This window comes from Ipomoea triloba, chromosome 9 (genome assembly GCF_003576645.1).
Source record: "Ipomoea triloba cultivar NCNSP0323 chromosome 9, ASM357664v1".
Classification (NCBI taxonomy): Eukaryota; Viridiplantae; Streptophyta; class Magnoliopsida; order Solanales; family Convolvulaceae; genus Ipomoea; species Ipomoea triloba.
This window is the reverse complement of record NC_044924.1, coordinates 22,764,123-22,835,374: the sequence shown is the minus strand read 5'-3', so window position 1 is coordinate 22,835,374 and position 71,252 is coordinate 22,764,123. Positions and strand designations below refer to the sequence as shown.

General features: G+C 37.1%; 6 protein-coding genes across 9 annotated transcripts in view; 3 read left to right on the top strand and 3 right to left on the bottom strand.

The window, feature by feature from the left end:
* Window positions 1-6,068, top strand: part of LOC116029770 — a 6,115-nt gene extending 47 nt beyond the window's left edge. The window contains exons 1-7 of the mRNA XM_031271811.1: window positions 1-25; window positions 982-1,209; window positions 1,852-1,904; window positions 2,610-3,562; window positions 3,716-3,861; window positions 4,281-4,370; window positions 4,704-6,068. The exon at window positions 1-25 is cut by the window's left edge and continues 47 nt beyond it. Of these exons, the coding sequence (XP_031127671.1) occupies window positions 1-25; window positions 982-1,209; window positions 1,852-1,904; window positions 2,610-3,562; window positions 3,716-3,861; window positions 4,281-4,370; window positions 4,704-6,068 (2,860 nt within the window). The remainder of the gene's footprint in view (window positions 26-981; window positions 1,210-1,851; window positions 1,905-2,609; window positions 3,563-3,715; window positions 3,862-4,280; window positions 4,371-4,703) is intronic.
* Window positions 6,069-15,205: 9,137 nt separating this feature from the next.
* LOC116029456 (cell division protein FtsY homolog, chloroplastic) lies at window positions 15,206-18,578 on the top strand. Of its 3 annotated transcripts, none has more exons than XM_031271473.1 (11): window positions 15,206-15,547; window positions 15,816-15,920; window positions 16,298-16,368; window positions 16,449-16,507; window positions 16,862-16,899; window positions 17,037-17,157; window positions 17,261-17,329; window positions 17,409-17,491; window positions 17,628-17,696; window positions 17,887-17,938; window positions 18,042-18,578. In XM_031271473.1, the coding sequence occupies exons 1-11, from the start codon at window positions 15,230-15,232 to the stop codon at window positions 18,056-18,058; spliced, it is 1,002 nt and encodes a 333-aa protein (XP_031127333.1). In that variant the 5' UTR covers window positions 15,206-15,229; the 3' UTR covers window positions 18,059-18,578. The 3 variants fall into 3 exon arrangements, with proteins under 3 accessions (XP_031127333.1, XP_031127331.1, XP_031127332.1); XM_031271471.1 differs by having other exon boundaries at window positions 17,887-17,949; XM_031271472.1 differs by lacking the exon at window positions 17,887-17,938.
* Window positions 18,579-19,029: 451 nt separating this feature from the next.
* On the bottom strand, window positions 19,030-21,720 carry LOC116029457. The gene is made up of 4 exons (XM_031271474.1): window positions 21,346-21,720; window positions 20,358-20,504; window positions 20,098-20,262; window positions 19,030-19,330 (listed from the first exon to the last, which is right to left on the bottom strand). Exons 1-3 carry the CDS (start codon window positions 21,703-21,705, stop codon window positions 20,119-20,121), a joined length of 651 nt encoding a protein of 216 aa, XP_031127334.1. The 5' UTR covers window positions 21,706-21,720; the 3' UTR covers window positions 19,030-19,330; window positions 20,098-20,118.
* Window positions 21,721-34,429: 12,709 nt separating this feature from the next.
* Window positions 34,430-42,353, top strand: LOC116028635 (kinesin-like protein KIN-UB). 2 transcript variants are annotated; one of them, XM_031270410.1, is made up of 19 exons: window positions 34,430-34,625; window positions 35,851-35,951; window positions 36,071-36,193; window positions 36,489-36,674; window positions 36,774-36,995; window positions 37,085-37,241; window positions 37,388-37,537; window positions 37,679-37,767; window positions 37,962-38,165; window positions 38,509-38,628; window positions 39,250-39,384; window positions 39,483-39,617; window positions 39,779-39,914; window positions 40,003-40,095; window positions 40,600-40,725; window positions 40,863-40,988; window positions 41,383-41,526; window positions 41,667-41,795; window positions 41,878-42,095. In XM_031270410.1, exons 1-19 carry the CDS (start codon window positions 34,490-34,492, stop codon window positions 41,943-41,945), a joined length of 2,580 nt encoding a protein of 859 aa, XP_031126270.1. In that variant the 5' UTR covers window positions 34,430-34,489; the 3' UTR covers window positions 41,946-42,095. The 2 variants fall into 2 exon arrangements, with proteins under 2 accessions (XP_031126270.1, XP_031126269.1); XM_031270409.1 differs by having other exon boundaries at window positions 34,431-34,625; window positions 41,921-42,353.
* Window positions 42,354-43,002: 649 nt separating this feature from the next.
* Window positions 43,003-43,980, bottom strand: LOC116030789 (probable methyltransferase At1g27930). Its single transcript, XM_031273127.1, has one exon. The coding sequence runs from the start codon at window positions 43,838-43,840 to the stop codon at window positions 43,007-43,009; it is 834 nt and encodes a 277-aa protein (XP_031128987.1). The 5' UTR covers window positions 43,841-43,980; the 3' UTR covers window positions 43,003-43,006.
* Window positions 43,981-63,288: 19,308 nt separating this feature from the next.
* LOC116030761 (brefeldin A-inhibited guanine nucleotide-exchange protein 2-like) overlaps window positions 63,289-71,252 on the bottom strand; it is an 8,891-nt gene continuing 927 nt past the window's right edge. The window contains exons 1-12 of the mRNA XM_031273089.1: window positions 70,915-71,252; window positions 69,712-70,029; window positions 68,877-69,237; window positions 68,341-68,763; window positions 67,961-68,253; window positions 67,302-67,575; window positions 66,545-67,035; window positions 66,084-66,405; window positions 65,506-65,875; window positions 64,706-65,388; window positions 63,601-64,246; window positions 63,289-63,395 (exon numbers count right to left, since the gene is read on the bottom strand). The exon at window positions 70,915-71,252 is cut by the window's right edge and continues 927 nt beyond it. Of these exons, the coding sequence (XP_031128949.1) occupies window positions 63,635-64,246; window positions 64,706-65,388; window positions 65,506-65,875; window positions 66,084-66,405; window positions 66,545-67,035; window positions 67,302-67,575; window positions 67,961-68,253; window positions 68,341-68,763; window positions 68,877-69,237; window positions 69,712-70,029; window positions 70,915-71,252 (4,485 nt within the window). The 3' untranslated portion in view covers window positions 63,289-63,395; window positions 63,601-63,634. The remainder of the gene's footprint in view (window positions 63,396-63,600; window positions 64,247-64,705; window positions 65,389-65,505; window positions 65,876-66,083; window positions 66,406-66,544; window positions 67,036-67,301; window positions 67,576-67,960; window positions 68,254-68,340; window positions 68,764-68,876; window positions 69,238-69,711; window positions 70,030-70,914) is intronic.

Here is a 71,252-nt window from a genome sequence, read left to right as displayed (position 1 = left end):
GGTCGAGTATTGCATAGGCCTATCAGTAATTGTGTTTATTGTAGACTATTTACCCAGGTGGTGACTTGATTACTTTGTGGCATGATTGTTTAGAATCAACTTGGTATTCAACATTTTGAGCAACCTTTCGAATTTGACCATATAACAAAGGTCAATCCATTAATGTAATATTACCTTTCGGTTAATTTTACCTTTTAGTCCCAATAACTATCCTATGTAAGGTTATCTTGAACCTTCAGGGTCTTCATTTCTTCAACTATTCGGTCTTCAAAACTTTTACCTTCCGGCCATAACCATTCGTTACCTTTTGGATCCTTAACTTTTTTAACTTTTGACTTTCCTAAAGCTACCTTTCAAATCGAACTACTATCTAGCACTACTACAGAAATCACATACAACGTCGGCTAAATAATTACCCGAAGTTAAAGGTTCATTAATTAATTAAAAATAAATAAAAACCCTTTAACATCGGTTATTTACTAATAATTGACGTTAAAGGGTGTAGGTTAGACGACGGTGCGATACGACGTCGTCTAAGAGATTAGCCGACGTCGTATCGTGTATATTAGCCATCGACGGATGATACGACGTCGGCTAACCTACCTAGCCGACGTCGTGTCACGCCTATAATGGCATTCGGGCATCGATACGACGTCGGCTAGGAGTGGTAGCCGACGTCATATCCAATTAGTATTAAGCCCGGCGCGATACGACGTCGGCTTCCACTCCAAGCCGACGTCGTATCGCGCCTATAATGGCATTCGGCCATCGATACGACGTCGGCTATGAGTGGTAGCCGACGTCGTATCATTAAGCCCGGACGCGATACGACGTCGGCTACCACTCCTAACCGACGTCGTATCGCGCAGATTTATAATATTTTAACCTACAACGTCGGTTATTATAAATAACCGACGTTGTAGGGTTTTGAATATAGTCCAAATACCTTCAATTTTAGACCTTACTTGTGCTTCAAATTAGGAATTCAACAGTACAGTCGTCTCTTTTCAAAACAGAACAGTTGTCGTCGTCTTCCGTCCATCCGTCGTCGCCGAAGGAGGAACGCCGTCACCGTCGCCGCGAAGCCCACCATTCGCGGAGCACGCCGTCGCCGCGAGGAGGAACGCCGTCGCCGCGAGGTCCTCTGCAGCCGCGAAGGACGTCGCCGGGAACTCCTCCGCACCGCCGCACTGCCGGATCGGAAATCTAGTAATTTTTTTTTAAATTTTGAATTATTATAGTTTAAAATAATTATATTTGTATGATTTATTAATACATTTCGAATTTTCAAAATTATTTATTGTTTTTGGTTATATATTTCGAATTTTTGTTAATTAATTTCAAATTTTGATAGTTAATGTTAATATGTTTTGAATTTTAGAAATTATTGTGTGTTTTATTAGGTATTATTATTGTATTTCGAATTATTGTTAATTTAATGGTAAATTTTAGTAAATAATGTTAATATATTTTGAATTTTAGGGTTGAGACCTAGCCTATCAATTATATATATAAGAATATATTGATGCAAGACTAGATCATTATCCATAACTTGATCTTAAACCTTAATTTCACTTTTGATTTTTAATTAAATTAAATAAGAATAGTTAAATTATTCATTAATATATATATATATATATATATATATATATATATATGTTTGACTCTATTTGCTTGTAATGTTAAGGTAGGTAATTGTTAATTAAGGAGTATTATATGTTTTAAATTTTACACATTATAAAATCATTAAATCATTAAAGTATTTAGTTTCTCCTTTAATTTCCTAGAACATTACTTTATACTACATTACAAATAGTTTTAGTTATGATCAAATCATCCTTTCCATTATAGGTGATTAGTTTGATTCGAGGTTTGCTTATCGACGTGGACAAAGCTTTGGTGAGGTAAGATCTTTATTTATTTATTTTTCTACGAACATTCGACTTTCTCGTATGCATCCGATGATTAGCCACACCGTGGTCTGTGCTTATTTATGTTTTCGGCTTTTTTGTATGCATTCGGTGATTAGCCACACCGTGGTCTGTGCTTATTTATGTTTTCGGCTTTCTCTTATGCAACCGGTGATTAGCCACACCGTGGTATGTGCTTATTTATGTTTTCGGCTTTCTCGTATGCATCCGGTGATTAGCCACACCGTGGTCTGTGCTTATTTATGTTTTTGGCTTTCTTTTATGCAACCGATGATTAGCCACACCGTGGTGTGTGCTTATTTAAGTTTTCGGCTTTCTATTATGCATCCGGTGATTAGCCACACCGTGGTCTGTGCTGAAGTTAGTTTTAGTTATTATATTTGTTGAATCAATGATTGAATGTTAACACAAGATTAATTAGAGTTAATATTATTTTAGATTGAGTTGTCATTGATAAAAGTTGGATGCATGCTTCTCGGATTAGTAGGGAATATGATGACGGAGTTAAAGAGTTTTTGGACTTTGCAAAACGTCGTCTTCCGAATAAAAATGGGAGGTTTTTTTGTCCTTGTAAGAAGTGTTGTAGTTTAACAAAATTAAGTGCAAATGACATATATGATCATCTAATTTGTGATGGAATTAATCTAAGTTATACAAAATGGATATGGCATGGTGAAGGGGGGGGGAAACTAGTACATCTAACACTTATGTTGACAACGAAGCAAATGAAGATGATGAGTCTGAAGATTGGTTAGATGAAATGTTTCACGATGTTGGAGAAGAGTTCACCGATCGATCAAATGAGTTAGATGAATTATTAAGTGATTCAAAACAACCTTTATGGCCAGGGTGTAGTAAATATACTCGGTTATCTGCTGTTCTGAAATTATTCAATTTAAAAGCTGGAAATGGATGGAGCGACAAGAGTTTTACAGCTTTACTTGGGTTATTAAAAGATATGCTTCCAGAAGATAATGAACTTTCAAAGAATACATATGATGCCAAGAAAATTCTGTGTCCCATGGGTATGGAGTATGAAAAAATACATGCTTGTCCTAACGATTGCATATTGTTTAGGAATGATTACAAAGAATTGCATGCATGTCCAATCTGTGGGGCATCTCGGTACAAACCAAGAGATGCATGTCCAATCTGTGGGGCATCTCGGTACAAACCAAGAGAGCATGTTGTTGGTAGTGGGGCATCTCGGTACAAACCAAGAGAGCATGTTGTTGGTAAGGCAGCATCTCGGTACAAACCAAGAGAGCATGTTGTTGGTAAGGCAAGTTTAAAAGGGCAACCAAGAGAGCATGTTGTTGGTAAGGCAAGTTTAAAAGGGCCACCAAGAGAGCATGTTGTTGGTAAGGCAAGTTTAAAAGGGCCACAAGCTAAAGTTTTGTGGTATCTCCCAATTCTTCCAAGATTTAAGCGTATGTTTTCAAATCCAAGTGACGCGAAAAACTTAACATGGCATGTAGATAAAAGAATATCTGATGGAAAGCTTCGGCACCCTGCTGATTCTCCTCAATGGAAAACTTTTGATAATGCTTTTCCTGAATTTGGCCATGAGTCTAGAAATCTTAGACTTGGACTTTGTACTGATGGAATAAACCCTCACGGAAACCTAAGTAGTAAGCATAGCTCGTGGCCAGTAATGTTGGTGATTTATAATCTACCTCCTTGGTTGTGTATGAAACGCAAATATATATTATTGTGTTTGATGATATCTAGGCCAAAACAACCAGGTAATGATATAGATGTCTTTTTGGCACCTTTGGTTGAAGATTTGAAAAAATTGTGGGATGAAGGTGTGATAGTGTTTGATGCATACCGGAAAGAGAATTTTAAGTTGCAAGCTATGCTTTTCTGCACAATCAATGACTTTCCAGCATATGGAAACCTGTCTGGGTATAGTGTCAAAGGACATAAGGCATGCCTTATTTGTGAAGAGAATACATGCTATTATCAACTTGTTCATGGTAGAAAGACAGTTTACATGGGTCACCGGAGGTTTCTTGATAGATTTCACCCTTATAGGAGATTAAAAAAGGCTTTCAATGGGTAACAAGACTATACAAATGCTCCACAACCACTGACTGGGATTGAAGTTTATGAACGTGTGCAAGGTATAAATGTTACTTTTGGTAAGACTCAAAAGCTTGTGCAAGGTATAAATGTTACTTTTGGTAAGACTCAAAAGCTAATATCTCAAAGAGGTAAGAGGTCAAAAACTAATGTTGAGCTAATATCTCAAAGAGGTAAGAGGTCAAAAACTAATGTTGAGGTACGTTCAAATGAAAAGAGTCCATGGAAAAAAAATCTATATTCTTTGATCTTCCATATTGGAAGACATTAGATGTGAGGCATAGTATTGATGTGATGCATGGGAAGACATTAGATGTGAGGCATAGTATTGATGTGATGCATGTGGAGAAAAATGTATGTGATAGTAGTATTGATGTGATGCATGTGGAGAAAAATGTATGTGATAGTATTGTTGGAACTCTTTTAGAGGAGAAAAATGTATGTGATAGTATTGTTGGAACTCTTTTAGACATAAAAAATGTATGTGATAGTATTGTTGGAACTCTTTTAGACATAAGGGGTAAGACTAAAGATGGACCCAATGCTAGATTAGACTTGATTGAAATGAACATATGAGCTACATTAGCTCCACGCTAAGGGGATAAGAAGACATATTTGCCTCTAGCTGCTCATACTTTATCAAGAAAGGAGAAAATAAGTTTTTGTGAGTGTTTACGTGGAATGAAGGTACCACAATGGTATTCATCAAATATCAGAACACTTGTGAATATGCAAGATTTAAAATTGGTGGGATTGAAATCTTATGATTGTTATGCCTTAATGCAACAACTATTGCCAGTGGCTGTTAGAGGTATATTGCCTAAAAAGTTGAGATATACTATTATACGGCTTTGTTTCTTTTTCAATGCTATCTGTGGAAAAGTTATTGATCCAGACAAATTAGATGAATTGGAAAATGGTATTACTGTTACATTGTGTCAGCTAGAGATGTACTTTCCACCTTCATTTTTTGATATCATGGTTCATTTGGTTGTACATTTGGTGAGAGAGATAAGACAGTGCGACCCTGCCTATTTGAGGTTGATGTGCCCATTTGAACGATACATGAAAGTGTTAAAAGGTTATGTGAGGAACCGATATAGACCAGAAGCATCTATTGTTGAAAGCTATATTGCTGAGGAGGTTACTGAATTTTATACTGAATACTTGGCGGGGGTAGAAGCTATTGGTGTTTCTAAGTATCGACATGAAGGAAGAATTGCTGGGAAAGGTACTCGAGGAACTAATGTGCAAGATATGCCTCGTAAAGATGTTGAGCAAGCACATTTGTACATCTTGCACAATACAAGTGAAGTTGAGCCATATTTAGATGAACATAAGGCCTTGATTAAAGAGCAAAATCCAAGAAGGACATACATGTGGATTGTGAGCGAACATAATCGTAATTTTATTAGTTGGTTCAAAAGTAAAGTTCTTAAAGATAAAAATGTTTCTGAAACTGTACGATGGTTAGCTCATGGGCCTGGTATGCAAGTCATATGTTATACTAGATATGATATTAATGGGTTTTCTTTTTATACAAAAGAACAAGATGATATGAGCATTATGCAAAATAGTAGAGTTTCTTTAGTTGCAAATTCAATGCATTTCAATAGTTCGAAAGATAAAAATCCTGTGATTGTAGAGTTGTCATATTATGGTGTGATTGAAGAGATATGGGAGGTTGATTATGTTCAGTTTAGGGTGCCGATGTTCCGATGTAAATGGGTAGATAGTAAACACGGTGTGAAAGCTAATGAGTTAGGATTTACACTTGTAGATCTGAACAGAGAAGGTCATAAAAATGAGCAATTCATTATGGCATCCCAAGCAAAACAAGTATTTTATGTTACTGATTCTTGTGATAAAAAATGGTCAATTGTCCTTCATGGAAAGAAACAAATTACTGGTGATTTGAATGAAGATGTTAGTTTTGATATTGAGGAAATCCCACCATTTTCTTTAAGTTTATTGCCAGTCATGGTGGATAATGAGATAGATGAAGTGCATGCATCACGGGATGATCATCATGAAGGGATATGGGAGCATTGATATTACTTGTAATGCTTTTAACTTGTTCTTGTGTTTACACTATCTAAATATTTATATTTATGCATACTAATAATTTCTTTGCTAAACAGACATATGGATTCATCAGATGATCCCACTAATGATAGTACCACCCAAGATACTAATACCACTGCTAAGAAAAAGAGGGGTGTCACTCGACTGAATAAATTAATTTTACAGCGTGCTACTGTCGAAAAGAAGAAGGTAGTTGAATTTGAAGGACTGGAGCCGATTGGAGAAAACAGCTCTAAATTCAAAAGTTATGTTGCATTGTTAGGACGAAGCAAAATTCCTATCATAATAGGTTCATGGCCTGAAGTCCCAGAAGAGATTCAAGAGAACATTTGGGCTGATATCTTGGTATGTAACTTATTTTTATATTTAGATATTTACAAAAAAAACATTAATATAATTACATTTATACTAATCAATAATCTTGTCTTGTAGAGTGTTTATGATATTCCCAAGACAGATAGTGTGAGGAAGGCTACGTTGTCATATGCGGGTGATCGGTGGAAAGACTTTAAATCAAGATTAAATAGAGACTATATATTCAATAATGACTCAAACAAGAACCCTTGTGATTCATACTCATTCATTGACCCAGCCACATGGGAACAATATGTTGTTCTTGGTCAAAGAAGCTGGTAGAGTTATGCACTCAAGCTGATGAGGTATGCATTCTCAAAAATTTTGGTTCTTAAAAAGTATTTAATTTACTTTTTAAAAATAGTAATTGTTACTTATATTGAATAGTTAAAAAGAATGTCCAAATTGACGATTGAATCCGCTGTGCAAAAATCTTCTTCTGTTGATAAGATTATAGCTGATCCGACTTCTTTGAGTCCTTTATGTCAAAAGGCATATAAAGTTGCTCGAAAACTAGAACAAAATCTTGTGGTGCATATGTCTCGTGGTATTGTGGGCGACATTGAATATGATGTATATCTTGAGAAGTTGGAGATCATGCGGTTTTTGAATATGGAGACGATGGATATTTCTTGTTTGCAGTTCTTTATAAGGTATAAGTTCTTTGCTATTATTTGTTTATAGTATTTCTCATTTCATTTATTAGATATATATATATGATTGGATGTATTTTTGTAATAGGTGTCTGTATAACGAATTTCATTTGGCATCAAAGACCACGTATGGCTTTATAGATCCATCTTACATTCAACCAAAATTGACGACTAAAGCACAACGAACAGGGTATATAAATGTCACCATGCAATACGGACAGAAAAAATGTTATTTAGCCCCTTACATTTATAAGTAAGTTTTAATTGCTTTAAATAAAATAACTTAAATACAATGTGCTTTTATTACATATTATATTTACTTACAACTAATAAATTATTTGTTTGTAGGGAACATTGGATGTTGATGGCAATTTGTCCACTATTATATGAAATCTATTGGTTTGATTCCGTTGGACGCGAACCACGTCAGGACATTAAAGACATAGTTGAAACGTCGGTAAACTTATAACTAATTAATAGTTATTATACATAAAGTACGGTGCCATATAGTATTTATGTATACATATCTCTTATATTTATAGGTGTATGAAATCAACATTACATTCCAAAGGAAAGAAAACAAATCGTCAACCAAAATGGATTAATTGTTTGGTAAGTATTTTATACATTTGTAAAACTACATATATTTCATAGTTTTTAATTAAATGAATTCTTAATTGTATTATAATTCAAATATATAGTGTGTCAAACAAGTTGGAGCTACCGAATGCAGGTATTATGTGATGAAGTACATGTTTGAAATTCTTTCCAAAGAAGCATACGAAGCAATGGATAAGGCAAGTAATTTAAGAAAATACATTTCTCATTCAAATTTTAAAAATACTAGCTTAAATTAGCTTACTAATTATTATTTATTACTTTTCAACANCCACCCAAGATACTAATACCACTGCTAAGAAAAAGAGGGGTGTCACTCGACTGAATAAATTAATTTTACAGCGTGCTACTGTCGAAAAGAAGAAGGTAGTTGAATTTGAAGGACTGGAGCCGATTGGAGAAAACAGCTCTAAATTCAAAAGTTATGTTGCATTGTTAGGACGAAGCAAAATTCCTATCATAATAGGTTCATGGCCTGAAGTCCCAGAAGAGATTCAAGAGAACATTTGGGCTGATATCTTGGTATGTAACTTATTTTTATATTTAGATATTTACAAAAAAAACATTAATATAATTACATTTATACTAATCAATAATCTTGTCTTGTAGAGTGTTTATGATATTCCCAAGACAGATAGTGTGAGGAAGGCTACGTTGTCATATGCGGGTGATCGGTGGAAAGACTTTAAATCAAGATTAAATAGAGACTATATATTCAATAATGACTCAAACAAGAACCCTTGTGATTCATACTCATTCATTGACCCAGCCACATGGGAACAATATGTTGTTCTTGGTCAAAGAAGCTGGTAGAGTTATGCACTCAAGCTGATGAGGTATGCATTCTCAAAAATTTTGGTTCTTAAAAAGTATTTAATTTACTTTTTAAAAATAGTAATTGTTACTTATATTGAATAGTTAAAAAGAATGTCCAAATTGACGATTGAATCCGCTGTGCAAAAATCTTCTTCTGTTGATAAGATTATAGCTGATCCGACTTCTTTGAGTCCTTTATGTCAAAAGGCATATAAAGTTGCTCGAAAACTAGAACAAAATCTTGTGGTGCATATGTCTCGTGGTATTGTGGGCGACATTGAATATGATGTATATCTTGAGAAGTTGGAGATCATGCGGTTTTTGAATATGGAGACGATGGATATTTCTTGTTTGCAGTTCTTTATAAGGTATAAGTTCTTTGCTATTATTTGTTTATAGTATTTCTCATTTCATTTATTAGATATATATATATGATTGGATGTATTTTTGTAATAGGTGTCTGTATAACGAATTTCATTTGGCATCAAAGACCACGTATGGCTTTATAGATCCATCTTACATTCAACCAAAATTGACGACTAAAGCACAACGAACAGGGTATATAAATGTCACCATGCAATACGGACAGAAAAAATGTTATTTAGCCCCTTACATTTATAAGTAAGTTTTAATTGCTTTAAATAAAATAACTTAAATACAATGTGCTTTTATTACATATTATATTTACTTACAACTAATAAATTATTTGTTTGTAGGGAACATTGGATGTTGATGGCAATTTGTCCACTATTATATGAAATCTATTGGTTTGATTCCGTTGGACGCGAACCACGTCAGGACATTAAAGACATAGTTGAAACGTCGGTAAACTTATAACTAATTAATAGTTATTATACATAAAGTACGGTGCCATATAGTATTTATGTATACATATCTCTTATATTTATAGGTGTATGAAATCAACATTACATTCCAAAGGAAAGAAAACAAATCGTCAACCAAAATGGATTAATTGTTTGGTAAGTATTTTATACATTTGTAAAACTACATATATTTCATAGTTTTTAATTAAATGAATTCTTAATTGTATTATAATTCAAATATATAGTGTGTCAAACAAGTTGGAGCTACCGAATGCAGGTATTATGTGATGAAGTACATGTTTGAAATTCTTTCCAAAGAAGCATACGAAGCAATGGATAAGGCAAGTAATTTAAGAAAATACATTTCTCATTCAAATTTTAAAAATACTAGCTTAAATTAGCTTACTAATTATTATTTATTACTTTTCACTAGCTTAAATTAGCTTACTAATTATTATTTATTACTTTTCAATAGCTTAAATTAGCTTACTAATTATTATTTATTACTTTTCAACATTATAAATTAGCTTACTAATTATTATTTATTACTTTTCAACATTATTATAGATAGTGGAAATTATTATTTATTACTTTTCAACATTATTATAGATAGTGGAGATTATTATTTATTACTTTTCAACATTATTATAGATAGTGGAGAGAGTTGGTTCATTGAGCTACAATTAACAAGAGATTGATGAAGTTAGAGACACATGTGCCAAGTACTTCATTGATGAATGGATTAATACATTGCATTAGTATGTGAAATAGTAATGTGAGATGTATGTATTGCTTTTATTGCTTTTGGTACAAAGTTTGGGAGAAGATTATGGCTTGTATTAATTAATATAGATAATTTTTGATGAACTTGTATTATTAATTATTATCAATTGTGAGATTTATTGCTTTTATTAATTTTGATATTATAAATATAAATTGTACAGGTTTTGAATGTGATTGTGATAGCTATATATATTCGAGCAGGTTTTGGGTGTAAATAGAAAAATAAAATGAATATTTAAAAAAAAAAATTACCCTACAACGTCGGCTAGTCTTATTAGCCGACGTTGTAGGGTAATTTTTTTGTTTTTAAATTACCTACAACGTCGGCTATTTGTAAAGAGCCGACGTTGTAGGGTATTTTAGTAGTTTTCAAATTACCTACAATGTCGGCTATTTGTAAAGAGCCGACGTTGTAGGATATTTTAGTAGTTTTCAAATTACCTACAACGTCGGCTATTTGTAAAGAGCCGACGTTGTAGGGTATTTTAGTAGTTTTCAAATTACCTACAACGTCGGCTATTTTTAAAGAGCCGACGTTGTAGGGTATTTTAGTAGTTTTCAAATTACCTACAACGTCGGCTATTTGTAAAGAGCCGACGTTGTAGGGTATTTTATTAGTTTTTAAATTACCTACAATGTCGGCTATTTGTAAAGAGACGACGTTGTAGGGTATTTTAGTAGTTTTCAAATTACCTACAACGTCGGCTATTTGTAAATAGCCGACGTTGTAGGGTATTTTATTTGTTTTTAAATTACCTACAACGTCGGCTATTTATAAATAGCCGACGTTGTATGTGTACTGTGATACCCGAGATTTTTTTTTCCTCACGATATTATTCCTTCAAACTTCCAGTACTACTTCTTCTTTTGAAACCCATTACTCTTCCTTTGTTACCCAATTAACCTTTGAGCCTAATATTTTTTTTTAAATATTATTCATTATACTATTTAAATAGATTATAATTATTATTTGAGTACCTTATTTTGGGTACATAAATATTGAGATATTGGTACCAAATGTTTTTAAATAAATTGTGCCAAATAGGTGCCAATATTATGAAAATATTTTGTGATTTATTATACTATATATTAAAATAATAATAATAATAAAATTCTACATTTTATAAAATTACATATATAGGTATGTACATATATATAGGTATTATATATATATATATATATATATATATATATATATATATATATATATATATATATATANTATATATATATATATATATATATATATATATATATAAGATTACATACATACATACATATATATATATATATATGTGTGTGTGTGCGCACGCGCGCGCGCGTGTAGTAGATATATATGTATAATATTATATCTACTACACGTACACACACACACATATATATACTAGCTATATCATATATATATGTGTGTGTGTGTGTGTCACGAATGGTATATATATATATATGATATATATGTTGGCATATTATATACTTATGATAATATTTTGTCTTGTCCCAACCTCATTATGCCATTCCAACTTCATTAAGTCTTCCAACCTTGGGAGTTTAAATGACTAGAGAAGTCATTTGTACTCCCATCTTCAAGTCTTCCTAGCTAGATAAGTGTTGATGAAGTGGAAAAAAATCCATCTCTCCCTCTCACTCTCACATTGCCGAAATACTAACAAAAAAAAAAAAAAAATCTTCTTCTTGTTCTTGTTCAAGAGTTGGGATCACAAAGCCTTCAAGTAGTAAGTTTCTAGTTATATCTATTAGTTCTTTTGGGTAGTTTTAGAAGTAGAATTTCATACATAAATTCTATATGCTTATATGTGTATGTATTGTTGTGTTGGTTATGCTTATATGTGTATGTATTGTTGTGTTGGTTATTGGATGATGATGGTAGAAGGAGGGACATTTCCTAGTGAATTTTAGAAGATTGGAAGCAAGTTTAAGCCATCCAAGTAAGTGGATTTTTAATGTCATGCTTTGCCCATTTTATGTTAATGTATGATAAATTTATGATGATTTGAAGTCATGATATAGAATTTATGAAGCATGAAATATTTTCTCAAATATCAAGTATTATCTCTTGTAGAGATTTATTTTACCTATTTGAAAAAATTGATGAATATTTATAGTGTAAAGTTAATGCAAATATTTGGTTAAGTATATAGCCATAATTACATGGAGGTTCTTATGATAAAAATAAAATAAAATAAAATTATACGTATGGATATATATATATATATATATATATATATATATATATATATATATATATTATAGATATGAAAATGTATTCATTATGTACCTTGGACCATGTATATGTAAATACTATAGTTGTTTTGCTAAATAAATAAAATAGAGTACATGTATATTTTTATGAACTTATATATACTCTAAAATTTCATGTAAATACAATTGTATTAGATAATGGAGTATAAAATGAGAATAAGCATATTTTTAATTATATATTTATATAAATATATACAAGCATGTTTTGTTAGATAAAAGTATATATAAATATATGTACATACGTATTATGTACCAAAAAGAAAGAAATATATAAAATAAAATTTATTTTGTATATATGTATGTATGCCGTATGATTTATAAAAAAAAAAAAAATTATTTTATATATATGTTATGTGTGTACGAATGCATATATATATATATCTATAAAAAATATATATTATTATTATATATATGTTATGTATGCCGAATGTATATATATATGTTTTAATAATAATAATAATAATAATAATAATAATAATAATAATAATAATAATAATAATAATAATAATAAAGTTTTGTTATGATATTAGTATCCTATATATGTAAGACAATTCCTTGGTTGAATAATGATATTTGAAGTGACAAAATGGATGAATTTGGTCACCTTATGAATCTTGAAAATTTTTGTAAGAATGAAAGTTTTATAGTGATATCAAAAATAAAAATTTTGAATGGTGATGTTTAGAAATATTCTTTTTATGGAAAATGGTTAAAGTTGATTCAAGTCAAATATTTGAACTTTTATGAAAAGTATGCATATGTCAAAAGTATGATTTGCAAAGCTTATGAAAATGTTTTTGAAGTATATTAAATATTAGAACCCAAATTTGTTGGGATTTTGATGAAATGATTTTTGACAAATGATTTTGGAAACATAAGTATTACATTATCACATGTGAATGAATTTTATAGTTTTTGGAATGTATGATTGTTATAAAATATCTGTTGCATGATAAATGCTAGGAGCACTCGGTAGGAACAATCCACGGGTACTAGGGTGACATATGGTTGCCCTGTAGGTGAAAATTAACAGGGTAGTCAGTAGAAACATATCCTGGCTACTTGGGTTGGTAACTTCACAGTGAGGCTTGGAATCCTCAATTAGGGGGTGTGCACACTTAAGGTTAGAGTCTAGTTTCTCTTGAACTGGGAAATTGTGAGTGTTTGAATGTGCGGAAAGCACCGTTCACTAAAAAGGCCTAATTATAAAGGACCCTGTCCCATTTATGTGATAATGTGCTTCCACAGGTATTTACTACTATCATGATTATGAATGCATTGAAAGTTACATTTTTTTGAAAATATGAATTATCATACTTGAAAAATTTTATTTGAATGCAGGAGATTGTAAGGAAAAGATTTTGAAAGAATTTTTATTGTGAACCTTATGGCTATGTCTTTTGAAAAGGATGAAAATACTTTACATTTTTGTGGGCAAAAGCAGCCCCTTACTTAGCAAGTTTTGCTAAACCCTTTATTTGTTGTTGTTATTTGCTTTATTTGAAAAGCAGGAAATTAACTGTTGGATACCGCTTTGGAGAGTGCGTTAGGATGCTATGAAGATCGTGCTTGAGACTTAGTTCTTTTGTCATGAGTTGAGGACTCAAAAATAATGTGTAAAATAAGACTATGTTAAGGATTGTAATTCCTTCCCTTTTTGGACTAGCCTTGCATTTAGCCTTGATAGGTTAGATGTGGCGGTAGCACCCGTGGTTTGAATTAAGTATAAATCCTAGAACTATCTTATGTAAGGATTAATAAATTTCATATATAATGTTTTAAGTTTGGAATCTTCTATTTATAGAATTACTAATTATAGTATGATTAGAATATGAGATTTTGGGGTGTTACATGTACCTTACAACGTAGGCTAACATTTAGCCGACGTTGTATGTGTACCTTACGACGTCGGCCAAATCAACGCCGGATTTTAGCCGACGTTAAAGGGTCCATTTAGCCGACGTTAAAAGCCGTTTGTGTAGTAGTGTAGGTAGTAAATTCATTCCTAAGTCTAACCTTTTGGATGTTATAGTGAAGAAAGCCAAGTCTAAAAAATAAAATTTTGGAAACCTAATTTTCTAATTTGTTTAGTATTATCAAAATCTAAATTACAATGTTCCTAATAATATACGATCCAATGCGTCTTCATCAAGTAGCATCATGTTAGCTAGCACTCAGTTACCCTCTAATTTCTGTTACAAGATATTTCCCCTCACGAGTTGATCCACATATAACCCAATGAAGATGTCAACAATGGATTTGTTGACTTGATTATGGAACATCCATGCCATTACCGCCTCCATACGGATCAGGGTTTTGGTAGCCATACTCAAAATGCGAAACAAATATATGCAAATTGACCTTGGAATCCCCTTTCTTCGTCCTATGATGGTGTGGGCAAAAAGCTTATGCAAGACTCTAAGATCATTTCTTGTAAATGTCATCGCTCTAAATGTTCTTAGATCAAACCTCGAACCTAGGGATACAACTAGGAATGGCAATTTGCCCCGCCCCCGACAGGATCCCCGATCCCCGCCTCGATGTGGACGGGGATTTGGGGAACGGGGACGGGGACGGGGATACTCTCCCCCGCCCCGCCCCGTCCCCGAATAATTATATATATATATATATATATAAAGTTTTTTTTTAATTGATAGGTCGATTTCATTTTTTAAAAAAATTTAGTGGTCTAATTGCACTATTAAAAGGAAAAAAAAAAAAAAAAAAAAACCTATACGACGTCGCTTGCTTACTTTATCCGTTACACACTTGCATCTTGGCTTCTGCTTCCAAAGCTTAGCAAATGGCTTCTCTGCTATCTTCTTCGTCTCTCCGGCACTTCCCTTCCAAAACACCATTAACGCCGCCAAGCTACGGCGCCGCTTTCTTTCTCAATCTACCAAAATCTACCCGCCCATGCCGATCTAGCTTCGAATGCTCGGCCGGCCAGACTGGGTTCTTCCAGAAACTCGGTAGACTCATCAAAGAGAAAGCAAAGAACGACGTCGACAAACTCTTCTCTGGATTTTCCAAAACTAGAAATAACTTGGCCGTCATTGACGAGCTCCTCCTCTACTGGAACCTCTCCGACACCGACCGCGTTCTCGATGAGCTCGAAGAGGTGCCATAAAATTCAACCTCTTTTTCTCTGTGAAATTTTCAGGAGAATATTCTTGGTTAAAGAAATACCTTGATGTGGAATTCTATTCATTTATAGGTTTAGTGTCTCGGCATTCGTTACTTTGCTCTGCTGAGTTAATGCTGCTATTTTGCTTCCGAGTAGATAAAAGAATTTGCACACAATGCGTTTATATAATTGCATTTTTTTGTACTATGGAAGCGTTGAGAGTTGAAATAATTGCCTTTGCCTTTTTACCTTGTGGCTGTAGGCTTTGCTGGTGTCTGATTTTGGGCCAAGGATTACTATAAAGATTGTTGAGAGTTTGCGAGATGATATATATGCTGGCAGGCTAAAAACAGGAAGTGAGATCAAAGTAGTTTCCCCACCATTTTTTCTTTTAAAATTTTATTTTGATTATAAGGAGTAATTTCTAATGCTTATCTCTGACTTCTGCTGTTTATAAATGAATATAGATGTGGTAGTTATCCTTTAATCATGTGATAAAATAAGAGAGAACGTATGGGTTTATAAGGCTATGAGTTTTTATTGGATTTAGTCTTTTAGTTTGGTTTTGGCCGCTATGGGTTCGACTAGTTAATTGATTGAATTCAGTCTTTTAGTGTGGTTTGGCCCATATGCATTAACAAACCACACTCATTATCTATTTAACAAATCAATAGTTTAAAATCTTTGCTTGGGTAATGGGGAAGCAATGAATGACATGGTGAATTCAATTTTGATGGTGTATAGGATGCTTTGAAGAGGAGTATCTTGGAATTTCTAACTAAGGCACCTAAAACAGAGCTTCAACTAGGATTCAGGTTTAAATTGCATCAAAATCTTTGATTTCTTTAGATTTCATGGAGTTTAGAGTTGAAGTATTGTCATTACAATTTAACAGGAAACCTGCTGTAATCATGATTGTGGGCGTCAATGGAGGTGGGAAGACAACATCTCTTGGTAAGACAAAATGGTTATGTTCACTGTATGCTTCTCAATGGCCTAACAATATTGTTGGCAACACAATACATAGTTTTGTTTTACTAAAGGTCTAAAGGAAGAAAAGATGTTTGACAAATATGCTGTGTTTGTTTTCATGTTTTAATCTACTGAACTAGCAATTACCAGAAAGCATAAATAGAGGATCATTTCCTTAGAAATAGAAAAACTTTTCCTTAGTTCTACATTGCCCAAGAGACACTCTTGAAAGATGTATTGTGTATAAAACAAATGGAATCTTCCTTTACCCCAAAGTTTAAACGTTCTACAAGTATATCACTGGGAGGTGGTTTAAGTTTTTTCTTTCTGATGCAGGAAAGCTGGCCAATAGATTGAAGAACGAAGGAGCAAAGGTTGGATGAGACATTTTCCTTTCCTTTCATCTCCATAAGATGCATTATGTGCCTTGACATGTTCTTATATTATGAAGGAAGAAAGCCTCGTATTGACTTCATTTCTCACTTTTCTTTCGCTTTGAAATTATTGCCAGATATTACTGGCCGCTGGTGATACGTTTAGAGCAGCTGCTAGTGATCAACTGGAGATTTGGGCTGAGAGGACAGGTTGTGAGATTGTTGTTGCGGAGACGGAGAAAGCCAAAGCATCATCAGGTATGGATATAGGTTTTTATATTTTCTTTGTGAATCGCTAATAGAAATAGGAATGGCCTTTTAGTAACTCCTAACACATGAGTTTGAAGTTCTCCCTGAGTAGTTCTTTCACAGGCTGTTAAAAGAGGGAAGGAACAAGGTGTTGATATCGTTTTATGTGACACATCTGGACGTAAGTTGAGTTAGATGCATTAACTTCCTGACTTTACAACATCATTGAATATTCAGAAAGGTTTTGATTGTTTGAGCAGGTTTGCACACTAATTATAGCCTGATGGAAGAACTGGTTGCATGTAAGAAAACTGTTAGTAAAATTGTTCCAGGGGCACCCAATGTAAGCCAACATCTTTTGTATTCCACTTTATCATATGAGTGCATTCTCTTCAGTATTACGGAAAGCATACTGAAGTTCAAATGAAAACACTCTCCTCTCGAGTAGTTACTAGAAAAATGTTTCACGTGATTTGTAGGAAATTTTGCTAGTGCTAGATGGAACAACAGGTTTAAATATGCTCCCACAAGCAAGAGAGTTTAATGAGGTAATGTTTCAGATTCAACTATGCCATTTATTTTCTGGTTGAAAATCTCATGTTTCACTTTAGGTCGCCCTGGTGGCAGGCAATACCGAAATATTCATTTTATCTTTCTCTGTTTGTACATGGAGATATGTGTTCCTTATTAAAGTCACCTTTAAAATATTTGAATGTTTGGGCTACCTTCCAATGCTAGGTTGTTGGAGTAACTGGTTTCATATTGACAAAACTTGATGGTTCTGCTAGAGGTGGTTGTGTGGTATAGTTACTGTTCTTTATTCTGCAGACTTTTAATAAATGACAAATACTATCGGTTCTGATTAAAGAAGTTTTAACTGCTTGTGCTTACAGGTCAGTGTAGTGGATGAGCTTGGTATTCCCGTAAAGTTTGTAGGCGTTGGTGAAGGCATAGATGATCTCCAACCATTCGATGCAGAGACATTTGTTAATGCAATATTCTCGTGAGGGGAGGTAAGTTTGAAGTGGACATGGCATGATTGGATGAGATGAAAGGTGACGAGGTTGCAACCAAGTTAAGGAGATGCCTGCCATTGACCAATAGGGGATCTTAGTTGCTTATTTTGAATGAAAGATTGTTTTGAATATCATTTTCAAAGGCAGGCAGGCAGGCAGCCCCCTGTTGTCATCTTCTTTCCAGTTTACACCTGAGTTGAGTTGAAAAATAACCATAGCCAACAGTGTCTGGTATTTGAATTTTTCAATCAGAGAAATTGAACCCCTTTAAGGGCTCCCCAAAGTGTTTGGTATATAGGCATTTTGTTGATTAAATTTCTTTTTCGGCTTCAAAAGTTGAGGATTATTAGGTCTAGGGCTGAACCCCCGAATATCATTTCTTGTTTGTTAATGGAAGTTTCGATCACAACCTAAGTTTTAAATTGACACTTTTTTTTTTTTTTTTTTTTTTGTTAGACCATGAGGTGTCTTAAATAGACCATAATTATAGGATACACATTAAAGTTCGTATCATACAAAGATTAATCTCCATTCGCACCGGGTTAATCCAATTAAGGGACAAAGTATTGGTTATAATAATTTTTTCATAAAAGAGGAGATTTTGAATTCCTAACATCTCATAAGGGATGAAAATGTACAGTCACTCACGCGAATCAAACTGGTTACTTTTGACACTTTGAATTAGTAAGAGATCGATCAATTACTTACCACAACCACAACTCTAGGATTAAAAATGGTATTGTGTTTTTTCATTCTTTACTATCAGCATGTTCATCTAAAAAGAATGACAAATTAATTGGTTGTTTGTTTAGAAGTGAGCATGGGGTTGGTACATTGGCCTGAATCACCCCACCCCACTGGATTCTTCTGAAATAGCCTCACTTTGCTGCCATTAGGTTGTTTCTTCACTTATACATCAATGTTTGTTGTAAAATAATAATAATACCTTTAGGCACAACAAATCATGTTTGCCTCTATTAACTGCCACCAAATATTCATGGATTTGAGTACTGTACTATAGTAGGTATAAGATGTACTACATTAATTTTGTCTTAAATACACCAAGAAAATCATTAATCAATAACCACTATAACAAAGTCTCACTGTTACTTGTGCCCCTATTAACATTCATAAGCCAGTAACTCCCCAAGTCAGATCATTCAATCCTGTTTGTACACAAAAAAAGGTTTACAATTAGGAGTCTCAACTCTCAACTGAATGTCTGAGTCAAACAATGTAAATATATCACTGCACACTGTGCAGTATGCTATCCAGTGTCTCAGCAATAATGTGCTTTGCTCACTTGCTATGGTTTTCATCAAATGCCCTCCAAATTACAAGCGTTTATTAGACATTCCCAAAGAGTTGATATGTATGAAATGGTTTCTTCAAGACTTGGGTTTGAAGCAAGATTAGTGACTTTGAGGGTTGCCTACTAAGCATACTTGAAATTATTTAGCCTAATGAATTTACAATCTATGATGAAGATATCACTGATCTGAAACAATTGCCATCTGCTCAGGTAGCAAGAATAACAATGACCAAGATGGCTAAGGATACAAATTTGTAACCACAAGGTCACAAGTTCGAATCCCAATCTTCTTGGTTTGAGCTAGTTAGTTATGGGCAACCTAGGCTCGTTTACCTAGTGGTCCTTTGTCTGCTAGGGTCACAAGGCGGGGTTTACTCAGTGCACACCCTCGGATGGTGGCTGTGGGTTTCTTTCGTCACCCAAAAAAGAATAGCAATGGCTAGGTGCGTAGGCTAGTGTCTTTTAACCTACCCAAATACCCCGGCCCTCATCTATAGATTAAAAAGACAAAATAAAACATATGAAGAACCACAACTAAGCGAAAAAGGAAATTAGACAAAAACTGGAAATAGCAACTGTGTATAGTAGCAAAGTTAACCTGCTAGTGCACAAAAAACTTACCATGAGCCAGAAGTTGGTGATTCACAAACTTGCCACTGGTGTGTGATATAAGGTTGCCCGAGAAATGTAAACCAATTTCTCGGAGTCCTTCAATCTAAACTCCATAGCAACTACAGTTAAGTTCCTTCCACTCCTAATGACAGACCCATGAACCAACACTTCTGCCTGGAAAACACAGCACTTTTAATTTTGGAGGAACTCAGAAATATGTATATATAGATATAAAGATGAAATCCTATCCCAATCCAAGAAAGACTAACATTAACAGTAGCAGCTGAGAGATAAGACATGCTTAATTCTCCAAGAAATAGCTCTTTGTCCTTTCCCGCAACTGTTCTAGCACACGCAATTGCCACTCTCTCAGCTATGGAACCAACTGCACCCCCGTGCATCCCACCAAAAGCATTCTGAAATTGCATTGAATTAAGATATGTGGATGTCAACGGAGACAAAAAAAAATGATAGAATTGTGCCGCACTTCATCTGAATGATATTAGGCAGGTTTCATCTGGTGGATGCATAAAATTTATTCCACTTATATTCTTCTCTCTAATTTACTAGGCAGTTCAATATGTCCTGGGAGTCTACTAGAACCTTTCAACCTACATAGTGCCTAATCAGACAATGATATAGCCACTTATCAAAAACTACTACTACCCTGAGGTCAGCCACTGCAGCATCATTTAGGGAGAGGGAGGGGAATCTTTGTTGAGTTTGTCACATATAAGGAATAGAAATTAGTCTCATATAAGGAATTGGAGTGGAGATTAGGTCTGGCCCATGATACAAGAGTGGATGCCAATAAATACATTGCTTGTGTTGTATCATCATCACAATTAATACAAGAATAGCTTCGCTTCCGTGAACGTAACCACGTAAATCTTGCTTTCATTACTTTTCTATCATTGTTATTGTTAATAATAACAATCTTCAACAGCTTAAACTAATTTTTCACACTGCTTATACAATTTTGGGGTTTTCCATGCAATTCTAGGGATCCAAACACGAATTCGATGCAAAGATATCATTTTTAGCGCAGATACAGCAGACATCTTAGAAAAATAAAAACAGGAACTGTTTCAATCAAGTCTAGTTTTCCATCAGAATTTCGTCGCTAGACTCACCACTAGAATTCAATATTTTAAAAATCCGGAAAAGATGAAGTGGCATAACTATAATTATAATTTTACTTAAACATACGAGTTGAGCAGAACAAGAAATTAATTTAGCGGTAGGCTAGGTAATTACCATGATAGCAGGTTTGACGACGAGGAGGCAGGTGAGTTTGCCGGGGTGGATGTGTTGGACTTTGAGGATGCCGCGAGTGAGGTGAGAGAAAGAGTCCTTGGCTTGGTGTTGAGAGGGAAAGCTAGTCCAGTAAACTCCCATGGAGCGAAGGAAGCCATCGAGACGATGGAGGGAATTTGGGGATAAATCTGCGGAGAATTTTGTGGTAGTGCTATTGAGGAGTCCCGGGGTGGTGGCCATGGCGTCTTTGCCTCCCATCTCTTCGGATTTTGCTTCACAATTTCCAGTTTCCACCCCCACGATGTCACTGATTGATTGTTGGAGTAGAAAGCCGAAAGCGATCCCTCCGCCACTCAACATTTGTATGAGGCTTATTTATACCAATCAATATGTTGGGCTGTTACTCACAACATAAATGTGCGTGCAAAATTACAAATGGCCGTGTCGGCCGTCAGGCTAAATTTTACTGTCAACCATGGTCCATGTAGAGGAATAAATTTTACTGTGAACCATGGTCCAAGTAGAGGAATGGATTATAAAATAAAATAACGTGTATCATTTTAATTATACTTTACAGGGCGTTTGGTTGGAAGGTTTTATTCTCACCTAATTCTCACATTATTTCGAAGACAAACAAATTCTTTTGTTTGTTTGGAGGGAATTACAATTTCGTGAAATTAAAATTCTCTCATTTTTATGGAATTAGAATCTCATCTCCCTCGATATTTCAATTTAATGGATTTTAAGAAGAAAAAAAAAATTTGAGACAAAATTACCCCTCTTTTTTAACCTAAAATTGATGTTTGATCTCTTTTTTTTTTTATTATTATTATTATAGTGTGTATCTTCTCCTACTCTCAACATAGAGCGTCAATCAGTAGGTCAACCTCAATCAAATATGTTTTCTCAAAACTCTCTTATCTATTTCATTGCTCTCGTTATGTAATTCTAGAGTTTATTTACAGCGTGTTACATAAATTTTCAAAAGCATAATTTGAATTTGGTCATTTAGGATTAATAATAATAATAATAATAATAATCTACTATATATATATATATATATATATATACTAATAAGAGTAAAAAAAAAAAGTTAGGCCTATAATGGATAAAAAAAATGACACTCAAATTATTAAATCAAATGGATGGTTTAGATTGTTTAGATTTATATTTTTTCTTGAGATTTCCTAATTTATCCTTAATTATATGATTATTTATTAAATATTCTCTTTTTCGTTAATATTCTGTTAACTTTTAACTTACCCATTAATTTCTATAAGAAATGTCTTAGGTTCGAACCTCATCCCAATCTAAGTTGGCATAATTGTTGAACATATATTACAAATGTGTTAGAATATATTATTCAGAAATAAGTACCCACTTTATTACTCTTATTAAATTAAATAAATTAGTAGTTACAACAAAAAAAAAATACCTATGCATTTCTTTAATTTATAATTCGATGTCTACAATGCCTTTATTCCAAAAATATATTCATTATCAAAAATTTTAAAAAGAGATATAGTTTCATTAGTTATATTGTCTATATTTTCTACCATGCAAAGATTACTTACCTTCAAATTTATTAATTAATTATATTCACTACATTGTTCATTGTTTTCTTTTTACACTAACTTTTTACCCAATATTATGTTAATAACATGAAAAAAAATTAAAAAGAAAAAAAGAACATTTTTAAGACAATCATATTAACCTAATAAATTGATTTAAAACTCATTATTAAAAATGTCAATGTAAGGCAATAGAACATTGTGACACACTTGGTGCATTGAAAAGATGCTGAGACTACAACACTGCTGGAATCAATCTTTCAAATTTAGATGACGGTAAGTATTGTTATCGGTATGTATTATTAATCTGAGTATAGTCAATAGTACAATAGTGTTGTCTAGTAAAATTTGCGTGTCCTTCTCCTACAACGTGACCCTTCTTTTATAGTCCTAATTACAGCGACTCTTCATATTTGTAACGGATGTTTCACTCCTCCTCTTCAATGTGTACTAAGTGTGTATAATAATGCTGAGGAGCCGTTGGAGTAACTCCTCCTCTTTAATGTTTCGCTGGATGTTTTGACTTCCACATGCGGCCGTTCGTTGCCTTCGGGTCCTGTGGTTCCAGGTCGGGTATTTACCCAGTTACCCTGTCACCAACCCCCACTCCCTAGCTAGCGAGAGTGGCCGAGGTAGCTTGGGAGTAACAATTTGGTACTAGGCAAAAATCTATTTACATGGGATCTCACAAGGAAATCCCCTTGATTTGTGAAATATTTCTTAATCTTCAAAGTAGTTGCCATGATTCTCCTTCCTTTTTCGCCTCTCTTTTGTGTATAAAAACTCTCCTGCACTAGGTTGTTTAGTATTCATTGCTCCTTTAATCCTGCCTCAGCACTTTTACCTGGTACGTTTTTGTGTTTTTTTTGTTTGCTCATTATATGGTCCCATCCGTTGAGGAAGAGCTTCCTCTAGCATCTAAAGATCCTACCCCATATTCTCCTTTTGCAAAAGTCTGAATGTAATCCCTGAAATGTATTCCTCGTTAACAATAAAGATATCTATTGTACGCTTCACAACGAATTTTTTCACGGGAATAAAAATATTATCTTTTGTTAAATTCTTTTTTTTTATCATACGTCAATCTCCCAATTACCCGGAGTAATAATCTGAATAACTCTGAAAATAATAATGTTAATAAGTTTTATGCAGGATTTTATAAGGAATCCTTTTGATTTTCGGAATAATGAAATCCTTTTGATTTTGGGAATAATTTCCTATCTCCACCATAATTCCCATGATTCCCTTTCCTTTTGAAAACACCTATTTTTTTTTTTTTTTGTATAAAAACTCTTTCCACTCTTCTTTTATCTTTTACCGTCCTGCAATTCTGTCTCCCCACTTCTCCTGGTATTCTTTCTTCTCTTTTCTTTTTTCTTTTTTTTTTTTTCAAACCCTAGCAAACAGAGGGATGGTGGGGCATCTCAGCCCCACCTTACCCCCTCGCCGCCTCAGCAACATCTTCTATAATGTAAGGACCTTCCCATTTTTTCGTGAACTTGCCCCCTTCTAAGTGCTTATTGGCTTCTCTCCTCCGCAGTACGTAGTCGCCTACTTGGAAGTATCGGGGTCGAGCTTTTGCGTCGTGATAAGATTTCAACTGTTGGTTGTAGTTCTCCATCATACAATATGCAACTTCCCTTTTTTCATCTATGAAATTGAGGTCCACCCCTTGTTGGACTTCATTTCGGCCTGGTTCATACTTCTCTACTCTCCTACTTGTTACCATCATTTCTATTGGAGCTCAAGCTTCGAACCCATAACTGAGAGCGAAGGGGGTTTTACCAGTGGCCCTCCTTGGTGTTGTGCGGTAAGTCCAAAGAATACTGTTAAGTTCTTCAACCCACGCTCCGCCAGATACCTCCAACTTCCTTTTTAAACCATCAAGGATAGTTCTATTCGCATTCTCCACTTGACCATTGGCTTGAGGATATGACACCGCTACCCGACTATGCTTGATGCCTCATTCCTTGTCAAGAACTTTGAAAACTCCCTTGCTTCAAATTGGCGTCCGTTGTTAGTAATTATTTGAAGGGGAATGCCAAAGCGGCACAATATACTTTTTCCACAAATTTTTTGCACCTTGTTGCTGTGATGCTGGCAAGAGGTTCGGCTTCCACTCACTTGGTGAAGTAGTCAACTGCCACAATGATGTACTTCCGGCTTCCAGAGCCCGTAAGAAGGGCCCCCACCAAATCTATTCCCCATCTTCAGAAGGGAATTGCTGTACTCACAGGAGTGTAATTAGTTGCAGGCTATCCTGGTAGTGTTTGAAACTCTTGACATTTAGGGCATCGCCTGGCTTATTCCGCGCAATCCTTCAACATTTTTGGCCAAAAGAAGCCTTGCAACATGATACGATGAGCTATGTTGTACGCTTTCTCTCTAGTGCGCGGAGCACACCCCTTCATAGACTTCTCTCATCATCAGTTCTGTTTCATCAGGGTATATGCACTTCAGGAGTGTGCCGTTATAAGACCGCTTATACAATTTGTCATCTAGAATGACGTAGCTAGGTGCTCGTAACTTTGCCAGCTTAGCGTCTTGCTCGTCCATCGGTAGAGTGCTATCCTTCTTGTATTTTGTAATGTGGTCAATCCAACACGGTTCTGTAGTTTGCACGGGGCAAACCCACGAGATGTCGATGCTTGAAGTCTCCAAATCTTCCACTCAAGCAATCTTGCAAATGTGGTTGGGGATTCCAGTGCTCAGCTTGGAAGCTTGGAGAGAATGTCATCATCAGCATTTTGCTCGCAGGGTACTTGGTGAATTTTATACCCCTCAAATTTACGCAGGTTTTTCAACACTACGTCCCTGTATCTCTGCATACTACCTTCGTTGGCCTCATACTCTCCCGTGACATGGCCGACTACCAGCTTAGAGTCACACCGAATATGGATATTCTCTGCTCGTAGTCCTGCTACTAACCGTAGCCCGTTTAAGAGGGCCTCATATTCTGCATCGTTGTTGGATAACTTGAAGTGGAATCTAATTGCATAGTAGGTGCGGAACCCTTTTGGGGTGATGAGCACCACCCCACCACCGCAGCTTTTGCTGTTGGAAGAGCCATCCGTAGACAAGGTCAACCATCCTCCATCTTCATTTTCGACCTGTTCCGTCACCTCGCGAGCCGTGCACTCCACTATAAAATCTGCAAGAGCTTGACCTTTGATGGCTGGCCTCGGCCTGAATTCAATATCGAATTGGCTGAGGTGCATGACCCATCTTGCCATCCTAGCGGAGTTGGCATTTCGTAAGAAACTCCCCAACGATTGATGCGAGAGTACATGGATGTGATGTGCTTGGAAATAGTGGGCCAACCTTTTTGAAGAGGTGACCGCATTGAATACCGTCTTCTCCACCACAATGTACCGCAATTCCGCGTCATGCAAGGCTTTGCTTACATACTAAATGAGGCGCTGAGTCCCTCATTTCTCTTTGACCAGCACGGAGCTGATCGCACCCTGTGACACACCAGGTATAAGAATAAGATTTCACCCACCTATGGCTTTGCAAGCAGGGGCGGGGATAACAAATATTTTTTCAACTCGTCAAAGGCCAACTGGCACTCTAGAGTCCATTCAAATCCCTTGATCTTCTTCAATATCTGAAAGAAGGGGAGGGACCGTTTGGTCAATCTAGACAAAAACTGACCCAAGGTTGCAAGGCGACCATTGAGTCTTTGGACCTCTTTTATGGACCGCGGGGGTTCCATGTCAAGAATGGTCTTCACCTTTTCTGGGTTTGGTTCTATTCCATTTCTGGTAACCATAAAACCTAGGAACTTGCCCCAATGAACTGCAAAGGTGCATTTTTTTGGGTTCAAGCGCAAATTGAAGTCTTTCATAATGGAAAATACCTCGTTAAGGTCTTTGACATGAGAGGTGGCTCTGCGGATTTTGACGATCATGTCGTCCATGTACGCCTACATGTTTCGTCCCAGCACTTTTTTCAAATAATTTGGCCACCATCCGAGTATAAGTGGCGCCTGCATTTTTGAGGTCGAACGACATAACCATGTAGCAAAATATGCCTTCTGGGGTGGTGAATGCAGTCTTCTCGGCATCTTCCTCATGCATGGATATCTGATGGTACCCTCGGAAGGCATCCATGAAGCTCATCAACTCGCAACCTGCCGTCTCGTCACCAGCTAATCTATGTTTGGCAATGGAAACCGGTCCATGGGGCAGGCTCTATTGAGGTTTGTATAATCTACACACATTCTCTAAGTGGATCCTTTTGGGGCTAGGACTATGTTGCTCAACCACTAGGGGTAATAGATTTCTTTAACATGCCCAGCATGCGACAACGCGACCACCTCCTTCTTCACGAAGTCCCTTCGTTCTGCCGACATGTATCTATTCCTTTGCTGTACCGGTTTCTTGGTGGGGTCCACAACCAATTTATGGGTTATGATGTTTTTGTCAATACCTGGCATGTCTTTTGGCCCCCATGCGAACACTTCTTTAAATCGTCGGATGACCTCTACTATCTGGGCTTTTAGCTCTCGTGCTAAACCGTTGCCAATTTTTATGACTCTATCCGACCGCACGGGATCGATCACCATGTCAATGTTCACTGGTGCCTGGGAATGTGCAACTACGTTGCCGTTCCCTCCATTGTTGTTCACAACAACATTACGGTTCTCGTCCCCATTATCAAACAAAGGTAAACTAGGATTTTCCATTTCTTCGTGGTATTCGAGAATTAAGAAAAGAATAGGGATAAATAAGGTTTTAAGATTGTTGGAAATAACTCTCAAAAAACCCAAGAAAATGGAGATAATATAAAAATCCACAATAAACAAATAATTCCAGGAATTTAAACCTACACAAAGGTTAGATAAACCTGGAATAACTCGGCGACGAAGATGGACGAATTTGGGTAGTTGTTAGCACGAGTCGAGTTGCCTCTGTCCTTAAAACCTTATTTACCACCTCTTGGGGTGCTGGAGCGGTGCGGCTTAGGCTTCCCAGGACAAAACGTACTACGATCCCTGCGTTTGAGCACACAAACTTGGGACCTGGCGAACAAGAACGTGGGATGAACACAGGTGGCTTGAAGGAAGGTTGAGCAGAGTTTCAAGGTGGAAAACTATGTATTTCGTTGGCTAGTATGCCTATATTCTGTGTCTTGAAAGCCTGCTGCTCACCTAGAAGTATATATAGGAAATGAAGAATTAATGGCATTCAACATAGCATTCAATTCTGGCTTTGTAACCTCCTCCCACTAACCAAGTATTAACTCTGCCACTAACATGGAACTAACTCTAAAATAAATATTGGAATTAATATGATATTAATTGCATAACGTGCTGAGTTAATCACATGAACGGTCACTACGGAAGTGAACCGTTTTGGCCAAAGTCTCTTGCGAGAGGTTAGTGCAGTTACGCGCGGAAGGTCGCCTGTGAGAGGTGACTTAGATCTACGATAGATCGACATGTGCAAGCTTCGAGAGTTCAACTGTTAGCCGCGAGAGATCGACCAGTGCGACCAGGAGATCACTGCTATCGCAAGCTTCCATCGCAACTGCGCCTTGAAACATCGCATGTTGCACGAGACATCGTAGTCTCGCGCACTGCTGCTACTCGCCTGCGAGAGAATTCGACATAACTTCGCGCACTGCTGCTACTCGCCTGCGAGAGAATTAATTCGGCATAACTTAGCCCACATCGCATGTCTCACGCGCTGCACAGCACGAGACATCGTAGTCTCGCGCACTGCTGCTACTCGCCTGCGAGAGAATTCGGCATAACTTAGCCCGCAGGTGCCGGGATTTGATTTGCACCCCCACCCCTTGCGCGCACGCGAGAGAGAGAGAGCATCTATGCTATACAAGTTAACAAGTCATAAAAAGACCCTTGTATATATAGTGGGTCAAATCTTCATTCCCAACCAATGTGGGACAAAAGCTTACTCAAATGCTTTTTCCACACAAAATCCATCTCATATGGGTCTACTTTGAGAATCAATTTCTCATTCACCCATTATCCATTTTGAGCGTATAATATATCGATCTCTTCGTCGAACTATAAAGAACCCGAATCCACTTTGACCCGACCCAAATCAGAAGTGGACCCTACTTATATTTATACCACAAAATAGCTACTTAAATGTCATTTATGCCATTTTTTCCAACATATGCATTTACAGAGCATAACACACAGATCATAAGGAAAATACACTAGTTTGAGTTTCCATGGGTTATACCTTAAGCTTGAAAGCTTAGAAGCGTGAATCCCTCATTCTCCTTCAATCTATCACTAACCACTACTTTTACCTCCTATACCCCAAACAAAGCACATATTGCACACATTATTCATACATTCATACACATGAAAATGCATGAAAGGATTAAGTAGAAGAAGAAGGAATAATGGTGGAAAATATTGAAAATGTTAGGTTAGAGCTCAAGCTCACAATACACAATGGTGGCTCTTGGTTGCTCTTCTGCAGGTGTAGGGTGGAAAGGTAGCTTTAGAGAGATTGAGGATGATGAATGGAATAATGCACTATTTATAGGCACAAAACCTTGGGGAGGGAAGAAGGAATGAACGGCTACCGAAGGGGCATTTTGGTCAGTTACGAATTAAAAATCTCGGGTTATAATTTCGGGTCAAGAACTGAGTCAAATTTACGTCAAATATCTTATAGAAGATATAAAATTATAATAAGAGTATTTTGAAGTCAATATTTGGTTTAAAACGAGGTTATTAGATTCACAAGTTCCTCTCAGATAGACTTTTGGGTTAAGATTTTAAAGAAGGAATCCACTCTTTAAATAAGGCTTTTAAAATATAAATAATTATATAAATGTTAGTATCAAATCATTAAGGATAAGGAGTTATAAAATATTTTAATTATAAGCTCATTTGATAAAATAGTCGTAGGAATGAAATTACACTTCAAAATCCATTTTAAAAATAGGATTTGATGAAATAGTATTTTGGGGTCTCACAGTAAGGTCCTTGGGTCTTCTAGTGATGTTGTGGTAAAGATTATAATAGTCAATTATTACTCGAATGCTACTTAGCTTCTTGACTTTTAGCAACGTGAGTGTTTCCTTATAGGACATAGCTTCTTCAATAAGGGGGTCATACACACAACGCAGGGGGTCATTGGCGGTTGCCACAAAGGTACTGTCTTTGGCAATGACACAAAAGTCGAAGGAAAATTGCGATACTACATTACTACTAGGTCAATGGTTGCGTTGACGAAACAAAGGAAAATTTCCATGCCATCAATTATTTCGTAGAGGCATCAGGTTTGCTACCATGTTGTTGCTTAGCTGCTTGCCAATTCCGAAGTTCATGCGTGACCATCTTACAAATGGAGGTTGGCATTGGCATGTGATTTTCAAAGACAATTTGTTTCTAGCATGCCAAATTGCTTGAAAACCATAGGAGAAACTCCTACTACTTTGGTATGAAGTTTCACATGACAAGCTCCAACCAACTACCAAAGTCATTTTGCGTGATAGGCAAAAAAATCCTAGCCCTTGCTACACCCATTTTACAAGATCACAACCGGATAAAATGTGTATCACTATTTCCTCATCCCTATTACAAATAGGGCACTTGTTTTCTACATCCACACCTTTAAGATAGAGTAAAGATGTAGTAAGGTATTTTTTGCTTCCCTCCAAAGAAGGTTGCGATATTTTGGAACAACACCTAATCCCCAAATCTTGTTCTACCTCACAAATCAGGTATGTGGTGCATCATATTTGGCCATAAGAAGCATGTAGCCGCTTTGGACCGAATAAAGGCCTCTTAGATCTCCTTTCTAGTACCAATTGTCTTCATAGGAAGAGTAAATGGGGTTTTTTTTAAATGGCTTTCACATCCCCAACTTGAAAGAGGTCCTTGAGTGTGCCTACGTCTCAATTTTGAGCAGGGGGTCAATCAAGTTGCCAACTGTGATATTATTGAGTTTTGGATGGGGTGTTGTATCCTTGCATTAGTATTAGATAGAAGTCACTAGTGGAACCAAACCAAAGTGGTGTTGCCATTTTCTATCATCGTTCTAACCCCACCAACAATCAAGTCTTTAGCCACATAATTGCTCCTCCCAGCAATAACTCGGGTTATGTTCCAAGTGAGCTTCAAAGAAAGTACTATGAGGGAAATACCTAGCCTTAAAGATATAAGAAACAAGGGATTTTGATTTGGTCATGAACCGCCAACTTTGTTTTCCTAACAAAATGAGATTGAATCCATGCAATTGCTTAAATCGCAACCCACCAAATTTCTTCGGAATACTGAATTTGTCCAAGCTTTCCATTGAATGCCCATTCTAATAGAAACCCCATTATTCTGCAAAAAATTATTCATATTTTATTCTAGAGTCACATAGAAGGTCTTAGGGAAAAGGAAAACACTCATAGCATACATAGGCTTGGATCACACTCTTAAGTAATATCTCATCCATTGCTCGCGATAGAAATTTCTTGTTCCACCCATCAATTCTATCACCCATTTTCTCCTAAATATAGGCAAAAACCACTCTCTCATATTCTGACCCACAAAATTGACAAAAGAGGGAAAACCCAAGTAGTTTTTGAAATCCTCTACATAAATCACCTCTAAAATGCCAACCACCTCTTATCTTATTGTCGCCTGAGTGTTGTGGCTTAAAGAAATACTAGATTTGTGGAAATTCACTAGTTGGCCAAAAAAAATCTCGTAATCCTTCAGACACCTTTTAACCTTCGTAGCTTCCTGAGTGCTGGCTTTGAAAAACAGCAGACTATCATCTACGAAAAAAAGTGAGAAATCGGGAGAGTGCCATGGCCACGCGATAACCAAATAGGGCGATAGTCCCTCTACACAAATGATGAACAAATAGTGAAATAGGGGGATAATGGGCCCCCCCAATCTTAGACCCCTAGTAGGTGTGACAATACTTGCTACCATTCCACTAACAATAATATTATATGTCACCATGGTTACACATTCCAGGATCAAATCCACCTAATTGGTCATAAAAACCCAAGCTAGTGAGCATATGTTTAAAAAAAAACTCCACTCCATTCTGTCATATGTTTTAGCCATGTCTAGTTTTAGGGCAATATTTCCAAACTATTTTCTCCTTAGAAAATGTCTCACTCCTATTGCTACCAAGATATTATCAGTGATTAGCCTATCTGGTATAAAAGTACTCTGTGAGTTAGTGAGTGTTCCTGGATGGTTTAAACAAAAATAAATTGTTTATATCATTGACTAGGACTACATTTTAGGCATAATCCTTGAAAGGTTTCAAGGCACAAGGAGAAGGGAAATTGGTGGAAGCTAAGCAATGATAAGAGAGTGAGGAATAAAAGTAAACAACTCGAGTAAATGATCAAATAAAAAAAGTAGGGTTTGGAATGAGGGAACATTTGATTCTACACCAAATCTATAGATTAAGGGGAGCCAAACTAATTTCGGGTTCCAAGATTGTCAACACCAATTCGGTGGATTAACAAGTCACTTTCATGATCCAATGTTAGATCAAATTGAAAGACGAATATTGTCCTACTTTCGTGATGCTACCAACCCCCTCAATAAAGTTCAAGTAATTTAGATCCCTATAATTCCCTACTTTCGTAGCCGAACCTAAGGGTTGCGAGATGGGTCTAGGGGAATGTTAACCCAACTTTAGTCGCGGTCAAATTCCAAACAAGATGAGTGTTAACAATGTTGTGCACCACATCTCAACACAAGAATTTAAGATTTCTCACAACAAGTGGAACTCTATATTGGATTTTACCCCTCTTATGCAATAAATGTCAAATAGGCATTAAGAATATCATGTAACTTCAATCCAAACCCAGCCAAACAAGACTACTCACACATTATATAGGCTAAAAACACAGAGATATCAAATCAATAAATCATAAAGCTATAAATGAAATTAAAGCAAGAACACTTATCTTCAAAATAGAGTGGATCATCAATCCTTGTAGGTTTTGAGTTATGAAATACAAGAACTATGTTTTAAGAGCAATTTCTAAGTCTAAAGGATGAAAATCTCACAAAGTTGTCCTTACCTTAAGCTATTGTGTCACTCTTGGCTACATCTCTCTTTTCAAATCTAAGATAATCTATTTATACTGTGTGCATCAAGGTTCGACGCACGGGCGACGACACGGGTATGTCAGCGCCCATTTGTGAAAACGAACATGCCACATGCGTGCGCATAGCAGATCTCGCCTATGCGAGCATGCTGGCACCCATGCGACCACAGATCGTCATCCAACACTCGTTGTACATCAATTTCATCATAGAACTCAAATAGAAAGAAATTTTCATATACCACCTTAATTCGAGCCCCCATCATATAGAGGATGCTAGACAGAGGCCACAACGCTCTACATGGCCTCAAACTTAACCGCATTGTCAGTCAGAAACCCACTCATGATGGTCCTAAAGTCAGTCGGGCTTTGATGCGGGAACAACTATGTGGACTACAAATGGATGGCAAAGATTGTATTGCTATGTGGGGTTTGGATAATCTCCCAAAAGCGAACTTCTTTTGGTGTGCTTGTAACCTCTATTTAGCTACTATAGATGCTCTTCGTATGAAACATGTTTGTTGTTTGGAGGTTTGCATGCTTTTTGAGTCAAAATTAGAGAAATCACTCTATATTTTTTGCAAAATGTGTTGTGTGCTTCATAGCTACTACAATATCCTAGGCATAGAGTGAAATTAAATAGCTTTGATAATTTCCATGACTGGTCATTTCACAACTTGAAGGATTCAATTCGAGGTAAGGAAAAGTTGCATGATGATCATGGTGTGCTAGAGTATATGGAATGCTAGAAATGATAAGATGCGGAACAATCATCGTGCGACTCCCTGGACTATCACTGAGAAAACAAAGTCTCTGTTGGTGAGTTGGAGGGAAGCCAAAGGTAGAACGCATCAGACCAACCATATGCACCATATCCACAAAATGAAGTTAAGGAAAGCCCCAATTGGTTAGGTTAAAATTAATATAATGAAGATGCGCCCATTGATCAAAACTCAAAGAAGATGAGAATTGAATGGGCTATCATTAGGGATGAGAATGATGAGTTTGTAACCGCAAAATGTATGCATTCCTTCGTGAGGAGTCTACCTAGCCAAAGAAGTGGAAGCCGTGGGGGCAAGGGAAACACTCAACGGGATAAAAGATGTGTAGTTTGACCATATTCAAGTAGAGGTTGCTCTTCAATTAGTTAAAGTAACGTGTTCCATGTTTGAATGTATCTCTTGGATTTCTATTCTGCCTTTGATCATTTTGGACTGATTGAGATGTGATTTAGTTGATTAATATATCATATTTCCTTTTAAATTAAAAGAGTTTATTTTTTTTGATGAAAAAAAAGTTTATAATAATTCCAGGTTATTGGTTTATAGTATTTTGACGATCACTAACCCCGACCGCATCTGCCTTTTCACTGTGGCTGGACCCCACTCTCCCTCTCTCCCTTGCCCCCTAATTGTTTGAACTCATTCACTTCCTGGCCCCATATATAACATACACGATTTCGTGCGTGAAAGCTGTAAACATACTCAGCTCCTTCCCTTTGTTTAGAGGTGGAGGTAATGGCTTCTGGCGGTGGTTACAGGAATGGCAATCACAAGTCACCTAATCTAAGAACTTCCAAATCGAAGCTTTCACCGTCAACTTCTAATGTCCGCCGCTGTAGCAACGTCTCCACTCTCGGTATCGCTGATGCCGGTACTTTTACAACTCCATTTCATTTTGTTTGAACAATGTGCTTGAGATCAACTCAAAATCGTGCTCTACTTTTCAATGTGAAAATATGTTCACTTTTAACACGAGCTTCTATTATCATTATTCGAGTTTTTTTTTTTTTTTTTTGCTACGTGATCTTATCACTCGTTTTTCAGTGATTCATCTGCGCAAATGTCTTGCGTTAGTAATTCAACAAAGTGATGAGTGGACTTCTTTATTTGAGCATACGAGTAATCTATTGTTGAAATGTAGCTCTGTGAAATTTTAGCTATCAAATGCGTATTTCGAATTTCGTATCTATGTAAATCAAGGAGTTGGAATTCTTTCCGATCTTAGTTATTTTGAAATTCCAATGCATAAAAAGCTATACTGATTCGTATATATAACTGGTTTAGCCTTTTGCAAGTAGTACGTTTAACTATTCAACAAATCCGTTTAAGACTAAACCATTGTACCTTGAATTCTTAGTGAAACTGAACGACTTTAGTTGAGAGGTCCGTAGCTGGTGATGGATTATAGCAAAGGATCCTGCCTTTTTGTCCCTGCTTATTAGTTATTACACATGACTAATTTTGAAATTATTAGCTCTTTAGCTTTGAATTATGCAAATTTAACAGTAAAAAATAACCATAATCAATGTTTTCCATAAACTCATTCAAGTTAATGGCTAATTATTGTTAGCATCTACCTTAGATCTTTCAATTATTTTGTGTGCCTACACAATAATTCAATGACATTGCAAAATACACTTTAAATACACTTTTAAGTCTTTATTTTATTGGATTTTTGTCTTTTGAAATTCTAAACTAGTTTGTTATTAAAGAGTGATGAAGTCATCCTACCCGAATACTTTTCATCTAAAAACCAGTGTATTTCTTCACTTACACTCCTATGTACACTTGACTAATGTAAAGAGTATTTTGATTAGTTTAATAGTTTTATCATTATTGCTTGTACAATCAATGTGTTTTGGTTTCTGAAATCTCATATTTTTCAATTAATAATTAATTTCTACGAATAAATTCTTTTGCATTTTATTTTAGTCCTCTCTTTGTCTTTCTCTTAATTCGCTTTGTTACTTTGTCAACTTGTGTGAATCTCTTGAGGGTTTGACTAATTTGAAGATGCAATGATGTCTGATATCAAATTAGTATTATGGTCATTTTGTTACTTTCAATATGAAATGTATTTTTGTTGTCCCTTATAGTTTCTGGAAGAGTTAGAGTTGCTGTAAGATTGAGACCTCGAAATGCTGAGGAGTTGGCAGCAGATGCAGATTTTGCTGATTGTGTGGAACTGCAACCAGAGGTTCTAACATATATTTGATTGATTTGGTTAAAACTATTTAAATTTTGCATTTACTGTATGAATAATTAATTTGTGAAAATTGCTTGGTATTGATGCCTTTCATTGTTTTGATGGGCTAGCTGAAAAGATTGAAACTTCGGAAGAACAACTGGGATACAGATGTCTACGAGTTCGATGAGATATTAACTGAATCTGCATCACAAAAGCGTGTCTATGAAGTGGTTGCAAAACCTGTTGTGCAGGTCTGTATTCTTTATTCTTTAATTTGCTGCCTTTAAAGCCCTCAAACTTGCAGGGTTAGAAAAATCAAAATATTTTTTTTTTCTTTTTTGAAAATATTTTCCAAGATCTAAAGAGAAGGACAAGAAGGAAGTGTAATTTATAGGGATAAAGTCTCTTATGATATTTTCAAAAATTGAAGGCTTTGCTTATTAAAGGTTTTTAGTTTGTTATTTTTAAATGCAGGTTTAAATTTGTTCAGGAATTAATTCTTACTGATATTTTCCCTTTTCTATTTAATCTCCTGGTCATTTATAGAGTGTCTTGGAGGGTTACAATGGGACAGTGATGGCTTATGGTCAAACTGGCACTGGGAAAACCTATACTCTTGGACAACTTGGAGAAGAAGACCCCTCTGCCCGTGGTATTATGGTTCGCTCAATGGAAGAAATTCTTGCTAATACATGCCTAGAGACTGATTCAGTTTCAGTGTCATACTTGCAGGTTTACACATACGGAGTACTTTCAAAATCTTTGGATAAGTTTGCTGTCAATTCAATTTTCTTTAGTAATAAAAGTATTTCTTTCTTCATGTCTACGCAGCTTTATATGGAAACAATCCAAGACCTTCTTAATCCTGCAAATGATAATATTGCTATAATTGAAGACCAAATAAGTGGTGACATTTCCCTACCAGGGGCAACAGTAGTTGAGGTCCGAGACCATCAAAGTTTTTTAGAACTGTTACAGTTGGGGGAAGGTCATAGATATGCTGCTAACACAAGGATGAATACAGAATCTTCTCGTAGTCATGCTATTCTCATGGTAAATGACTTTTTTTTGGGTATTCAAATGCATTAATCATTCTTATGTATGTAAATTTGCTAGTTACTGAATATGCATGAATTGGATAGGTGCACATTAAGAAGTCTGTGTCTGAAATAGAATCTGATTTGACTGGTGAATACGACATCTCTTCACATCCGGCCCTGAATTTTAAGCCACCCATGCTCAGGAAAGGCAAACTAGTTCTAGTGGATCTTGCTGGTTCTGAGCGAGTGCTCAAATCAGGTATGCCTCTGAATTGTCTAGATTTAATTAGAAACTACAATGCCTTTATATTTTGCTTATTATCTGATGCTAATGTCTAGATGTCCATGCTACTCAATTTGAAAATCTTTACAATGGGGGATAATTTTCATTATGATATCTTCCAGGAAGTGAAGGGCTTGTGTTAGAAGAAGCCAAATCTATCAATCTTTCACTAAGTGCATTAGGGAAGTGCATAAATGCTTTGGCAGAAAATAGTGCTCATGTACCATTCCGAGATTCAAAACTTACACGATTACTAAAAGATTCATTTGGAGGTGAGCTTGTATTTGTACTGAATGGGCTAGTGACTTACTCTCCTTTTCCCCAAAAAGAAAACCCTAATTCATTCCTCTAAAATAATGAGGCAGGAGCACCAACTTACCTTAGAAATTGTACTTGTTCATGTTCTGTTCCAGGTACATCAAGAACATCACTAGTTGTGACCATTGGGCCATCATCATGCCATCGAGCTGAGACAGCAAGTACTATTTTGTTTGGACAAAGGGTAAGCTATTGGATTTTAGTTGTTTATTTGTAAGTTGCAAGACTATGAGTATTGCCTTGGAACAGAATGTTGTAGTCAAACATTTTTCATATCTTGTTGCTAGTTATGATTGATTTCTTTATTTTAACCAGCATATTATGACATTGAAGCAATGGTGATAATTGTTGCTAATTTTGGGTTCCCATTTTATACAGGCTATGAAGGTGGAGAATGTGTTGAAAATTAAGGAGGAATGTGATTACAAAAGTTTGTGCAAAGGGCTTCAGGTACAGGTTGACAAACTTATTGCTGAAAATGAAAGACAACAAAAGTCTTTCGAGGATGAGGTTAAGAAAATCAGGTTAGAAGCACAAAAGCACATCTCTGAGGCTGAAGGGAATTATGCAGAAGAGTTAAAGGTCGTTTCCACTATTCTCATTTGACATGTTCAAAGACCTTATTATACATGTAATAACTAACATGTTATCATAATTTATAGTGCCCTGAGAAATCAGAATCCTAGTTTAAAATTACTTTAAAAGTCAAATGTGTAAATATATTTCCATATAAAATGTCAATTCTGTGCATTAACTTCAACTGTAAATCCATCCATCTATTTATTGATGTATCTATAATAGTTGTTTATTTATTTGCTTATTTTATTTAAGCTAGTGCCTTGCATTGGTTGGATTTTATTTAAACTCTTTCCAATATCATTTTTATTTGCTTTGGTTAATTTTACATTTAATGTTGGACTTGCAGGAGGAGAAATTGAAATGCCAGATGGAATATATGGAATCAATTAAGAAGCTGGAAGAAAAGATGCTTAATCAACAACAGCATCCAAGCAATGGTATCACTGATGGAACATATTTAGGAGAGGTGGTCTGCTTTTATAACTTACTAACATGGTGTACTTTTACTATTATATCCCCCGATTTGCCTGATTGAAGAACAGAAAATGTTAGAAAGTTGGAGTAGGGTAGATAGGAATTGGGAATATTTGAGCATCTCACATGCTGTTTATCATAAGGTGCATATAGGTTTTTCATGTTGGTTACTTAAGTTTATTTTTATAAAGGAAGCTAAAGGAATTATGCAAGAGCCTAAAAACATTGTATTATTATCTTTCATAAACAAATACTGGAAGGGTTGCTGTGTATTTTTCATTTACATTGGTGTTCGTAATGCTCTCTTGTGCTTCTATTAGGCAAAGAGCTTGTGTCCAACTCATTAATATATCCATTGGAAGTTGGTGTTCACTGATCTCCTCTTTCAACGTACTCTAATCATAATTATAAAATTTCTTTGGTAGACTAAATTTCTCTTTCAACTTAGTCTAAATTTTTTTGGTTGAATTGTTATGAGAACTTCTGGATAAAATGAAGATGAGCTCTAGGGTGTCTATTTCCTTCCACCACCAGTTTCACTTTTCTGAACAGAACAACTTTATTTGCTTTTCTTCTCTATTTGGTTTGAGATGTCTTAATTGTTTTCATGCAGGGCCAAAAGGGGTTTTGTACTGAGGAAGTGACTGAGCTGAAGAAGTTGCTACATAATGAAATTAAAATAAGAAAAGCAGCAGAAGAGGAAACCAACAAGCTCAAAGATCAGATTATGAAGTTTTCAGAACCAGAAGTAATTTATGAAAGGATCCAATTTCTCAAATGATTGCATGTGTTGCAATTCCTTGATTGTAGGATCGCAATTATAAATGTGATTTATTACTTGTGTAGCTAAAAGGTGGAAATTCTGACATTGTAAACCTCCAAAAAGTGCTGGAAGAAGAGACTCGTCAGAAAAAGAGGCTGGAAGAAGAAGTGAACATCTTGAAAAGCCAATTGTCTCATCTGACTTTGCACGCTGGTCTAGTATGGTCTTTTACAACTCTCAATATCAGATTGGTTCTCTACTTCCTAATGCATTTGGGTTTCAGTACCATCCTTGACTTCACAAAATAGAAGGGGCTGGGTTCTTATTTTTGTTGAATCCACTTAAATGAAGCTAGCTAACTTTGTCATCATGTTCATAGATTAGAAACAGTCCTGATAGAGATGGAAATGGCAGTTTGCTTTCTGGTCTAGATTCTCCGTCTCCACTTAGACATCTGCCATATAAAGATAGCAATAATGGGGAGAGAGGGGCAATCACCTATCTCCATGGACAAGGTTTCACTTAATTTTATACTGTATGCCATTTGAAACAGGTGTTCAAAATATTCGTGCATTTAACTAGTTTTATCCAATCAAAGTGCAGTTGGACTACACAAGATTTTGTCACTACTTGAGTCTGAAGATGCTTGTGTGCAGATTCATGCTGTAAAAGTAATTGCCAACCTAGCAGCAGAAGGTGATCTTACTCCACCTCATGACCTCATCCATTCAAAAATAAGATCTGGATATCTTTTCATTTAGCTAAGCTACATGAAATATTTTATTTTCTTGTTTCAGAAGTGAACAGAGAGAGAGAGAGTGAGTGAGAACAAAATAACAGGGACAAGGAGGAGAGTTTGTTTAACTATTATTTTATTCATTTATTCAGTCATCTCTTGACTTCTGGTGATGCAAATTGGTTGTCTAAATCCTAGGAGAAGGTTGTTTTCTTCTAAATTAATAAAAAAAAAAAAAAACAAGCTGATTTCTGTTCTAATTGTTGTACTTACAATTTTTTAATTGCAGAGGTGAACTTATACATCATGGACAATGATAATCTATTTTTAGTTAAATTTATTACTATCTGTTGACAGATATATTTAGGTAGATAAAATGTTTTTTTTTTTTGTGTAATTTGACATTGGAATATTTAGTTTTTTCTGAATGTATTATTCTGTCCTGCTTTTCCTGCATTCTGCAGAAGCAAATCAGGAGAAAATAGTTGAAGCTGGTGGCCTGTCTTCATTACTGATTCTTCTTAGAAGTTCTGAGGATGAAACTATTCGCAGAATAGCAGCTGGTGCAATTGCAAATCTTGCAATGAATGGTGAGAATGCGTTTCTCTTTCACTTTCACTGTTTTTGGATTTTTTTTCATGGTTGGCTGTCTTTCAGTTTCGTGTTTGTACTTTCTATTTTGACTTTAGTGCTTGTCATCTAAGAGATTTCTTTCTTGTCTGTGTAGAAGCAAACCAGGAGCTTATTATGGCTCAAGGGGGGGTTGGTCTACTGGCAATGACTGCATCTGATGCTGAGGATCCTCAGACTCTACGAATGGTTGCTGGAGCTATTGCAAATCTATGTGGCAATGGTAAGCTTATTTGCATTAAAAAGGTCAACTTTTCTGGTTAGACAATTTGAAAATGAATTTTCAATAGAGTAAAAAGGATGGCATTTATATACACTCTTGAGTTGGAAATACCAATATTGTGGTGCATTCTTATTTCATAGAAACCTTCCCGACTTATGTTTTTGAGTGTATTCATTTCCTGTCAATTCTATTGCTTAATAAATGTGCTGAACTTATCTATTTGTTAAGAGTCCACATTGAAAATATAAGAGAGAACATATGAGTTTATAAGGTCATAGGTTAGGCTAGCTAATTAATTGAATTAAATTTTTTAGTGTGGTTTGGCCCATGTGCATTATAACCCACTTGAGTGACATTGGCCCAATCTTAGAATATAACACTATTTTTTCCACAGATAAACTGCAGATTGGGCTAAGGTCTGAAGGTGGCATTAGGGCATTGTTAGGAATGGTGAGATCTAGGCATCCAGATGTTCTTTCCCAAGTCGCACGGGGACTTGCCAATTTTGCCAAGTGTGAGTCCAGATCTTCTGCTCAGGGTGAGTGCCCAACTCAACATTGTGCAACAAATGACATGGGAGTCTGCAGAATATCTTTTTGTTTACTAAATTTTACAACTAACAACGAAATGACATTATGATTTGTTCGTATCTCTATCATAATGCTGACACCCTTGTAGGCACCAAAACTGGACGATCCCTTCTGATAGAAGACGGGGCACTACCATGGATCATAAAGAATGCCAACAATGAAGCCTCACTTATTAGACGTCACGTTGAGCTTGCACTCTGCCACCTGGCACAACACGGTAAGGACTCCGTTATATGAGGAAGATCAGAATAGGCAAACAGTAGTAGAGGTTTTTATTTTTTACCTCCTCATTGGTGCAGAGATGCAAAACTTTTTGTTTTTATTTTTAATCCCTTTTCTCAGAGGAAAATGCAAGAGACATGATTAGTGGTGGAGCCCTTTGGGAGCTATGCCGGATATCGCGTGAATGCACCAGGGATGACATAAGGGCTCTTGCACGGCGGACTTTGGGTTCAAGCACAACCTTCCTAGCCGAAATGCGGCGCATACACATAGAGCTATAGATCTATGCTAGCTAATGTTGGTTCTGGCCAGCCTTGTATTATGTTGGGGTGTTAGTTCAAAGCGAAGGGCCGGGCATTGCCGCAGGATTTGGTACTTGCTTCTTGTACTTAGTTTTGTTGGAGAATATATTAAGGCTTAATTGGGCATTTCATTTTCATATAGCGGCTAGGTTGTAAACGACTTCTTTTGTGCTTCAGCTTTGTTCTCCGTATAAATAGATGTATGTAATCCAATTAAAAGCTAATGAAATCATTGCTTCATTTTTCATTTCCTAACCCGAATCAGTAAAGTTGAGGTTTGTATAGTCAACCAAATTTGTCATTTTACTGAGATGAGCGGTATAACCAATCAATTGAGTTGGTCAAATTGTTTTAATAGGCAAATTTTACCGTGAACTATGCATCAAAATACATTTACACAAATAGTAAATTTTATGCATACAAATAGTAAACTTTATTTATACAAATAGTGAATTTAGATTTACTGAAACAAATAATGAATCTCATATACAGCAGAAATGAGCATAGAACATATATGCCTAAATTAAATAAGGGATCTTATGCATATAAATAATGAACTATCAAGTTGTTTTCATACTATCTTGTACACATTCAAATAATGAACATTACTTATAAAAATAAACGCATAGAAATAATGTACCATATACATTGTTTACATAGATGTGTGGACCATGATTCGCCTAATAAGCATTGATTTCGCACAAAGCGTGATTTCGAGTTTTGCGATCAAGTTTAATATTTATTTTATGTTGGAGTTTTGCTCTATTATTTCTTCAATTTTTTTAAAAAAAAAATTTTACTAATGGCATTGTAAAGTTAAATTTAACTTGGAAATGGAATAATTTTTGTCACTTAATTTCTTTTATGTACCAAAAATAATAAATAGAAAAAAAAAAAAAAAACCCTAGCAAAAATGAGTATTGGAAGTGGGTGGGATTTGGAAATGCCAAAGGTTCCCCACCGCATCCACTAAATATTTCCTACACAAGAAGAGCTCGGCGTACACTTTCTCTACTTTGCGGTGCACATCGTGCAAGAACACATGCGTGACCCCCGACCGCTTCCGGTTACGCGCCATGACGGCGGCGGAGTAAATGGGCGCCATCCGCCCCGGCGCCCCCGAGTAAGAGTCTTTGGGGCCGTCGATCAAGATCAGGTCCCACTCCACGTCGTAAACCTCGTCGGGAAGCATGTGAAGAGCCAGCCGGCACCGGCGGTTTCCGCGCAGGAACGACCTCGTGGCGGAGCATTCCGCCTCGTTCCTAAAATGCTGGACCAGCTCCCCCGCCTCCGACATCTTCGTGGTGTACTTCACCAGGTGGGCGGTTATGTTCGGGTTCGGGCCCGTAATCGCGTCGTAGAATTTCGGGTCGTCTTCCAGGAACAAGGTGGTGCCGCCCAGGTTGAGGGCCGCCCACATTAGGGAGTCGTAGCCCAGCCCGAAAACTAGGAAATTGGCGGGCCCCACTTTCCGGACCACCTCCATGCTCATTCTAATCTCCTGGACGCTTTGTTGCGGGGTGAGGCGTGACGTGGCGTAGTGGAGGATGACGTCCACGAGGTGGGCCCGGCTCGAGCTCGAGTTCCCCGCCGCGGCGGCGGCTGCTAGCATGCCAGCCGTCTTGCAAAGGATCGGAGCCGTCGCCGTTTGGATGAACGCCATAATGCAAACTGCGCCGCCGATGAAGCCGACTGTCAGGATGCCCAGGAACCATGTTTGGTCAATCTTAAAAGGCATGTTATTTGTTAATTAATAATTGTGAAAAAACAGGCATATTAGCATTTTGTAACTAATTCATTTGCCCCCCAGATTGTGTATTCGTTCATTCTTTAATTAATGCATTATTTGCTTTGCTTTCAAAAAAAAAAAAAAAAGCATTTTGTAACTAATTCATTTGTGTAAGCTGTCCCGGAACTACAAACATCCGAATTCTTAGTTCAACAATGATCCTAAACCACTATAGAATACGCAATTTATTTTGACTGTTTCGTTTCCTGATCCCTGTTTTTTGGATCTCAAACTAGCACACGCAAGCTAAAGGCTTTCTGGCATAAATAAAATTCACAGGTAATAATGTTATTAAATATGGTGGTCACTGGTCTTAAACAGTGTATTTTTTAGTATTAGAATTGTGAACTTCTAAAATATAAATTGTGTTTCTAAGTTTTAAGAATTTGTAAATACAATACATAGTCATTACAAATTAAGACCTATTGCCCGTTTTATTTTTATTTTTTATTTTCTTGAAAAAGATTTATAATTGAAGACCTAATGTTCTTGTATTTTATAAAATTGCACAATTTTGTTGACGGAAGACAAAAAATGGTCATGTCACAATAATACTAGGGCCGAAAGGGATTTTCTAACAAAAAATAATTATAAATGGATTGTCACCTATAAATCTAGGACCAAAAATGAAATTAATTCTAACATATTATGTAATTTCAATTTATTTACAGGCATATAATATGTTAACTAACTACATACATATCATTTTGAGTCACTTTTCACAATACAAGGTAAACTCTAGTCCATGTTATAATTTGCCAAGTTTGTGTGTCTTCTCTAATTATTAACGGGGAAGGAAGCCCTCGTGCAAGACGTGATAAGTGCAGCTGCCATAGAGAGGAGGTACCTTAACTCCCCGACAACGCTACGTGCATATAAGATAGTATAGCCTTATAACACTTTAAAACACCATAAGGTGTATATAAAGACAATAAAGGTAGTATATAAAGTAATACAAAAAGAGGGGTTAAAACCGACGTTAAGCTATGTGTTAAAGTAAGCATACTTGACATCGGTATACAAAGTCAATATAAAGCAGGTAAAGTCTGTAAGGTCAATACAAAGTAGTACTAAACAATACTAAGAAAGTAGAGAAGGAACGTTACCCCCTTGCTACGCTTTCCCCTCGGGGGAATGCTAAGAGCGGGCTGCCCCTTACTCAATTCTTGAGGTATAGTACTAAACAATACTAAGAAAGTAGAGAAGGAACGTTACCCCCTTGCTACGCTTTCCCCTCGGGGGAATGCTAAGAGCGGGCTGCCCCTTACTCATTCCCCTCGGGGGAATGCTAAGAGCGGGCTGCCCCTTACTCAATTCTTGAGGTAGAATGCTAAGAGCGGGCTGCCCCTTACTCAATTCTTGAGGTAGTACTAAACAATACTAAGAAAGTAGAGAAGGAACGTTACCCCCTTGAGGTAGTACTAAACAATACTAAGAAAGTAGAGAAGGAACGTTACTCCCTTGAGGTAGTACTAAACAATACTAAGAAAGTAGAGAAGGAACGTTACCCCCTTGCTACGCTTTCCCCTCGGGGGGTAGTAATGCTAAGAGCGTACTCAATTCTTGAGGTAGTACTAAACAATACTAAGAAAGTAGAGAAGGAACGTTACCCCCTTGCTACGCTTTCCCCTCCGGGGAATGCTAATGCTAAGAGCGTACTCAATTCTTGAGGTAGTACTAAACAATACTAAGAAAGTAGAGAAGGAACGTTACCCCCCTTGCTACGCTTTCCCCTCGGGGGAATCCCCTTACTCAATTCCCTTCAGGAATTGCAAGGCAGGTTTAGCTACAATGTAGTATTTGTCCATAGCAACTCCTCTACTGAGGCTCGAACCCACTCCCTTCCATGTGGAAGTGTAAACCGGATGCCACTAGACCACAAGGTCTTTATTTGGCATTATTAATGTTATATGTTAAAAATGAATGTTGCAAATTCAAAACTTATATTTAATGTCGAATTGTTTAATTTATATTCAGGATGTTCTAACTTCTGATCAAGATTGTTGACATAAAAAATTTGATAAATATGATTATTTTTTAATGTTAGTATATTTGAATAGATTTTGGATAATATTGATATTATCTAATTTGTTTAATTAGATAATATTAAAAGAGTTTGAACGTATCCAAACCCTTCTATCCTACAACTATAAATAGAAGCTCCCATTTCTATGTAAACACCCTAGGAAAAGTCATGTAAACATCTTGAAAATATTATTCAGGAGATCACAATAAAATGATCTTGAAAATCATGCCAATCACGTTGATTCAAGCCTCTATTGAAGATTAAGCCATTTGAACCCGGAGGCCCTTCAACGAAGAACAAACATATAAGCTCTTATTTGAAGATCAAGCCACTTGAATTCCAGATGCCCTTCAATGGAGTGTTTAAGGCATTCAAGTGAAGAATCAGAGGACTACACAGAGATCTTATACCCATACCGCATTGTTACTACTTGTAACCATAATTTTGAATTTCAATATAGATATAATTCAATTTTATTTGTTCACAAATTGGCACGCCCGGTGGGACAGCCCTACCTCTCATCTCTTCATACGCACATATGTTTCAACCGATATGGGGGCAAACCCCATATGAAATTTGAAATGGAGGAAGCTAAATGATACTCCTTGGCATGAGTTAAAACGATCTCATATCCTTCAAGGCTCATTGGCACGAGTAGAAACGACCTCATATCTCTCAAGACTCTTTGGCACGAGTTGAAACAACCTCATATCTCTCAAGGCTCTTTGGCACGAGTTGAAACGACCCCATATCCTTCAAAATACTCCTTGACACGAGTTGGAACGACCTTATATCTTTAACTGCAATATCGAAACTTCCTTGCACTATAGGCATCCGTCTATAAACAAATTTCCCCCTCAAGACGTAGTTCAAATTTTTTGTGTCTACAAATTGCCCCCTCGAGACTTGCCAGGACATACTTCTTGATGTGCTTAGAACGTGGAAGTCTCGAAACTAAGCTCAAAACTCAGTTAAAGATCGTCCTTATAAAATTTCATTTAAACAATCAAAGTTTGTTTTTGCAGGAGTGAAAACAAACTTTGATTTCACTCCTACCCTAGGATCGAGCTCGAGCTTAGGTCTCTTCTACCACTTCCACAGGAGTGTTATGGGGGCTAGTGAGGGGTGAACAGATATCTGCGACATATTGTATTAAATTGTAATTATACATAATAAATTATAAATGTATTAAAATTAATTACGTTATACAATAACAAACCTGCCCATTTTTCCAATTTCTCACAGCCCCTCCATCTAATAAATTAACATTGTAATCGCGAATTATAAGTGAAGCACAGTAAATAAAATCCGATGATGATAAGAGCACCACCGGATCTTGTCATAAAAGCATCATTGGTTGTTGATTTTCAAAGTACTTAGAATAAAAAGCACAAAGTTTACATAAGAAAATTGAGTTGAAAACATAAACAAAAGGCAAAACAAGGCCAGTAAGTGGCGAATAGTATAACCTATTTATAGGGAGATATCTAAAAAGATAAGGACAAACATTAAGTGCATTTACAACACAACAACAACATACAGGAAAACCTATATACGAATTTAAATGCATTTCGGGGTTCTGCACAATAAACGTGACCGCTCAGTGTTACTGACGCGGCACTGAAGGTTTGACCGTCAGGGTTTAGCCGCGCCAGATGCATGCGTACTGACACGGCAGTTAAGATTTGACCGGTCATTGAATGACCGGTCGTCAGGGTTTAGCCGCGTCAGCACGCAAGCCAACTGACGCGGCAGTCTAGACGTCCGACCGGTCATTAAATGACCGGTCAGGGTTTAGCCGCGTCAGTACGCATGTGTTGGGCTTCAGCAAGGTTGGCCGAGTTCAGCCCCTGCTCGATTCGAGACGTGGCGCTGTGGCTTACCATGGAGGGATGTGGTTAAATAGTTAATGTCCACCTACCTATCACCAATTGGTTTTCAGTAGGATATGACAACCAGATAGCCAAAGAACTCTGTGGTTAAGCGTGCTTGACTTCCGGCAGTTACGGGATGGGTGACCCCTGGGAAGTATGCATAGTGCAGCGCTGAGATCCATCAATTGGTATCAGAGCCAAGGTCACGGGTTCGAATTGATGGCGAGGCGAAAGTCGAGTCCAGTCCAAGGTGGGATGTGGGCGTAGGTCAGGCGGACTAAGTGATCAAAGGTTGATGCAGGTTCGAGACGTGGCGTTGTGGCTTACCATGAAGGGATGTGGCTCTGTGGTTAAGCGTGCTTGACTTTCACGGGATGGGTGCCCCCCTGGGAAGTATGCATAGTGCAGCGCTGAGAGCCATCAATTGGTATCAGAGCCGAGGTCACGGGTTCGAATCGATGGCGAGGCGAAAGCCGAGTCCAGTCCAAGGTGGGATGTGGGCGTAGGTCAGGCGCACTAAGTGATCAAAGGTTGATGCAGGTTCGAGACGTGGCGTTGTGGCTTACCATGAAGGGATGTGGCTCTGTGGTTAAGCGCGCTTGACTTTCACGGGATGGGTGCCCCCCTGGGAAGTATGCATAGTGCAGCGCTGAGATCCATCAGGCGGACTGAGTGATCAAAGGTTGATGCAGGTTCGAGACGTGGCGTTGTGGCTTACCATGAAGGGATGTGGCTCTGTGGTTAAGCGTGCTTGACTTTCACGGGATGGGTGACCCCCTGGGAAGTATGCATAGTGCAGCGCTGAGATCCATCAGGCGGACTGAGTGATCAAAGGTTGATGCAGGTTCGAGACGTGGCGTTGTGGCTTACCATGAAGGGATGTGGCTCTGTGGTTAAGCGTGCTTGACTTTCACGGGATGGGTGACCCCCTGGGAAGTATGCATAGTGCAGCGCTGAGATCCATCAGGCGGACTGAGTGATCAAAGGTTGATGCAGGTTCGAGACGTGGCGTTGTGGCTTACCATGAAGGGATGTGGCTCTGTGGTTAAGCGTGCTTGACTTTCACGGGATGGGTGACCCCCTGGGAAGTATGCATAGTGCAGCGCTGAGATCCATCAATTGGTATCAGAGCCGAGGTCACGGGTTCGAATCGATGGCGAGGCGAAAGCCGAGTCCAGTCCAAGGTGGGATGTGGGCGTAGGTCAGGCGGACCGAGTGATCAAAGGTTGATGCAGGTGCTGAGAGGGAGATTGTTGGGCGCTCGCTGTGGCTTACCATGAAGGGATATTGGTTTTAAATAGGATATGGCAACCAGATAGCCAAAGAACTCTGTGGTTAAGCGTGCTTGACTTTCGGCCATCACGGGATGGGTGACCCCCTGGGAAGTATGCATAGCATCAGCCATCAAGTTTCTCACATCCATGGATTATAAATTAGGGGTGGGCACAAACATTTTTAACCTTACCGTTTTCTTATTGCTTAAAATAGTCAATGTTAAAAGTTGTATTGAAATTTAGTATTTAGATGTTGAAAAATTTCAAGCGTGGTCTTTCAACGCATCTAATGTTCTATATATTCCGTCCCAAAAAGCGGTAAGTGTACAGTACTATACTTGTAACTTTATTTTAATATTTTCGCCCACACCACATATTTATAATATTGTTTTTTTCCGATTTGCAGGTATAAATTATGCTGTATACCGTTTTTTAAATGTGCTTCAGTTAAAATTCGCGAATTTTCTTAGTGCTGCACTTAAAATTCGCGACATATCGCGATTTTTTATTATGCCGCGAATTTATTTGTAGCATTAAGATATTAAGTTTCAAGTACTACGGGGGTTGAATTGACCAAGTCGTTTTGTAGGTCAATGTCACTCCTACTCCTGCTCCTAACCCTTCTTTGGTGGAGTGTACATGAAACTTTTATATTATTAAAAAAAAAAATTTCATGGCTATTCTCTTGGGAGAAGTATGTCTCAGTGAATAGTCTTGAAAATTAAATTTTTATGGAGTTTCATTTTGTTGTTTGGGTGACTGCAACAAAATGTAAACATGTAGATTGTTGTATATATATATATATATTTATTGTTTAACACATAGACATACATATTGTAACAATTGTACAGTTCAAATATAAATAAAATTTATGCATTTTGATTTTATGTATAGCAATGTAATGTTTTTATACATTATTTTAGTTTTTGCTTGTACGATATCATCTTCTTACACGAAATAACGGCAATTGTTGAACAAATAAACAACACAAACATAATTCTGACTTGACATTAAAGATTCCGGTTTTGACGTGACCACGGTCAGGAGCAGTACTAGTTCGTCATTTTTTCTTGACGTGACTACAGTAGCATCAAACAGTGACAGTTCATAATGACACAATGGCTCGAAATAATTTAATCATAAAATTTAATAAACTTAAATACTGTAGTGCACCTATATATACACAAGATATCCATGTAAAATTTGTAAAAGAATGATATAAAAGTTGGGATTGTTATAGATTTTAGTGAAAATATAAATCGTGCTAAAGTTGAATTTGAAAATTTTCGACTTTGTTTTTACTGCGCAAGATAAAAAAATGAGTTGCAATTATGTGCATCCTGGGCCATTGGATTCAAGTTTGTTAACATTTCAAGTGCATTATCGATCGGAGTCAGTATGGGCAAATCAAGAGTATAAAGCGCAATTGTCATGCGTGCATTATGCCCGCGGAGCGTTTAGAAACATGCGCATGAATGACCGCGTAGAAGAATTGTTACGTCAATCAGGTTTTATTACAATTACTTGTTTGCGACATATGAAACTCGATCATCATCTCATTACTGCACTAGTTGAACGATGGAGGCCTAAGGTACATGCATTTCATATGCCTTTTGGGGAAGTAACTATTACTTTACAGGACGTTGAAGTGTTATTAGGACTAAAAATTGATAGTAGGCCATTAATTGGCAAAATTGAAAAAGACAAAGGCGATCGTTTAGTTCAAATTCAAAATTTTTTAGGGTTTACTCCTAGGGATGATGCGTATTCACCTACGTTTCTCAATTTTAATGCCCTATAAGCACATATTGGTGGTTTTAGAATCGACACAGCTAATGACTTACAAATTCAACATATGTGCGTGGTTTAATTTTATTATTTTTGGGAGGTTTTTTATTTCCAGAAACTAGTCGCAATACCGTGAAATTGTGCTTGTTGGACTGTCTTGAGGATCTGACAATTAGTGGACAATATAGTTGGGGTTTGAGAGTGATGTGTCACTTGTATCGATCACTTTGTCGAGCCGCACGTTTTGATCAATCTGTAGTGGCAGACTGCTTAATTTTGTTACAATTGTGGGCGTGGGAACGACTGCCATTCACTCAACCTGGAGGCATATTACCGGTACTGCATAATGATGCACCTTATGTTGCGAGGTACTCTTAATGAAGATTTCGATAATGAAATTTAACATATATTGTAATATAACTTATATTATTTCGTCCTATATAGGTGGTAGTGTCCTCATTCTTGGACAACAACCTCTAACCACACTTATACAACATACCGAGACGAACTCGATAGATGCCAAGTGGAAAACGTAAGCACCTATTATTCAATACTAAAACTTAAATATTTGTTATTTCGTGTGTTTATAATCATATTGAAACAATGAATGCAGTTTATTTGGATGCCATACAACATTGACGCGTTGCCTATGTGTTGTCGTGCCGGGCAAGCTATTTGGACGGCACGAGTACCTTTACTTTTTTTTTACGCGGTTGAGTGGCACTACCCAGACCGGGTATGTAGACAATTTGGTGGTTACCAAGACATCTCCTCACATGTCGAGTACGATCATAATCTGCACAAATTAGATGGTCGTACAAAGAATGAAGATTGGAGGGTTTTCCATCACGCATATGTTGCCGTGTGGGAAAATCGAACTCATCAGTTGGTCCCAATTGGCCCACATTCCCCATTAGGGCCATACGTGAGTCTCGCTTATGAGCATTGGTTTTACCGGGTTGGTCGTCGTTTAATTGGCAATCCAGATCATCGTCAAGCGGTTGGGTACTTACAGACAGCCCCATCTTACATTTCAACGGTCGAACGCACTTTCCTCTTTGAATAACCTGTATTTTCAATAATTACTTTGTTAATTGATTATAAAAATTTGAACATTTTTATTAGGTTGAGGCGCTACGTCATATTAGTATTCAAGGCGATATTGCTACGGAGCAAGGACAAAGCAACAACTATACAAATGTAATGCAACAAATTGCAAGGGAAGAGCTGAATCGGCTAAATTATGGTTACATGCTCCAATTTCCAAGGACTGGTAATGCGTATTTCTACGAGCCAATAGATCAAGTGCTAGGGCCGGATCAAAGACGTCAGGGAAATAGACGTGGTCGTGCAGCGCAAGGCGGTCATAGAGGTCAACATTCCCCGCACATAAATCTAAATGATGAAGTATGCATGGAAGTACAACATGATGATCTAGAAATGGGGGATATAACGCAACAAGATTTCACACATACATTGATGTCCCAATCACCATTCAGGACTCCATACGTGGCACATGGACATGTTTTCGAGGACGGATCATCATCGCAATTTCCCGGGCACGTGGAGCGGCAAGTACGGAGTCCTTCGAACCAAATGCCTAATGCTCCATTTGAACATCTCAAGTGGTAGACCCAACCCAACCTTAAGAGGTGACTGGTCTGGTACAATATCAACGACGCCGGCCTTCTAGAAATATACGACGACCACCTTGTGGAACTGAATGAATTGAACTTGTTTTGTTTGAAAAAGTTGCATTTCCTAATAATACTCTGTTTAATGCAATCCAAATTCAAAATTTTGAATGGATAATTTCGTGAACAAAAAAAAATAATTAAAAAATAAGGACAGTCCATACGGCTGTCATGATTTTTTTCGACTGACAGCTCTTTTCGTTGTCAGTGATAATGCATGTGGTGTCCCTCCAAAATGTTGATAGCACATGCACAGAAATCCGTGACTTTTTATATTTTAATTATGTAAGAAAAATGTCTATACAATTTTGTCCGGATATACAACTCCATCTATAAAAGGCAGGTGCCTAGTTACGAAACAAAAAAACACATCATTCTTCATGATATGGGATATTTATCATGTCATATGGCTTATTTATTTTTTCTTGCATTTCCTCTTTCTTTCTGCCGTAAGGCTTCTTGGTCCTTTTGTTTATGTTATTTACGCAATGCTTCTATGTAATTGTGTAATGTGCTTCACTTAATATTCGCGAGTATAATTTTAGTCCAAGAGACGGAAGTGCTGCCCAATCTACGCTAGTGTTCGATGGATCCTCTTAAACCGGACAACACGATTTGTGGTGGTTTCTTCTGAGACTAATTTAATGGAATTATTTATTATTTAGCATTTTTTTTTAATTTTAAATGTACTACATTAGCGTGATATTTTTGAAACACTATATTAATAAAATTTTATTTATATATTTGTAACAGTACCTATGTATTCCGTGTAACATATGTAATTTCCCGAAATTTGTACCACTGAAATTATCATTAACAAATACAATCACTTTATATTCAAAATTGTTTATGCCCAATTTCGTGTGAATGACCGTTGATGTGTGTGAATGACCGGTGATGTGTGTGAATGACCGTTGATGTTTGTGAATGACCGGTGATGTGTGTGAATGACCGTTGATGTGTGTGAATGACCGTGACTGGTCATGTCACTGTCCTTCTCTCCCTTCCAACTGCCGATGTGACATTTGACTGAAGAACCGGTCATGTTGCACCGGAAAACGCATGTCGGTGAGTGTGCCGAGCCGCCCACGTCGCGTCAATCGGATTTGACTGACGGCCGCGAGGCTTACCTCCCCACTTCACACCACCGGCTACTATGGATCGTGTGTGAGCTTGCCATCGATATTGAATAACCTTTATTTGATGTGGGTAATTTCTTCACGGTGTATCAATTGAAATCACCAAGAATTAGTTTTAAGGATTTTAGACTTTGTATGTGAAGACTGAAGAAAAAATGTCAAGTACGTGCTATAATATCAACTTAAAGTATATGTTACAAAAGTTGAGAATATGGAATGATAATATATTACATTGTCATTTATGTAGGAGACCAATTAGTAGTCTTGTTATGTAATGTGCAAGGTGAAAACGTTGATTTCAGTATTGCTCCGTCAAATGCGGTCTTTGTTACACAAGAATGTTCATTTGAAGACCTAAAACTTGTTATTAAAAATACTATCGGGGATGTTGGACATTGTAAAGACATTTTAATGTGGGGAAAATGTCAACAAAATCAATCGCAATACGGAGATTATATCTTTCCACTTCTTTTCACCAACAATTCCACGTGGTCATTTTTTGTTGGTGCCATGTCAATGTCTGGCCCGTTAGTGATTGCAGTACGAGCCACGAATCCTAACCTGACCGAAGACACGAGGGATTTTTTCTAGTGTGGTGGTCCTTCTCAAGCACCGGGCCACAACCCCAGTTTACAGGAAATGGAAGTTCATAGTTTGGGCCTCCAATCTGAAAGCAATTCAGAAAGTAGTAGCGATGAGAGCGCTACTACCAAAGGCCAGAGTTTTTGGTTTAATGAGGATGATGATGCAGATTACGTCCCTCAAGTTGAACACGAATTCTCCTCCACTCCTCCGCAATGTACACAATCAGCTGTGAGTTCAGACGAAGCAGCATGGTACAATGATGTTGAGCATTTTGGACAGTATTCTCACTATCTGAGCTCAACCTTGCAGCCTGGAATGGTGTTCGCAACATACAAAGATTTAAAAATAAAAGTGGCGCACCAAAATCTTGCAGAGCACAAACAATTCAAAAGCGTTCATAAGAGATCGGAATATTGGAAGGCAACATGTTTGTATCCTACTCAGTGTCCTTAGATGATTACTGCTGCTCCACTTGACAATGGTGATCAATGGATAGTTAAATAGTTTAATGAAAAACACACGTGTCGAGTCGATTACAGTCAAGGCGGGGCAGACTACATCGTCACTATTACTGTAATTGCGGACTTCATCTTGCCGAAAATTCAGGTTGATCCTATGTACAAAATCAAATACGTACAACAAGATGTGAAGACTAAATGGGGTGTTAATGTTAATTACAAGAAGGCTTGGTACGCAAGGGTGCTAGCGCTAGAAACACTATATGGGAAGTGGGAGGAGTCATACAACTTATTGCCACAGGTGCTATGCGCATTACAGCAAACAAACCCGAGAACTGTTGTTGATATTGTTGCCAACCAGACCCCTAATCCCAACGAGTTCGAATTTAAGTATGCGTTCTGGGCATTCAAATCGGTGATAGATGGATTCAAGTATTGTTTGCCCGTTCTTACCATTGATGGGACTCATTTGTACGGGAAGTATAAAGGACACCTATTGCTGGCAGTATCAATGAACGCTAACAAAGAAATATATCCAATCGCGTACTCGATTGTGGATGCTGAAACTGGGGACAGTTGGACTTGGTTTTTGAAATTGGTGGCACAACACGTGTTTGGGAATATTGAACATATTTGTATTATATCAAATCGGCATGGTGGTATTGATGTCGCTTTTCGTGACTTACCGGAATTAAGCGAACCAAGAGTCCAACGACGCTATTGTCTTCGGTATCTCAAGTCCAACGTCATGACAAAGTTCAAGAACAAAAGGATAAAACCATTGGTGTGGCAAGCTGGTACGACCATGGATGTGATGGGATTTAATGACACAATGATGTCAATTCGCGCAATTGATGAGGGAGTGTATGATTATTTGAGTGCAATCCCCCCGCGATTTTGGACTTTAAGTCACGATCAAGGTTTCCGTCATGGATTAATGACGACAAACATGTCCGAATCATTCAATAACAGTTTGAAAGGTTGTCGTATTTTGCCCGTGGCGGCTATTATTAAAATGACATACGAAAAACTAGCCTTGATGTTTGCAGAACGCCGTACGAAGGGGTTGATAATGCAACAAGCTGGATTACAGTGGCCAAAAAGAATACTCGACGACATATTAAAAAGGGAGAGTCACAAGTATCGGGCAGTGATTAAACGGCACGATGATGTTGACGAGGTTTATTCAGTTGCGATTGACGGAATCCTCAATGAATCAAGCACGCCAAGGTATGTTGCAATTAACATACACGAAAAACAGTGTGCTTGCGGCCATTGGGCGGTGTAGATGGATTGCCTTGCGTGCATGCGCATGCGGCATGCCATTACGTGGGTAAAGTTGCTGATTCCATGGTGCCGGAAAAATTTTCTCTTTCTAACTACATTTTAAGTTACGAGGGAACTATCATGCCACTTATGGAGGAAGCTTATTGGCCATCATTACAGCATAAGATGCTCCCGCCGACAGTCGCGAACCCATTAAACCGACGTGGTCATCGTCCGACAACAAGAATCCGAAATGAAATGGATCTAAATAGTCGTCGATGCGGTCACTGTCGTTCTGCAAATCACGATGCAAGGAGTTGTCCGCAATTGGGGAACACCGAGAGAAGTTAGAGAAGTTGAAAATTTATGATCACACGTGTAATATTTTGGTGAACTACAACTTCAGTTAATGCAATGAAAGTTTAATTTTGAGTGTCTTCTATTTCTTTTTTTTTTTTTTTGAGAATCTTCTATTTCTATTCTATGGTGAGCTTTTAGTAAAATAATTAGGAGTAATGTAAAATTGTTCAAAAAAAAAAAGAACATGAAGGAGTACCGTGAACTTAACGTGTTAAACCCTCAACCTGATGTATGGTTAGACCCCTCAATGGGTCTCGTCATCTGTATGATGAGACCCAACAATGGGTCGGTTGGACCTAGCCATGAGCTATACCGCCTATACGAGACCAATTGATGAGACCCATTAATGGGTCTCGTCAAAGAAACTGACGAGGCCCATGTGGGCTGTCGTTGGGAAAACACACCCTGACAGCCCACATGGGCTCACTGCCCGCTGACAGCCCACATGGCCGTGTCAGCTCAGCGTGCTGACAAACGGCCCATGTGCCATTGTCAGCACGCTGACAGACCCATGTGGCCTGTCAGCGTGCAATTTGACAACCAACTTGGGCTGTCATTTTTTAAATTTTTTTTAATTTCAATACTTTTTTAAAATACTTCCACCATTATATATCCTATGCACTTTCATGTTTTTGTTTCGGCCTTCATGCTGTAATTTCTTCCGATTTAAAATCTTTACCCTTTTCCTTGAACATCCAGAGATGCAAACCTTACCATCACTTTCACAAATTGTACAACTCCTACAACTCTCTCAATCGCATTTCATATTTCGTTCAACCACAACGAGATGGAAAGATTACCTCATTTGGTACACATTACTCATGTACTTAATTTCTTCATATCATTTTTTAAAAGTTAACAAAAATTGTACTGTGCTTCACTTAAAACTCGCGAATTATTTATGAGCCTCAAGGAATTGAAAATATGAAATTCCCTTAATAGGTTGCTCTTATACAGTCGAGATACTCTTCCATAGCTATACCATTCAGCATGAGTATTGCTTGAGGGGTTACTCAAAGATAATGAGAGCAACCTTTTAGGCTCTATGGGATAGCCCTTAACAACCACCTTCAACAGGTAGTCAATGGTTGTGAACGGGCTATTCTAATATGGTCGAGATGCTTTAGATGCCCTAAAAGCTCCATCTCTTTCAGAGCAGGCATACACGACCATTAACAGGCCATTATCAAAATGGCCTGCAAACCATAATAGCTAAGAGAACAAGTATTCTCTTATTCTTTTTGCAATTTTTATAAATGTTTATGTGATGTATATTGTAAATTTTAAGGTTATCGAAATGATTTTTATTGGCACTATGTTCTATATTATACATGTGTAATTCACCAGTCAATATGATGTATACTGTAAATTTTAAAGTATCTCAAATGAAATTGTAATTTAATGTATGTACGCATTTATATTAAGCTCGTTTCTGTTTGTTTAATTTTTATTTGTTTATTGTAATTTAATGTATTTATATCAACAACATTATTGTTTGTTTATTCGTACAACCAACAGTAATACTCCGTAATTATACAAAAAATGAGCCAATTACGAAAATTGAGCCAATTATTATAACAATAACAACAACTACGACATTGAGCACCACCTTCTTCGACACGCCTCCGGACTAAAATGAGCCATATAAATAATCTTATTACTAAACAATTGTACAGAAATTTATAATTAATGATCTAAAGTTTGTTAACCACAAAATATATTGTGTGAATAGTCCCGTGTTTATGCTGTCTACATGTCATAGACTCGACGTAGGCGGCGCTCAAGCCAAGCTAATCCGAATGGAAATGCAAATGGGAACGCGAATGTGAACGCTAATGGCAATATATTTGTTATTGCTCCTCAGGAGGTCGACTCGCCTCAGTGGGGGATTTACGCACCGGTTAGGTCATCCACCGCCCGGTTTGCATCAGCAACTCAGCCACCGTAATTCGACAGAGCGATCGATGGCTAATAATGACCAACCAGTCATACCTCCGGCAGCGGTACCAGTTGCAGCGCCCAATCCTATGGCAGCTCCTGCACCAGCTATCATTGAGGTATTCGTCCAAATAATTGCGGCTTGTGGAAGAGCGGGTGTATTGCCCCTACCGCCCGAACAACAAGCGTTCTTGACACATTATGCGGGTAGCATGAGGCCCAAAAAGAAGTTCTTGGGCTTGGCATGGGTACGCCAGGATGAGGGAGAGAGCTTGCGAAGCTATTTGGCCAGGTGGCAGAAGGAAATCCAAGCGGTCGAGGGAGGATGGGATGACCAAACGACATTGGCCTTTTTCATAGAATCCTTGCACCCAGATCGCAAATTATATTGTTGACCATGATCATAGCTGATACTATAGTTGTATTGAAAGGATACTGCAGTTTCAGATGGACGACACGGCCTCTGTTCCGTGCAACTACAGTTCCCTTTTAACACAACTACAGTATCCTTTCAACACAACTGCAGTATCAGTTCAACGCAACTGCAGTATCAACCATGACCCATGGTCCACAATGCATTGTGGACCATGGTCCACGGTATAAGGACTGCACCCAGATGGGCAATATGGGTTGATGCACGATGAAAACCTGCGAACATACACTCAAGCTATTTAGAGAGCTAATCAGCTCGTAGATACTAAGGAGGCGGTCAGGTAGAAGAGAAAGCAACCCGGGGTGGCTTTGAAATGACCCCGACCCGTGGTCATGCAGAAGGAGTCGTTACTCGACGAATAAGCTCAAGGCGAGTACATGATAGGCTAGGACCGAATAGCTATCGGCCGCCTGTACAGCTCATTAAAGAAGTGCGAGAACAGTTACCACCTCCACCGCCTGTCTGCCTAGGGGATACCCCGCAAGTGCTAGACGAGCGTGCCCCGTATTGCCGATATCATCAGAACAGCTCACACTCGACAAAAAATTGTGAATTATTAAAGGATGAGCTTGAAAAGCTAATCCAGCGTGGGCAATCGGCCAATCAGTGGCGTCGTCCCGGTCCGCCATGGCGAAGAGACAATACCCCTCAGCCAGTTGAGAGGACGACATGCAAAGGCAAACAACCCATGGTAGAAGGAGAGAACAATAAATATTAGAAGGGCAAGCCTCTCATCAACATGATCGTGGGCGGCCTAGAAGGTAGAGATATGGCAGGCGCCCGGAAGGCATGGGCCAGACAATTGTACATTGGGGTCGTGGCCACCCAGGAATCTAACAGGCAGAGACGATACTGAGAGCCCATCACGTTCACTAATGATGACCTGCCATAGGGTCCGACTCCGCATCATGATGCACTAGTCACTGCGATGGATGTTCACGGGACGATGGTCCGAAGGGTATTGGTCGATATAGGAAGCACTATGAATGTCATGTACCTGGCCACATACAAAAAGTTGGGAATTCCTATGGAACGATTATGCCCTATAAAAACTTCATTGGCTGGCTTCACTAGAGATTTGATTAATTCCGAGGGGTCTACCTCGTTGATACTCGAACTAGGAACCTGGCCCAATGTGAGGAAGATGGATATGGAGTTCATGGTGGTCGGTTTAGAATGCGTGCATAATATCATTCTTGGTCGGCTAGGCTTAGAGGATTTGGGAGTGTTAATCTCAATCGAGCACCTATGTATGAAATTTCGCACACCGATGAGAGTCGGTGTAGTGAGATGTGACCAGAAGATGGCAAGGAGCTGTTATTTACAAGACTATCAACGAGTGAGAGAGAAGGATTTGTGAATAAATTCTATCGCTCACCAAGCAAAGGAGAAGCCGGTCGATCGCTTAGAGCCGGCGATCGAGCTGGAAGAAGTCATTCTTGATCTAGACCGACCAAAAAGAAAAGTGAGAATTGGAGTCGGGCTTCCCGAAGAGATAAGGAAGGCAGTCATTCAAGTACTGAGGGACTTCAAAAAAATATTCGCTTGGGGACCCGAGGACATGCCGGGAGTCAATCGAGCTATCATTATTCATAAATTGACTGTCGACTCGGGATTAAGGCATGTGGCTCAAAAGAGGCGATATCTATTGAATATTACTTTTCACTAATTGATATAATATTACAAGAAAAATAATAATACTCAACATAATATTCAACTGTGTTTTTACATATTAATGTCTTCTATTGGAATACACAAACAATAATGAAGAAAAAACTAATGTAACATTTTTAAATGAACAAAAAGCTTGTAAAGTTTAGGAGAGAGAAAAATGTTGTAGAGCTTAGGCATGAAGAAAAGTGTATGATATTGAAGAAAAAATAATCTATTGAATTTAGGCATAGAGTTTATAGAGTCTAAATAGGGATTGACAAAATAAATAGAGTTTAGATAGAGAGATAAATCATTCATAGTTACTAGTTAGTATGAAAGAATGTTTAGAAATATTGGGGTTGAGTGATAGATTTCAAGTATTTATATTTGAGAGGAAAAGTCTTAAAATAAAAAGTATGTCAAAGTTCATAACTTTTTGAAAACCACCCGAATTTTAAAAACTCTTTAAAAGCCCTAATCGAAAACACCTGATTTTAAAGACTCTTTAAAATTCTTAATCGAATACCGCCCAATTTTTAAAAACTCCCTAAAAGTTTGAATTGAATACATCCAAACTTTTAAAGTTCATAAATGTTTTTAAAGACTTTGTAATTGCATATTTTAGGCCCGTAGCAAGTTTTGGTAACGCCCAACGGGTCATATGTGATTTTCTTCTTCTTCTTTTTTTATTTTTTTTAAACCTCTGAATTGTATAATAGGCAATCTCAAGGTGAGCGTTCTCGAAGATCAGAGGTGGTGGCGATGGTGGCGGAGGGGGAGGGCAAAGCGGTTCAGGAGGAGAAGGGGGTCCATTTTGGTTGTTGAGAGGAGGAGCTTCCGGGGGAGTGCCGTCGCCGCCGATGATGATTTCAAATTCTTCTCTTGGTTTCCTAAAACCGGGAGAAGAATCAGTAACAACAACATTTTCGAGTAAACATGTCTGGAAGAAAGAAACTAGTAACAGAAAACCCAAGCTTAAAGAAAAGCCACCCATTTCTCTCCAGTAACATTTTCAATGACATTTTTGTCCCTTCCATTTAAGAATAATTGATGACTTAATTTATTTTGATCACACCGGCAAATTGACCTGCGTGACCGAAATTGATAAAAAATGCATAGTTAAGGTACGAAATTAACAGTTTTGAAAGTCGTGGATAGTAATTAACAATACTCCAATAGTCAGTGGACCAAAATATGACAATTTACTCTTTTAAATATTTATGAAAATCATGATCGAATACATGCCATTTAGATTCCACATTCATTACTCTGGTTTTAAAAGGTCAGATGAGAGGATGCCCAATGATTATATATAATAGAATTTTCATATTTGCTAGGATATACAATTCTTGACTAAACTACTGCATAGTTTACGGATGAACTTTTACATACTAAAAATCTCAAGTTTCTCTCTTGGTGAATTTATCATAAAAGCAACCTGAGAAATTTGACATTTTCTTGTATTTCAAAAGTCCTGGTTTGATTACCCTTGTTGCTTAGTAACATAAATAAAAAACTTTTAGGATATTGTGTTTCACACGCCTGAAGACGGTAATCAAGTGTTCCCTTTGTTTGTACTGAGTCTCAAGTTCCTTATACAAGACCCATGTTTCTAACAAGTAATACAAGAGTTATTAAAATGCTTTTGGAGTTGAAAAACCTCTAAATCGGAGGCTGGAAAATGAAAAATAATGTTGCGAAAGTAGTTTCAATATAAGGAGAATAAGCAAATGTTAATTTTCTGCTTTACCCCTCCAATAATATGTATTTTTGAGTTTTCCGTCAAGTTGAGACGGAAACTTAACGTCACGTCGGGGACTAAACTCGTCACTTAGCTCATAATTAAGGAGTAAAAAATGAATAAAGTCATAACTAAAGAACTAAGTCGAAACTTATGTATAACTAGATCAATTCTCTTTAAAAAATATGAGCCAACATTACATATTTACATTCGACCAAGGCTGCTAGCTCTCCAGATTAGAGTGAATTATTTCTTCTGTCAATTATATTTCATTCATTTTATAAAAAGAAAGAAGATCCCTGCATTTCATCTGGTTGCTTCTAAGATATACAGGAACTTGATATCTTTAAGTATAATGACTTATCTACTTTTAATTCTCAATTTTAATTAAAATTTTACCAAACTCCATCCTACTATAAATTAAAAGCTTTTGAAAAAATAGAAATGTCACTGCAATCAAGAGTCTATACCCTCCTTAAAAAGATGAAATTGTTTGAACAAAAGGCAAAATAAAAGCATATAATTAAGATATTCCTGTATAGAAGGTAAAAAAAAAACCTCTAAAACTATCAATAGATAATCATCAGTGCTGCAAAACTGCTCTTAGACTACATTTCTACAGTATTTCAAATATAGATGAGAAGTGATACAAACACATCTGCTCCTCCCTAAACATTCCAAATAACAAATGTACGTAGGATGACATCTGAATCCTGAATCCTGAAAACTGAAATTAGCCAATTAAAACATCCCTTAGCTTCCACCAAATCAAATGAATAGGTTTTAGAACATCAACTCCCATTGCACGATGATCGTGAAACGAATGATACTCTACTTCCTAGACGCGAATAGCTTTCAAGTTTGGAGTATATGTTGAGAAGATAAACGTGAAATGAGGAGGACATATCATCCATTGTGTTGTCCTATCATTTACAACGCTATAATCAGAAACAACTAAAAGTTTAAGCTGATAGTTGGATTACATATTCATGTTTATATATTATATGCTTAACACGCCCCCAAAGCATGTGTTTCATCTCAACTAAAGTCTAAGTTGATAATTAGACTGTACATTTATGTTTATATATTATATTATATGCTCAACAGTTCTATCAGGAGAATGTAGCAAAAGGAAGCATGGATAGAATAGAGAGAGTTACCTGAGGAAGTGAATGTTAGCATTTCAAAGGACAGGAGGTCCCCCAATCACACCAGCAGAGCAGCCTAGCTTGATCTCCAGAGGTATAAATGATGCCTTATAGGCCAACAGCCCACCTGTAAGAGAGCAGAAACAGATAAACAGCCTGAAAGAACACCAAAAACCACACTGCCAAATTGGTGGTTGTCAAGGAAGTGTCAACTGTCAAGCACATCTGTAACACCTAAGCTTAAAAATAAACAATTTCTTGATTCCCTATGGAAACTATATATTTCCCATAGTTAAAAACTGAAAGGTATAGTAATAATGAAAATATCATACATCTAAAAATCGCGGATGTCAGATCAAGCCACTCTCAATGTGATGTAAGTAGAACTGGGCCCACCGATGAGCTGAACATATCACTAAGGGCTAGTTGAACCTCATTTGATCCATGCTCACAACTTACCAAGCTTGTGAGTAATGGGAAGAAGCAAGACAAGTTTTTTCTAAACGATGATTCTCCTAAACTACAAATAGCCTGCAAAGCTGAAACAACGAGAGGTGCCCGTGCAGCCAACTCCCTCCGTTTACCAGAACCTAAGGGAACCAACCAACAAGTCCGTGCACGAACAGATGACTCAAATAGTGGTCCAGAGCATGCAACTTCAATATAAAACTGCAGGACCTCCTGGCATAGGTTGACAAAGTAGGCCTCTATTTCAGACTCTTCAGAACTGGGAGGTCTGTCAATTGCATGATTCTTTAAAACTGTGAGACAACTTTGATAAGACTCGTTTTCAAGGCGCAATAATGGAGGGTCCTGCATCTGGGTCATGGAGCCAAGTTCATGCAGCTTTGACCGCAATATGGCATCACTGTTTATCTCGTGAGCATGAAATGCCACAGTATGCACAGCATCAAAGAGGACAACAACATTTTTTGCGGAAAGCTGCTGTCTATGTATGTTATAAATCTCCACTACTGCCTGCAATTTTAGGAAGTAACCAAATTCTGTAAGATACTTATCTGCATTGAATCTTCACAGAAATATAACAGGAATGCACTGAAAGTTGTTTATCTTGTGTTTTGGCTGGCAGCCAGGATAGTGCTATGTGGGTTGATTAATATATGATAATTCCTGCCCCAACTATGAAAGAGTTAAAGCTTTGGAAGAGAGGGAGAATGTAAAACATCAATTAGCTCTGCATATTTCTACTTCTTCCATTCCCCACACTCCAGTAATACAGCCTACCCCTACACCATCTATGTTAGCTTGATGCATGCAAAAAATTTTAAAATATAAAATAAAAATAAAATAAGAATAAATGAAGAAAAGGAAGTTTGTTTGGGGGATCAGTAGCAAAATGCATCTGGGGTCTTACTTTATAAAAAATTCAAATATTTTTTTAAAAAAAAATATCAGTATACTGTCTCCTCTGGCTACCTGAACTATTAAAAATTGAACAGCAGCCCTACACTTGACATCCGAAATAGAAGTGTATAGATGATGAAGCCTCAGGTGTCGTTTATCATCATCAGGTGTATCTGTTGCAGCTGATTCTCCTGTGTTCCTGCTCAGAATTTCCTCCTCTGTCCAAAACTTATTATTTTCAATTAGAATAAAAGAGAAATCAGGAAGTGTAGCATGAGCAGCTTCTTTAAGAAATGAAACTACTTCAAACCACTTGTCTTCAGAGAATAGATTCCCAGCACTGCTGATCAGACGAACAACAGAAGTAATGCCGATACCAGCAAGGCCCTGGTGAGGATGCTTAATAAAACTCACCAATATCGTCAGCACCTTCCACATGAGTGGATTTATGGTGTCATAAAACTTAACAAAAAGATCCACAATCACTTCGAAAGTCAGTGTGCACATATCATAAAGCCACACATCTTGATCATGTTTGCCTTCATCACCATCTAATTCTTGCTCCAGTGAGTTTTCACCAGAAGGATTAATAGTAAGTTGAACGTAGTTAAAGATCGGAAATAAGACAGATTCGAAGATCCTTTCCCACAGTGGTAAAGAGAAATGATGACCATAGTTGCGTAAAGAATCAAAGAGCACTTCTAGAGCGTTCTTCCTGATTTCAGGACTTGGGTCAAGGCTTAATTCAGACAATCCTGTGAAAATGAATCAAAATAAGTAACTCAAAAGAATAATAAATAATTCAAGTATCAGATCTGGGTCAATTTGAAGCCTCCATAAAATCATAAAACTGAAAGTTAAGATTTCCTTACCAGCCAACAATGGAAACCATAAATAACAATGATCCTCCTTGTTTGCTAACTCCCCATTTTCATTTGTTTTATCATTTCCCTTCTGCAGTTTAGAGATACTTCCTGAAGTTTCTTTGTCCTTGTTCTTTGAAGAGTCGAGATCTCCTTTAGCAAGTTTATCCACACAGAAACGTAATAAAGCAAAGGCATTAAGATTAATGTTTTGATTGGGTCTACTACTTGTGAATGCAACAAGACAATTAACACAAACTGTGAAAGCCCTCTCAGTCTCAGTAATATATGGAAAACAATCTCGAACAATCTTTTCCATTATTTCAAAGGCTAGAAGCACAATGCTTTTGTGGCCATCATAAGCAGCTGTAGTAAAAACCTGAAAACATTCACCAAAAATTTCCTATATCTTAACAAAAAGAGCTAAAATAAAATTAACATGAAAAGAAAATATTCGCCAACAAATATTTCCCCAAGTATCTTTATAACCAATCAATTAATTAAATAAAACAAAAGCAGCAGGATTTATCATAGAAAGCTAAAAGAAATGTAATTATGAGGTGAAAGTATTAGGAGGGATTCAATACCATGAACATGCTTTTCCATCCTGACTTCACATAATTAACTCGAGACAAAACCATCTGAGACACACATCTGATTATTAACTCTCTGATTTCAATAGCACTGCTCTTTTGCATAACAATCACAAAGGGTTTCATAAATTCATTCTGAAAATTATAATTAGTCAGTTCCCCCAGCTCCAGGAATTTCATTGACAACTGGCGTAAAGAGTCCATTGCAAATATGGCAATTGAAAGGTTTTCAGAACAGCCAATGTCCACAAAGAAATCAGAAAGTACATTCCAGATTTTTGACCAAACAAGCCTGACCCTATCCATGTTGTAGTGCCTGTTTATGTAAAAAAAGAAGGAAAAAAAATCCATCACAAATGTTTACCACTATTCAGAAATAAAGAACATTAAGCTGAAACCAGAATTCTATTCAAAAGAAGAGCAGCACTAGGAACAACAGAGGAAAGTGGACATACGCAATCTCAACCATCTTCGCGAGGCTGAAAATCCTAGGATTTGATGTAGGTCGCAATTCATCCATAGACACCTTACACAAAGCCTTGACAAAGTCAACTATTGCCTCACTGTTCAACTTTTGGCTCCTAATGAATATGTGGCTCATTTCACCAACTTGTTCAAACATGTTCAAGTTAGAGACCAATTTATTCATCTGTTCAGAGGTAATCTCAGCAACAGCACTGCCACTGACACCAGCACTATCATAACAACCCCTTCTCATAGAAGAAGCTGCATTTTTTATTTTCCCAGGTCCTTTCTTTTTCAGACTATTTGATTTGGCTTGTTTCGAATGGTCAAGATCATTCTGAGGAAGTGCAAAGAATATGGCATCTGGAGGAGCACCCTCCCATATGAGATGCAAATGCTCAAACCGAGAAGCACATGTGAATATATGTTCCCATGCATCCTCTAAGTAATTTCCGTCCTCATCTGCAATTGTCACTATTGCCTGTTTGAAACATAACTATCACTTAACCAGAAAATGAAAAATATTTAGGATTTTCATTTTCTTTTGGCCGTTTTGGGTATATCTCACGGGGAGATGTATTAAAACCTAGGTGAAATACCTGGAAAGGAGCTTTAACATACCGCTAAGTAAAGCCCTGAACCTAACTATGACTTTTATGAGCATCAGCAATTGCCATTCATTAATGAAAACCTTAACCCATTCATAACTCATTTGATAAGCATGGAATATAATAAACAAATACAAACCTTTATGGCATCAATATTTTTTTGTTTGATATCTGCAGGTGAGTGAAGGGAAGTGAACTTTGCAACAGATATCACAAAAGCATCTCTATGCATTTTCATGGACATAGCTGCAATGATGTGAATAGCATAACGAAAGCCTTTCAAACACTGAGCTATTACAACTTCCTCATCACTTTGGTCAAGAGGAACACTGAAAGCAGCCAACATTGGAGCCCAGCATGACTCAATCATGAACCTTAGGATCACCACATCTGTTGCCTGATAAAAAACTGACCTACAAATTGCAGAGAACAAGTTTACGAAGGTGGTAAACTATTTATGGAAAAAATAAAACAAGAGGCAGCAGATGACACCTATATGGATAATTTTATATTATATTTAACAGAACTGTTATAAACTAAGATTGAGCCAAGGCCACTCAACTGGCTATAATACACATGGGCCAAACCACACTAAAAGATTGAATCCAATCAATTAGTTAGTCTAATCCATGGCCTTATAAACTCATATATTCTCTCTTATATTTTCAATGTGGGACTCTTAACAACTATAGAAGAAATGGGAAAAGTCATTCCCACCACTTTAAGCAGCTAGTGGCAACTCAGAGCAGGAAAATTTCTCACACGTCAGGCAAAGAAGAATGCGCTAGTTAATCTTACTCGGATTTTGGAGCATTTTCTTTAAATTGTTCCTGAATGTGCTTAATGAGATCATCACTGGTCTCTATATTTTCTTCCACTCGCTTGTGGGCCACAATATCCAGGATGCTATTTAAGCCTAAAATTTTGTTAGAGTCCACAGACCGCCTACGTTGAACAGCCAAACTATCTTCATCCTCCATTTTGATCTCATTTCTTGATATTCGCTCAAATAAAGATCTCAAGTACTCCTCTGGCAAATCTTTGCCATCATCAATCCCATGATTGTTCCTTATAAAATCATCAGCTGACATCTGCATAGTTTAAAAGAATATGAATAAGAATTGTTCTAAGTTAGAATAACAGGTAAGTATCTCTTTAATATAAGAAAATAAGTTTACCTTGCTCTTGACCATGGGACTATGAGCATCAGCATTAAGCATTATGACAGAGTAAGCAAGGACATATGCAGTATCCGTACTTGAAAAGGCCTTTGGATTACATTTACAATAACGTTCAGCAAACTTTTCCATTATACGATCTATCTTTTGCGCCTCACATGGCAATCTGAACCCATGTAGAAAGGCCCTGATTGCCTCATCAAACTCCACACTATGGAAGTCAAAGGAATCCACATATGCATGCATTACTTTTAGTGATAAGTCCTCTTTTTCCCCTAGATAATCACCAATTGAAGTCTTATTCAAACCCAAGGTATTTTTAAGGAAAGAGGCTATCTCCTCCACTGAGTTTCCCAATTTATTTTCATTTATCAGGAAATTGATGCCTTCCTTTGGTTCGCAATTAAAAAGAGATATACCTTCCTGCAATGAGTTATTATACATTAGCTTCCATAATCCATAAAAACAGTTTGTTGAAAGAGGATAAGCAAACAAAACTACTCAACTGTTATTCAAGGGCATTCAATGTTTCCTACCTGAAGTTCAAGCTTGTAAGAATGATACTGCTCAATTGTTGAAGCATCAGAAACTTCAATGAAGGCTTCAGAATGAGAATCTGATGTTTTAACAGCATCACTCCTATCTCCATTATTTACATAAGCATTATTTCCAAAAGGACTTAATGGTTCAAAATCAATTTCAGATGTCTCATATTTCTTTGCAGAATGAGGATCTGGAATTCTTAGTTGTTTGTTCATCCAGTCTCCCATAGATTTTAAGATGGCCACTAAGCATTTAATAGCTTCCAGCTTCATGGTTGCTTCTTGTAGGGGTAAGAGTGTCATCACCGTACCTGGTGGGGCACCTTGAGCAGTTTTAAGAAGCCCATTTACCATCCTGAAAGATAATTAGGATGACACAAATATTTAACTCTGAATGCAGTATGATGATTAAGCAGTGAGCATTTTTGAAGCATCAAAAGCATACCACAGTGGGTTTTAACATGTCCAACTAATTTTGGTGGATTTATTGATGAAGATATGCCATTATTTACTTGGATGAAAGAACAATATGGGGTTACAGCAGGATTTGAAATAGGACATGAAACAAAAGAATTTTTTTTTTTTTTAAAGAAAAACAAAAGAAAAGAAAACAAATGTCCTTTATGGTAATTTTATCATCTTTAAATGAAAAAAGAAGTTCAGCAAAACAAACTTATCTGTCTTTAGTAGAACTTATCAAATATGTCTACCAAACATAATAAAAGCTTTTCAAAATAATTCTATATTTAAGTTCTTAAAATATATCTTTTTGCCTCTTATCTACGTGGACCAAATAAGCATTAAACTATGCAAGGAGTAAAGACCGCACCTCTCAAATATGTTTGAAGACTGGACATCACAATCATAGTTAAGGAATATATCTACAAATATTTGGGAGTCTACACAAAGCTTCTCAAGGAACATAAGTACTATCATTTTCTGCTGAAAATTTGGTTGAGAAACATTTTCCAGTACTCTGAGGACAATCATGGGAAAAAACACTCCAATTTCTGCCTTCAATCCAGCTCTAAATCTTGAAACCAGACTAATGAAAATTGAGCACAAGAGCCGGAAAAGAGTTATAAGGCTTGAAGAACTGTTTTTCAGTAGTGACAAACACAAATATTGCTTAATGGCACCTAAAAATCTGTAACACAGAAAAGTAAAGTCAATAGCAAAATTTAAGATTAAAGATCAAAATTAATTATCGAAAGAAATATATCAAGTATCTGATTTCATAATTTGAATGATGCAAAACATGAACAGAACCCTACACATGGGAAAAGGAGAAGTTCAACAATTGGCAGACAAAATATAAACGTGCCTCACCTTTTGTTGCAGCTCCCTTACAAGAAGGATTTTTTTTATGGTCACTTTACAAAGCTGACTGATCAAATTACTGATTTTATTCATGGTTCCCAAACAAACAAAAGCAAGTCTTCAAGTCACCTTTCCTTAAAACAATAAGGTTCATGACATCATTCTCTAATATTATTGCTAAATGTTAATTAGGTAATGGCCAAATTATCAAACACATTTTTATCAAAACAAGTACCTTAAACCCAACCAGTATTCTATGAGAAGATAGCTTTTATAGAAAATTTCACCATATTGCAAAGAAAAGGTCTGCATCAATGCTTAATTGAAACAATACTTGAAATGACTTGGTTTCTGTTTGGGGGAACTGATATTCCTACATTTTCTGTGCTATCTTCATGAACTGTCTCACCAAAGTAATGTTACCAAAAGGGTTTCCATCATATCAACCTAGATTCACATAATTATCGGAACAAGTTTATATTCATCACAAACACACATGAATCATATAGGCATTCTTCTAAACTCTTCGGATATTTAGCAGATAGTAGCTTTTCAATTATTGCCTATAAATATGCATATTCATTGCACATTTAAGGCGTGCTGGCATTATCATAAACATAAAGTTTTGAACTAAAGCTTTCACTGACCCCAACAATAAAATGTACAACAATGGGCACTAAAGCCATCTTAACAGTCAGTCCAAAGTCCAAACCTTTCACTTGTCCTGAAAACTGTTCCTGCATTCTCCAACAGTATCTTGAGCAACTCCAGAGCCACAATCTTCCCCTTCATCAACTGTGTCTTCATGGACAGCTTACATAATGCTCTGAAAACCAAGAAAGCGTCCCGTCTCAGCTGATTCCCAATTTTAACTTCCAAATCATCATCCCTCTCCCCATCACCATCCATCAACTCCTCTTTCCTGCCCTCCAGAGCCGTCTTGAACATGTTGATCTCCCAGTACTTCACATCCAGCATATCCTTGTCTGTTGAATCCAGTACATCAGCAGGGTTATTAGCCATCTCCACACTGGAAGCGGTAGCATCAAA

What these genes read in the sequence shown, in the direction of transcription:
- LOC116029456 (XM_031271471.1), top strand. Translation starts at nt 15,230, where the DNA reads ATGGCTTCTCTGCTATCTTCTTCGTCTCTCCGGCACTTCCCTTCCAAA. An exon ending in TTGTTCCAGGGGCACCCAAT is followed by an intron (nt 17,492 to 17,627) that starts GTAAGCCAACAT and finishes CGTGATTTGTAG; the next exon opens with GAAATTTTGCTAGTGCTAGA. An exon ending in CTGCTAGAGGTGGTTGTGTG is followed by an intron (nt 17,950 to 18,041) that starts GTATAGTTACTG and finishes TTGTGCTTACAG; the next exon opens with GTCAGTGTAGTGGATGAGCT.
- LOC116029457 (XM_031271474.1), bottom strand. Translation starts at nt 21,705, where the DNA reads ATGTTGAGTGGCGGAGGGATCGCTTTCGGCTTTCTACTCCAACAATCA. An exon ending in TCGTCAAACCTGCTATCATG is followed by an intron (nt 20,505 to 21,345) that starts GTAATTACCTAG and finishes ATGCAATTTCAG; the next exon opens with AATGCTTTTGGTGGGATGCA. An exon ending in TCTCAGCTGCTACTGTTAAT is followed by an intron (nt 20,263 to 20,357) that starts GTTAGTCTTTCT and finishes TGTGTTTTCCAG; the next exon opens with GCAGAAGTGTTGGTTCATGG.
- LOC116028635 (XM_031270409.1), top strand. Translation starts at nt 34,490, where the DNA reads ATGGCTTCTGGCGGTGGTTACAGGAATGGCAATCACAAGTCACCTAAT. An exon ending in TGCCAACCTAGCAGCAGAAG is followed by an intron (nt 40,096 to 40,599) that starts GTGATCTTACTC and finishes TGCATTCTGCAG; the next exon opens with AAGCAAATCAGGAGAAAATA. An exon ending in GTCCAGATCTTCTGCTCAGG is followed by an intron (nt 41,527 to 41,666) that starts GTGAGTGCCCAA and finishes ACACCCTTGTAG; the next exon opens with GCACCAAAACTGGACGATCC.
- LOC116030789 (XM_031273127.1), bottom strand. Translation starts at nt 43,840, where the DNA reads ATGCCTTTTAAGATTGACCAAACATGGTTCCTGGGCATCCTGACAGTC.